The sequence below is a fragment of the Vigna angularis genome, chromosome 9 (genome assembly GCF_016808095.1).
Source record: "Vigna angularis cultivar LongXiaoDou No.4 chromosome 9, ASM1680809v1, whole genome shotgun sequence".
Classification (NCBI taxonomy): domain Eukaryota; kingdom Viridiplantae; phylum Streptophyta; class Magnoliopsida; order Fabales; family Fabaceae; genus Vigna; species Vigna angularis.
Genome location: NC_068978.1, coordinates 24,283,380 through 24,355,468, shown reverse-complemented (window position 1 = coordinate 24,355,468; position 72,089 = coordinate 24,283,380). Strand labels below are relative to the sequence as shown.

At 35.7% G+C, this 72,089-nt stretch overlaps 5 protein-coding genes and 1 long non-coding RNA gene across 6 annotated transcripts; 4 read left to right on the top strand and 2 right to left on the bottom strand.

Annotated features, from left to right (window-relative positions):
- Positions 1-5,605: 5,605 nt before the first annotated feature.
- Positions 5,606-7,184, top strand: LOC108346692 (cytochrome P450 94B3). Its single transcript, XM_017585752.2, has one exon. The coding sequence runs from the start codon at positions 5,606-5,608 to the stop codon at positions 7,109-7,111; it is 1,506 nt and encodes a 501-aa protein (XP_017441241.2). The 3' UTR covers positions 7,112-7,184.
- An 8,593-nt stretch (positions 7,185-15,777) lies between these two features.
- LOC108346693 (serine/threonine-protein kinase D6PKL2) lies at positions 15,778-17,490 on the top strand. The gene is given in 4 exon segments (XM_017585753.2): positions 15,778-16,077; positions 16,328-17,227; positions 17,229-17,245; positions 17,247-17,490. Coding segments are annotated over 4 exon segments (1,461 nt in total).
- A 7,600-nt stretch (positions 17,491-25,090) lies between these two features.
- LOC128194074 (uncharacterized) lies at positions 25,091-30,423 on the bottom strand. The gene is made up of 2 exons (XR_008245380.1): positions 30,203-30,423; positions 25,091-25,460 (listed from the first exon to the last, which is right to left on the bottom strand). It is a non-coding gene; the product is annotated as an uncharacterized LOC128194074 (long non-coding RNA).
- Positions 30,424-31,429: 1,006 nt separating this feature from the next.
- Positions 31,430-33,669, top strand: LOC108346694 (UPF0496 protein At3g19330). The gene is made up of 2 exons (XM_052868137.1): positions 31,430-32,634; positions 33,151-33,669. Exons 1-2 carry the CDS (start codon positions 32,392-32,394, stop codon positions 33,667-33,669), a joined length of 762 nt encoding a protein of 253 aa, XP_052724097.1. The 5' UTR covers positions 31,430-32,391.
- A 582-nt stretch (positions 33,670-34,251) lies between these two features.
- On the bottom strand, positions 34,252-38,707 carry LOC108347669 (sulfoquinovosyl transferase SQD2). The gene is made up of 11 exons (XM_017587063.2): positions 38,110-38,707; positions 37,379-37,445; positions 37,218-37,288; positions 36,631-36,748; positions 36,448-36,521; positions 36,124-36,179; positions 35,960-36,043; positions 35,730-35,817; positions 35,569-35,646; positions 35,226-35,282; positions 34,252-34,923 (listed from the first exon to the last, which is right to left on the bottom strand). Exons 1-11 carry the CDS (start codon positions 38,490-38,492, stop codon positions 34,413-34,415), a joined length of 1,587 nt encoding a protein of 528 aa, XP_017442552.2. The 5' UTR covers positions 38,493-38,707; the 3' UTR covers positions 34,252-34,412.
- Positions 38,708-48,852: 10,145 nt separating this feature from the next.
- LOC128194075 (uncharacterized) lies at positions 48,853-50,646 on the top strand (the record flags this gene model as incomplete). Its single annotated transcript, XM_052868742.1, has 3 exons — positions 48,853-48,935; positions 49,233-49,427; positions 50,399-50,646. Coding segments are annotated over 3 exons (330 nt in total), but the record flags the coding sequence as incomplete, so codon positions are not given.
- Positions 50,647-72,089: the final 21,443 nt, after the last annotated feature.

Here is a 72,089-nt window from a genome sequence, read left to right as displayed (position 1 = left end):
TAACGGTCTAATTTGTTCAGTATTGAAACTAAGATCGAGATGTGGCTCTGAAATGACTATCAATATTTAGCAATCTAAGCAGCATAATATTTGAATTTATTTTCCTCTTTTATCTATCTTTACTTATAGAAGTTCACAAGTTTATAAACATACGTAAGTGGCATTAACCTAATTCTCTTTACTCTTTTATATATATATTAAAATTCTTAGAGTATTAATTCCATGTTCATTGATGTTATATATAAAATAAATCTTTTATATATATATATATATATATATATATATATATATATATATATATATATATATATATATATATATATAAATTTGGTTTTATATATAACATCAATGAGCATAGAATGAATACTCTGATCAATAAGAATTTTAAAATATATATATATATATAAATTTGCTATATATTTGATATAAGATTTAAATTCTTGGATGATTCTCGTATTTATTGAAAAATTTCAAGTGGGTTCTTTTGTTTAAAACAGTCTTAATTGAATCTTAAATTTTGTAAATTCGTAATAATTAAGTCTTTCTATAAACGTGGTGCACACTAAACATGCTCATATAGATGTTTTTATATAATGTGAAATTGAAAGTTTAATTTATCAAGTGACATTATTTAATTGGATACCGTGGTTAGAAAAAAATAATTATGGATTTGGTATTGTGAAAACTAGGGATTTTGTGCAGCAAGGTTGTTTTTCACACTATGTTGGTGTGGAGGCAAAGGATTCGTGAGGAAGCAGATAATGAAGGCTCACGTTTTGGTTCGTTTTACGCGGTGTTCCTCTAGTTCGTGTTTTGGGTTTTTTTTCTTGCAGGTATGAATCCCTCTAGTTTATGGAGGCGCAGTGGAGGAGAAGATGCGTTCGCAATTTGGGTTATGTGATTTGGATGTTTTTGCATGTTCCATGGTAGCTTTGTGCTTAGTAGTGAGATTGAGAGTTTAATGATTCAAATTCGCAAATTTGTGACTGAATTTTTCTGCACGATGAAAAGTTTTTAATCCACTCCCATGGTAGTTTCCAGTGGCCTCATGGTGGTTCTATTTAGGATTGGATGGTCGGTGGTAGCTTCTGTGAAATTGAAAATGATGACATGGCGGTATGACGAATAGAGAGAAAGAAAAAACTTGTGTTCCTCTTTCCTTTTACTTTTTTTCTTTTCTTTTACTTTATCAAATTTCACGTTATAATTTAAATTTCATTTCCATATAATAAAATCATCCACGTCACACTAGTACAATAAGGGGAAACGACAGCGGTTATTTTTGGCTATAGGCAGCGGTTTACGAACCGAGGCATATTCAGGCGAGGTAAAAAGTCAGACACTTTTGGTCTCGGTTGTGAACCGAGGCATAAAGTCCCACTCTACGGCCTCGGTTGAGCCCCACCCGAAGCATAAAAGATTTACGTTTTTTTAATTTATTTGTTCGTAGCACATTAGGCCTCGGTTCTTCTCAACCGAGGCCGTACGTTCCACTTTACTACCTCGGGTGTGTCCTGAACCGAGGCAGTAGATTCAATTTTTTTTTCCTCCTTCGCTACACATTCTGCTTCGGGTTTGACCACAACCGAGGCCGTAAGTGGTCTTTCGACATCGGTTTTGACCAGAACCGAGGCATATAAGTACGTTTTTTTTTAAAAATGGTGTCTGTTTCTGCAACATTCCCATTCACAAAAACAGACCTGCATATTTTTCAATAACCAGAACAGTCCAGAATGTTGCAGAAACATATATTTTAAATGAAATCTATATTAAAACATAAATTTATTGAATCAAATCATAAATCAAATTCTTAGAAGCATAAATAAATCCAATGCAATCATAAATCAAGGGACCAAGCATAAATCAATGCAATGTACATGTTCAATTTATAGTAACGTAGAAAAGCATAAAACAACTTAGAAACATAAACTTAAAACTTAGTATATCCTAATATCTACTACTACATACTATTATATAAATGAATTACATATCTTGCAAGTGTTTTCCTCACAAGTTGGATTGACTTCTCTGGAATTGGAGCAGTCCTATTAAATCTCTGCATAAAGTACAATGATTTCAATTAGTGTATATGAAATCCAAATATAGAGAACATAAAATTCAAACCTAAATATTACCGTTTCCCATCCAGTGGTGTAATGTGCACGAATGATGGTCATCATCCAAAACATAACGTAGTAACCACATTCGTATGACCCCATTTGTCTATTACACTACAATATATCATCATAATTATAAAATGTTAAGTAACATCATTTGAATGGAAGCAAATGTAACAAAGCATATTTTTTGGCATCATAATTACGATTAGGTAACGTATTTCCATCTGGCAGCATTTCATTCAACAACGACAACAATTCTGTAAAACTCTTATCACTCCATCCATTGCTCGCCTTTAAATTCATGAGCCTTAACACCGCTGACAACCGTGTGAACTTAGTTGAACCCGTATACAAAGGAGTCTCCGCATCAGTGGACATCGTTTCATACACATGCGCTTGGGCAAAAGCTTCTGCGCCAACATCGCGGATCATGTCCTCTAAGTTGTCTTCTTCTGCTTCATCTACCATATCCATTGTGGAATCATAAACATTTTCAGTTGGAGAGACAGTTGGAAAGTCTGTTAATTAGCCGTGCCATATCCATGTTGTATAACTTCGTATGAAACCATCACAGATAAGATGTTCCCTAATATCAGTTGCGTTCAACTTCCTCCCATTTAAACAGTTCACACACGGACATCTGAACTTGACTTCATCATCACCACTTGTACTCGCATTACGTTGCGCAAACTCTATAAAGTCTTCTACCCCTCTCTCGTACTCAGTGCTGATGCGGGGTAAATTAATCCACCCTCTATCCGTACGCATGTTTACTGAAATTGTTTACACAATTTCAATAATCTTGAATGATCACTTTGATCGTGTTTGTATTCAAGGTTTGACCCTATCCCATTCAAGAAGATTCACTTTTTTTAGTTTATTAAACATATCAATTTTAAACAACATATCTTAAATTTCACGAAATTTTGCCAGCATTTCGCATTGGTCTTCAGGTTACACGAAATGAAAGTGATTATAAGTCACAATCAAATATGCACCCGAAGATCAATACAAAACACAACGACAAATTTTCATGAAATTTAAGACATGTATATTAAAATTGATATGTTATAATAAACTATGAAAAAGTTATTACTCTTCTTAAACTGTCCAACCGGACAATTCAAGATTCAATACTTGTAAATTATTATTACCATCTCCTCTATTTTCATTTGTAAAAAGTACATTTGTTCAAAAAGTCTGGAGATAGTAAATAATTTTTGTATTGAATCTCAAACGGGAAACTAAGGCTAAATTACAACAACAACATATATTCAACCAAACAAATAATAACATATGCAACATGCAATATATTCAAGCAAACAATATATTCAACCAAGAGTAAATAACGTCAATTCTCAAAATCTATCTATCTTGTTATTTTTTTATGTCTTATATTTTGTTAACTACCTTGAGTTACACTCTTTGAATCAATTCTTTTTAAAATACTCAATCTTTACTTTTTTAACTAACTTCACTTCCATTTTTTGAATTCCTTTCTTCTAAGTTCTGTTCATAAGTTATTCCTATCAACATACATATACAAACATTACTATAAAAAATTTCTATTTTCCAAACACCATTTTTCAAACAAATGCATAATCAATCCATCTAACTAATTCTTAGTCATACAAACACATAAATTATTTAGATAATAATATAACAACACAAAATCAATGTGAATCCAATAAAAATTACCAATTTTCGTAGAGAATGGCGACAATGGGGAGAGACCACGGCGGTGTAGTGGACACAGTAGGGAGCGTGCTGGCTATGGGGACGGAGCGCTGCTGCAGTGGTGGGGAGACAGCACGCCGGCGACGTTGCAGACGGAGCGCGGCGGCGAGGCAGACGGAGCGCGGTGGCGAGGCAGCGACGAGGCACCAACGCTGTTGCAGGAGAAGACCGGAGACGAGAAGCTGGCCACGACGTTGCCGAGAAGCTGGCCAGGAAGCACTGCGATGCTCCTTCTTGCGTGAGAACACCGGAGTGTGGTGGGGACTGAACGACGTGGTGGGGCGACGATGACGGAGAACGAGAGGCGAGAGTTCGCGCGAGAAGAATGGAACCGTCGCGGGAGAGGGGCTGATAAACAGGATATATTGCCTCGGTTAGCAAGAAAACCGAGGTACTAAAGGTATACTGCTTCGGTTTTTAACAACAATCGGTGCCTATACTAGCAGAAAATAAAAAATATAATCACTATATGCCTCGGTTGCACCCAAACGATGCCATAGCTTAAGCTTTCTGCCTCGGTTCTGCCAATAACCGAAGCAGTATTCCTGTCAATCAGACGTTGTGCAGAGGAGTAGCAGAGAAGCAGGCTACGTGGCAAAGGTTTCGGCCTCGGTTCTTTGTGTAACCGAGGCAGTAAGATGAATTTAAAAAGTTTGTCAGAGAGAGTAGCAGAGAAGCAGGCTATGTGGCAAAGGTTTCGGCCTCGGTTCTGAATGTAACCGAGGCAGTAAGATGAATTTAAAAAGTTTGTCAGCTGATGGTCAACATGGTAATGCTTTAGGCCTCGGTTTTTTTGTAACCCGAGGTAGTAGACCCCTTGCGCTTCGGTTCCGTGTTAACTGAGGCATATATAGCGCGTTAGAAGGTCTGTTTTGTACTAGTGTCAGCTTGCCTTGACATTGTTCCTTACCACTTTACGAAAAAAACTTAATTGTTACTAATTTACAAAATTTAGGATCCAATTGAAACCATTTCAAAAGAAATGACATACTTAAGATTCCTCACCAAATATGAGGACCATCCAAAGATTTAAACCTTGATATAAAATTTTACAATGGAATAAACTTGTAGTTAATATGGGGAAACAAGTGTTGCATTCTTATGTGTGCTGAGTGTTACGTTTTCTACACCTATTAAAATTTAATATTTTTATTTTTATTGGCATCTTTTCCTAAATTATTTTAGTTTTAAAATAAAATTATTATATAATTAGTATTGAATTGATATAATCAACAAATTGAAATGTATGTTATCATCATTCTTTTGACATATGAACCACGTGCGCAACCTCTTGTAACCATTTACTAATTTGCGGCGCATTTCTTTTGTGCCTTCGGTAACACTAAGGACACTACACTACATGTTGCGATCACCTGAAGTTCAAAACAGAAGCTCACCGACCTAGTTGCATATAACATTATGTATTGTGATTATAAAAATCAATGATATACATATATTTCTATTTTATCTACATTTCTTTGCACACTTCATTTTTTTTTTCTTTTCTTATCAGATTTCATAATTTATAAATTTATTATTTTCCTTTTTTTTCTCTAAGTTCTCAATGTACATTTTTAGTATTCTTCAATATTTTTCTATAAGAAAACCTTGTTTCTAGAAGTCAATTTATACAACATTAGAGGATCGTGATGACACTATATATATAGCTCCAAGGATTAACATTGCATTCCAGCCTGAAAATCATCATCACAGTACAGTTTGTGTAACAAACACTCACAGCCACAGCCATGTTCATTTTCCTCCTCACTCTTCTACTGTTCTTCGTGTTTCTCCTTAGTTTCTTCAACGGAAAACAATATAGTTATCACCGTAACCATGCACCTCCTTCACACCCTATCATTGGATGCCTCGTTTCTTTCTACCAGAACCGCCACCGTCTCCTCGACTGGTACACCGAACACATAGCACAATCCCCGACCCACACCATCGTTGTTCACCGGCTCGGCGCGCGTCGCACGGTGGTGACAGCGAACCCCCGCAACGTAGAGTACATTCTGAAGACCAACTTCGGCAACTTCCCCAAAGGTAAACCCTTCACCGAAATCCTTGGAGACCTTCTCGGGTGCGGGATTTTCAACGTCGATGGCGAGCTCTGGCAAGTGCAGCGCAAGCTAGCGAGCCACGAGTTCAGTACGCGCTCCCTTAAGGACTTCATCGTGAAAACTCTCCAGGAAGAGGTCCAACACAGGCTTATTCCACTACTTGAACAGGCATCACGTGAGAAAGACGTGATCGACCTGCAGGACGTGCTGCGAAGACTTACGTTCGACACGGTGTGCAAGGTGTCGCTAGGCTACGACCCGTGCTGCCTGGACCTGAAAAAGCCGCTGCCGTCTCTTCTCACAGCTTTCGACACCGCCTCGGAAGTGAGCGCAGCACGCGGCGCATCGCCAGTGTTTCTGCTATGGAAGATGAAGAGAATGCTGAACATGGGGTCAGAGAAGGCTCTGAAAGAAGCCGTGAAGCTGGTGCATGAGTCGGTTATGAAGATCATAAAAGGAAAGAAAGATGAAATGACATATAATGAAAAAAACGTTGGCACCGATTTGCTGGCAAGGTTGTTGGAGGCAGGGCAAGAGGAGACGGTGGTGAGGGATATGGTTATAAGCATGATAATGGCGGGGAGAGACACCACGTCGGCGGCGATGACGTGGCTGTTATGGTTGTTGTCGAAGCATCGAGAGGAAGAAGCGTTACTAGTGAAAGAGGTTTACTGTGGAAATAACCGATGTGAGGGTTTGGATTATGAGTGTTTGAAAGAGATGAAGTTGTTGAAGGCGTGTTTGTGTGAGTCGATGAGGCTGTATCCGCCGGTGGCGTGGGACTCGAAGCATGCGAGTGGTGCCGATGTGTTACCTGATGGGACCCACGTGGGGAAAGGGGACAGGGTGACTTATTTTCCATACGGGATGGGGAGAATGGAGGCTCTGTGGGGGAAGGATTGCTATGAGTTTAAACCAAAACGTTGGTTTGATGAAGAGAATGTTGATAATGGGGTTCTGAAGTGTGTGAATCCTTATAAGTTTCCGGTTTTTCAGGCTGGTCCAAGAGTTTGTCTTGGGAGGGAAATGGCTTTTATTCAGATGGAGTATGTGGTGGCTTCTATCCTTAATCGTTTTGTTATTTCGCCAGTCTCTGATGAGCACCCGCGTTTTGTTCCTCTTTTAACAGCTCATATGGCTGGAGGATTCAAAGTGAGGATCAACAGCAGAACTGGAGCAGGAACTGAGTGACAAAGTGACACTCAAGCTTCTGTGGTGCTACAAATGGGAGAAGAAATTAAGTTATTAATGTCATTATCTTAGTGTGCAACCAATCTTTATACGTATTTAAGGTTTTCAATTTAAACAAAAATAAAACATAAACTTTAGTATATGTTATCTGAATAAGGAAACTGGGTATTCGGTCACCATTTCACTCATTCAATCCACCATTAAGAAATCTTTCTTTTTTGAAGTTTTCTTTTATTAAATAATATAGTCACGACATTAATTACTTTTTAAATGTTTCTTAATATATGTGTATAATATGAATAATTAGTCCTAATTCACTCTCACCTAACAAAATATATCTACAGGAGATATAAAGTTAATAATATTCTAAAAAAATGATTTATTTATAACATTTATAACTTGTTTCGGTGGAAGGTTTTGGGACCGAGAAACTAACCTGTTGATGCGCCTGTGCCGCTCGCTCGCCTCCAAACTCCAGCTGTTGGTCGATCGGTGTTGACGCAAGCCGATCGGTCTCCTTTTGAACGAGGGTGGATGTACCTGCAAAAGGTACTCCGACGCCCAAGTTAGGCGTGTGATTTGAAGAGCCTCGGCTCTTGGTTGAATGTTTAGTGAATGTTTATCACTACTGAGTATTGGAGAATAACGTAGAGTAAATAATGCGTAAGCGGAACCTACCTGGCCTTTGGCCTTGGCTTTGTATTTATAATTTACCTCATGGATCTTAAGCTGTTGATATAAGCCCAATAAAATATAAACAGAATAAAATATAAACAGATTACCTGAATATCCGGTTGGTTGTTTGTAACCGTTCGGTTCGGTTAATATTTTATACGATACATGCCCCCCAAGTCCGAGTTAAGCGGTCGGCTTTAGCCGTGGTTAACTATAGGACTGATGAGTTTTAGGGAGGCTGCGTTGGCGGAACCGAAAGCGTTCTACCGCTCGACCTTCAATAGGAACCGAGAGGAATTTACCTCTCGGCCTTTGACATTTGTCGAGAGGGTTTTACCTCTCGACCTTCAACCTTTAACCGAGCGGGATTTACCGCTCGACCTTCAATAGGAACCGAGAGGAATTTACCTCTCGGCCTTCGACATTTGTCGAGAGGGTTTTACCTCTCGACCTGCAACCTTTAACCGAGCGGGATTTACCGCTCGACCTTCAATAGGAACCGAGAGGAATTTACCTCTCGGCCTTCGACATTTGTCGAGAGGGTTTTACCTCTCGACCTTCAACCTTTAACCGAGCGGGATTTACCGCTCGACCTTCAATAGGAACCGAGAGGAATTTACCTCTCGGCCTTCGACATTTGTCGAGAGGGTTTTACCTCTCGACCTTCAACCTTTAACCGAGCGGGATTTACCGCTCGACCTTCAATAGGAACCGAGAGGAATTTACCTCTCGGCCTTCGACATTTGTCGAGAGGGTTTTACCTCTCGACCTTCAACCTTTAACCGAGCGGGATTTACCTCTCGACCTTCAATAGGAACCGAGAGGAATTTACCTCTCGGCCTTCGACATTTGTCGAGAGGGTTTTACCTCTCGACCTTCAACCTTTAACCGAGCGGGATTTACCGCTCGACCTTCGATAGGAACCGAGAGGAATTTACCTCTCGGCCTTCGACATTTGTCGAGAGGGTTTCACCTCTCGACCTTCAACCTTTAACCGAGCGGGATTTACCGCTCGACCTTCAATAGGAACCGAGAGGAATTTACCTCTCGGCCTTCGACATTTGTCGAGAGGGTTTTACCTCTCGACCTTCATCCTTTAACCGAGCGGGATTTACCGCTCGACCTTCAATAGGAACCGAGAGGAATTTACCTCTCGGCCTTCGACATTTGTCGAGAGGGTTTTACCTCTCGCCCGAGGGGGATTTACCGCTCGGTCTTCGACCTAGGAGTGCTTCCTAGGGAACGGGCTTTACCGTTCGTCGTTGAGAGGGCTTTACCTCTTGCCCGAGGGGGATTTACCGCTCGGTCTTCGACCTAGGAGTGCTTCCTAGGGAACGGGCTTTACCGTTCGTCTTTGAGAGGGCTTTACCTCTTGCCCGAGGGGGATTTACCGCTCGGTCTTCGACCTAGGAGTGCTTCCTAGGGAACGGGCTTTACCGTTCGTCGTTGAGAGGGTTTTACCTCTTGCCCGAGGGGGATTTACCGCTCGGTCTTCGACCTAGGAGTGCTTCCTAGGGAACGGGCTTTACCGTTCGTCTTTGAGAGGGCTTTACCTCTTGCCCGAGGGGGATTTACCGCTCGGTCTTCGACCTAGGAGTGCTTCCTAGGGAACGGGCTTTACCGTTCGTCGTTGAGAGGGTTTTACCTCTGCTATGAGCTAGGAGTGTTTCCTAGTGAACGGGATTTACCGTTCGTCGTTGAGAGGGCTTTACCTCTTGCCCGAGGGGGATTTACCGCTCGGTCTTCGACCTAGGAGTGCTTCCTAGGGAACGGGCTTTACCGTTCGACTTTGAGAGGGTTTTACCTCTGCTTTGAGCTGAAATTCTTGATCGAAATTGGTAACCGATGGTCGAGCGTGAATTGCTCGGTTTTATTCATTGCATAACGAAAGTTTAGTAAAATAACAAAAGTCTAAATCAAGAATTTAAACGTGACATTAAATAGAGATTGGGATTCTTATTTTCAGTTTATAACTCCGCGAACCGATCGTTCACGATGGCGAGCAGGACTACGACTATAGTCTCGCCTTCGTTCGTTCTTCCGATACGCTCGTTCGGGACTTCTTCTTGCTTCCTGTATGTACTTACGGAGGTGTCCTGCCCGAACGAGACGTTCTATTTCGTTTTTGAGCGTAATGCATTCTTCTGTAGTATGTCCACGATTCTGATGAAAATGACAGCGCTTCCTTTCATCTGCGTATCTTGGAGATGGTTTCGTTTGGAGTGTGAGAAGTTCAGCGTTTAGAGCTTCTTCAAGAACTTTTGCCCTAGGTGTGTTGAGGGGTGTATAATGATTAAATTTAAATGTTCGGGAAAACTCCCCGCTTTTACCATTATTGTCGAACGGTCGTTTACCGTCCTTTCTACCTCCACTTGCCTCAGTTTCTTGTTGTCGCTTTCTTTGTGAAATTCGCATGTCCTCCATGCGGATGAATTCGGCTATCCGTTCTTGGAGCTCCTCCATTGTTTTTGGGGGTCGCGCATACAACTTCTCAGCAAAGTACCCTGGTTTTAGACAGGAAGGCAAAGTGGTGATGATAAAAGATTGACTTACCTCTTTGACTCGTCGTGCAGTTTCCATATACCTTTTCATAAAGGCCTTCAAAGTTTCTCCCTTTTCCTGCTTAGTATTTACCAATTCTGCTGGCGTTACTTCCTGATTACGATTGGAGGCGTATTACCTTTTAAAAAGATTTTCCACAGTGGCGAAGCAATCCACCGTGTTTGGGGGAAGAGTGTTATACCACTCTAATGCTTCGTCCTTGAGTGATAAGGAGAAGGCTCTGCACATAACCGGATCACTGTCCGTGTAGAACACCATTGCATTGGTGAAAATCCTGAGATGATTGTCGGGGTCTGTCGAGCCATCGTACTTATCCAATACAGGAGGGTTCTTCTCTGGCATTGGAGCTTGCATGACGATCGCAGTGAAAGGGAGCAGACTGGAGGGCCGATCGGTTCGTAAGGGGGACGGTTCCCTTCTTCCCCGATCGTTCGGGTCAGTATGCCGAGATGGCTGCTGATTACGACTTCCAGCGTTATCATTGTGTTGGTTGTTACCCCGATCGGCTGTGGACTCCGAGTGTTGAGTTGACCGCTCGACACGACCTCGTTCTGCTCTCAACATTGTAATTTCCTCTGCGTGTCGTCGCTGCATCTCCTGTTGTGCGTGCGTTTGTGCTTGTATGGTTCTGGCCTGTGCCTGTATTTGCGCCTGCATCTGCGCTATCAAATCTCTGGTGTGTTGCTCTTCCTCCATGCTCCTCGTGGTCACCATTTGGGTTTGCCGCTCGGCCCCACGGTGGGCGCCAAAATGTTTCGGTGGAAGGTTTTGGGACCGAGAAACTAACCTGTTGATGCGCCTGTGCCGCTCGCTCGCCTCCAAACTCCAGCTGTTGGTCGATCGGTGTTGACGCAAGCCGATCGGTCTCCTTTTGAACGAGGGTGGATGTACCTGCAAAAGGTACTCCGACGCCCAAGTTAGGCGTGTGATTTGAAGAGCCTCGGCTCTTGGTTGAATGTTTAGTGAATGTTTATCACTACTGAGTATTGGAGAATAACGTAGAGTAAATAATGCGTAAGCGGAACCTACCTGGCCTTTGGCCTTGGCTTTGTATTTATAATTTACCTCATGGATCTTAAGCTGTTGATATAAGCCCAATAAAATATAAACAGAATAAAATATAAACAGATTACCTGAATATCCGGTTGGTTGTTTGTAACCGTTCGGTTCGGTTAATATTTTATACGATACATAACTTATATATTTTGTGTCCTCAATTATTATTTCTACTTTACTCTTTATAATATATTCTTTTATTCACTTTTCAAAGATTAATAGTTATATTTTTTCATTTATTCCACGAATTTTTGTTATTAACATACTTATTCTTATATTTATTGTCTTTCTCTTCTTTTATTTTATTTGTTGTGGATATTCCGTCTACTTTAAGTGTCTCTTCTCTTTTTTACTATAAGTATGATGTGTCTTAGGTTCTTGCAAGAATTCCAATCCACTTATTATTTTATCTGAGAGTGCTGGCAGTGGTGCAGTGTGTCTGATGCTTTTCTTTATGAGATCAAGTTTGTTGTAACAACAAAACTGTAATGATCATATTTAGGAAAGAATTCTAATTTTCATTCCTTATTTGCTATAAACAAAGAAAATCAAACAAGAATATGAAATTAGACATGAATGAGACGTCATTAGCTAGGGATGATAGGTCTAATAATGTCTATCAACAACCTGATCCGTATATAAGAAATCATACTTGCAATCCAATCTGTTACTCGCTAGATATTTGCATAAAAAATTGTGGATCTTTTCAATCTCCAGATACCGGTTGGATACCCGTTTTTAATTCGCAAATTTTTGAAAAATATATTTTATGAATTTTTAAATAAGATCTAAATTAAATTATAAGTTAAAGAGAAAATTTAATATATTTTCTATATATTAAAAGTACACAATATAACTTTTAAGCAAGTTAAAGAGAACAAATATTGAACAATTTTTGAAAAAAAAGGATATGAGGAGTAAACACCCTGAAGTCTCAATTTAGTCACAGGATTAACCCACAAATACTTGTATATGTATGAAACAGAGAGATAAACAGTGTCCAGGAGAACACAAATAGAACCCTAAACCCAAATTCCAAAAACAGAAGACAATCACAAAAATCCCCAAACGACAATCATCAAGGTCTTCTCTTTCGTGCAAAAATCAAATTTGCATCAACGAATTAAAATTTAGAAAAACTCAAAACACTCATTCGAACCTTAACCCCAAAATTGCATCACCAATCAACAGGAAAGAAATCAAGAAACGAACTCCTAAAATGCAAATCAAAATGTACAAAAGAAACCACAAAATAAAAGAACAAATAAAACCCTAATTTCAAATCCCAAATAGGAACAAAATCCCAATCAGAACCAAGAGAGAGAGGAAGAGGGAATGGAGCCTACTCCCTACAACGCGAGTTAAACCATAAGGAAGAAGAAAATAGTCTCCCTTAAGCGAGAATTTTCTAATTGGATTTTCTACATCTGTAATTCAACATCTAATATCTCTATTAGGATTAGGTCAAAAGTAATGTAACCCTTTTTTTTTCTTTTTAAAAAAAAAGATAATTGAAAGGAATCATAAGCCATTGTTATTAAAATTTCCCTTTTTTAAGAGTAATAAAAAAAATTTAATTTTAGAAAATATAAATTAAATTTTTATTATTTTTTTTTTCAAGTAACAGGTATCCGTAGATCAAATAGTATAATACCAGCATCCGACCCATTTAGAAGCGGATATTAAAATACCTGCTACCCGTTACCCGCGGGTAATAAATATTTGCAGATAATAATTATCCGTCGCGGATATCCGCGGGCACAGATCTTTTTGTCATCCCTAGACATCACAATCTAACATATTGATGAGTCAAGGAAGATTTGTCATAAAGATGTCAATCTTTGATTAAACTTGATGTTCTAAAACAAGAACCAAGAGAATCATCTTTTTATGAAAACCAATTTCATATAATGACCATCCAAGATGTCCACATCTATTTTTCGGGCTAGTATATATAATCACTAATATTAAGAATCCCTAAAATAACTAAAAACACAATTTGCAAGCACAACAAGTGAAACTCACCCAACAAATTCTACTAGCCCGAAAATTACAAATTGTTAAAAAAATTAAAAGCAAATTAAAAAATACTTTTAATTGCGTAAACTATTTTATAAGTGTGCCCAAGTCATGGTCATCGTGTCCTTTGAATCCCAAACTACATGGAGCATCACGAGCTTCAAAGAGTCATAGGTCCTTTGAATTACAATCGCTTCTCCTCATGTTCTTCTTGTATTGGATTAGAACATAGTCTTCTATCATATCCTTCTTCTTGAAGAGAATTTCTTCTCAAATCTGTACCACTTGAAGACTTCTTCTCTTGAGGTGGTGAAGGAACAAGGGTGTTAGACGATGTGCTCTCAAATAGCTCAAGTATCAAGTTAGGCTTTTTCCTTTTTATAGACGTGGCTATTGCTTTCCCTTTCTAAGATGCAGGGATTTTTTTGCATAGCTCTATGTTGTGGTGTCATTCCACATAAATTTATCAACCATAAGTTAAGTTTTTCCTCTTATAATCAATCAATTGGCTCAACAACCTCAGATGTTTAACATGCATCAACATTCAATCAAAAGTTCAACATTAAATTTTCATCAAAATTTTTCTTATGCATGTTTTCATCATGTTCGAACCAAAATTTTCATCAACATCTACAACATGCATTTCATCACCAATAATAAAAAATAGGGTATTCCTTGAATACTTAATCTTCTTGCAAATTTGACATGCAAGAACAAAAGTTAATGTTTTTATGGAAAAAATTTGCATTTGATCTTTCTTTAGTCAAAAATGAGATGTCCAACACTTCCAAATCATTCATTCAACATAAATTTACATGCAAATGTAAATTCACAAATAAGGGTCTTCAAGCTATAGATTGGGCTTGAACGAACCCTAATTTACGAACAAAGAGTTAGAAAAAGAATTAAACGTTCATGTTGTACTTACAAGATAAATGTAGAGAAGAAAGTTGGAATGATGAAAGCAAGATAATTCGTGAAGAAAGTTGGAATGGTAGAATGAAGATTTCAGGAATTCTAGAGGTTTTAGAGGGTTTGAGAGTGAGTGGGGTGACATATTGGGTAGTGCGTTTTAAATGAAAAGCTTTATATAAGGCTTAAACTTTTAAAGTTCAACATTTTAAACCCACTATTTCTCACCCACGAATATCGGCTTGAGCGCCAACTCTACCGCTTGAGCCATAGGCTCTGTTAGAAATTTCTTACTTTTAAAAACTCACTCACTATCTTGTATGATCCTACATGAATTCCTCTGAAATGATCTAGTCTTGTATAATCCTACAGCTCTCTAATGATGCAAACATTATGCACATCATGACAGAATATGAATCTACTCATGCGAACAAGAAAACAATCAAACAATGCTAATAATTAAAAACTAAAGCAAACAATTAAGCAACCAATTTTAAATAAATAAAACAATATTAGATTCCCAAGTTCCATTTGAAGCAATTGGCTACACCAAACGTTTCCAAAACTGCCAATTCCAACACGTAAAGTTTAAGCTAGCAACTTCTAACTATTGTTAAGATAAACTTGTCTACAACACTTTTTATTTTGAAGTTTAACAAACAATACTAAAACGAAGTCGTCTTAAGTGTGGTCTGAGTTTCTCAAACAATCAAAACAAAGGAATATAAACAAAGAACGAGATTACAATAGTCAAAACAGTAACTGTTACAAAAGCAACATGAGAACACCAAGTATAAATTAGAAGATGTCTACACAACAAGTCTATTGAAAAGCTGAACTCAACATATGACAATTAATGAAAGAAATAAAATAACATAAGAATTAAAACATTTAAATTCACATAAGAAATATTCAAGTATAAATAATAAAACACTAGGAATCCAAAGAGTGTTTTGGCAAGAAAAGTTACACAAATAGTGTCACTAGGAAGAAAAGAAAGGCTACCAAAGAGAAAAGGCAAAAATCAACTAGTACCTTAATACATCAAATAGACCAACAAAAGAAGGCCAACGAAGTGTTAGTCATCTAAGAATCACAACACAAATAGGAAAACAAGGCTACTAGGAACAAAGGATTTTATAAGGACACTAGTAAAACAAAGGTTTTTTAACGCGCTATATACGTCTCGGTTTTACTGAAACCGAAGCGTATAAAAGTGCGGTGGCATTATCGTAGTTTTAGCGAAAGTATATGACTCAGTTGCCCAGGAACCGATGCCTAAAGGGGATACTGCCACGATTCTGAGAACAATCGAGACAAAAAACTCTACTCCCACTTGCAAAAAGGACTTTTCACTTGACAGCTTTTCTGAATAGAGTTTCTGCCTCAATTATCTAAGCAACTGAGGCATTAGAGGAGGTGAGAGAGTGAAAGGAAAAAAGATGGATCAATCGTTAACACTATCAAATCTGCTTCACCTCCACAACTCCCTCGACCTAACCACCTCCCTCCTCTCCTACTCACTCTCATCAACCACCGCCAACCCCTCCTCCATGTCCCCCTTCCTTTTCTTCACCATCGCCTCCGTCCTTTCCTATGTCTCTTCCACGCACCCCTCATCCTCCCTTCCCAACCCCAACGTCGTCGCCACCAACAACAACAACCCCAACATCACCACCACCAACAACACCTCCTTCGACTACTCCGTCTCCGCCTTCCTCGCATACTGGCATATGTATTGGGTTCTGTTTTACTCAGTAGTTAGGTTTTATTAAGGTATCGAAAGCACACTTATCTACTGCAAGAGAGCTAGAGAAATAATTGTCAGGAGGTTTCTGGTGCTGCTGGGATTTGACTCAGAGAAGTGAATCAATTGTCCAAAACAAGGGATGTGCATGTCGTTCTTTCACATCTGGCCGCAATTAGAGAAGTGGCCTAATTAACCAATGCACGAATATATTTGGTACAAGAAGATATGGGATTTTATGGAAGGGAAAGGGCTCCTCGCCAGAAGCTGAGGAGTTTGTGCCTGATGGTGATACATTGAAGGAAAGCAACTATTCATTTGAGGATGGTGGTCCAAGTTTATTTGATGGTGATACAGAGCCTGTTGATACAAATCTTATGAGAACAGTTTATGTACCGATAGATCAAAACAAATCGGAGGCTGGTTTCTTGATCAAGAGCTTGCCCACAAAGGGTCCTTTTTCGGAAGATCTCTCAATTCGTGTTCCTACAAAGAAACCAAATCCAGTTGTTCTTACCCCTACGCAAAGTCTAGTTGAAGAAATAAAAGACATAGGGAACTTGGCCTTTTTGGGTCCTCGGGCATCACAGAATACTGAGAACTCTCTCCTACCTCCTAATGTTGAGGAAAAAGAATGTGTTTGGGATGCTTCTTTGCCTCCAAGTGGAAATGTCAGTCCACTAAGCAGTATTGATAGTACTGGTATTGTCACTGCGATGAGCATTGTTAATAGTTGTGCTAGTACATATTGGAGTGATGCAATGACTAGTGATGCAATGACTAGTGATGACATGCTTGGTTTAGATAGAAACTGTGATAGTACTAAAGGGAGTGTAAGGGGGGATTCACTAGAGAGTGCAAAAACTAGTGCTAGTTGGGCAAGTCATAACAGTGGCCTAAGCGAAAACAGCAACTGGAGCAACATAAATGGTAGGGCCAATAAGCCTCACAAAGGAAATGATTCTAGGTGGAAGGTTATTCCTATCATTCAATTACAGGATGGAATTCTGGGCATGAGTCATTTTAGATTACTCAAAGGTCTAGGATGTGGTAACATTGGAAGTTTATATCTTTCAGAACTGAGTGGAACTCGGTGTTATTTTGAAATGAAAGTTATGGATAAGGAATCCCTAGCAAGCAGAAAATAAGTTAACTAGAGCACAGAGAGAGGGAGATATAACAGTTGCTGGACCATCCATTTCTATGAACTTTGTATACACATTTTGAGACTGACAGATTCTCGTGCTTGGTGATGGAATATTGTCCAAGCGGTGATATGCACACTTTAAGGCAACGACAACCTGGGAAACATTTCTCAAAATATGCAGCACGATATGCTTTATGTTTCTCCACCCACTTCCACGACAGCCTCCTCTACCACCGCCTCACCTCTAGCGACATCGTCTAGGACAAGGTCATTAGCGTTCGCGGCCACCACGTGAGGCCTTACATGGTCGGCGATTGGTGCTTCCCTCTGCTGCCCTTTCTTCTCATCCTGTTCTTCCCCAGCGGGATGGGCACCCCACACAGAACTTATTCGATGGAATGATCATGAAGGAAAGGTCCATGGTGATGGAAGGGGAAGATATTGCCTCGGTTCTAAAGGAAAAGAGGCGTAAAGTCCTGAAAAAAAAATCAAAAACACTACTACTTCGGTTACCATTGAACCGAGGCAAAATCTTACCATTTTTTGCCTCGGTTCTGAACCGAGGCATAAAGGGGTAGACTTTTTGTCCCGCTTGTATATGTCTCGGTTTCGAAACCGATGCCTATGGACGAAAATAATCGATGTCGTTTCTCTTGACTGCACTAGTGGGAGCATTTTTAAACAATTTTCTAGGAAATTCATCAATAAGTAAACATCACTGAACAATGATAAAAAAAACTCTAAAATAGCTGAAAAAATAAAATGATTGAAAAGATGTATTTAAAAGAACATCTCAAAATCCAAAAACTCATAAGATGCTTGCTAAACGCATGGTGTAAACAAGACATACCACCAAACACGTCAAAAAGAATCTTGTAGTCTTGGACAATAATAAACTCCCGGTATGCCTCAACTGATAAAAGTGTCAGATAGTGCCCTTAGAAAGAACATTAAAAAGTCTCAAATGATGTGTTGGAAAACATCGTGCTAAATGCGTCTGTTAGAAAAACCTAAACTATTTACACGAGCTAGACGAACTCTTATCATAAAATGATGAGTTTGGTAAACACACCAAGAGAACAAATCTTGCTCCAAAACACATGATAAAAGACATCCCACCAAAAGCACCCTTGAAAACAAAAAGTAACTACACTAATTTGGAAGGCCTACAAACCTCTATGGTTGAGCTTGGAAAGGAACTACTTCTTTTTCACAAGAAGAAAAAAAGTTGTCTCTGCTTAGAGACCTCATAGAAAATAATGTGTGTCAAGAAGCAATGGTGACAATGTTTTCCTCACAAACCCATTCCCTTCCTTCGCCTTCCTCGAAACCCCTTCTCTTTGTTCCATGATGATTTCCTTCCCCTTCCTTTTTTACGTTTGTCAATCAGGAAGAGAAAATGGTAAGCTAGATAGATATTACATCGAGGGAAGTAATGTAATATTAGGACATTACATAATATAATCGGATGAAATATGAAATTAAATTTTGTTATGACTAAAATCAAATATATATATATATATATATATATATATATAAATCTTTATTTTTTTTTGTTTTGCTTTGATAGATAAATCTATGTTAAATTTGATATTTACGCTCTCATAATAGATATTGAGATCTTTGTTGTTGCATATCATATCATGGACACATATGACTTAAGGAAGTCATATTCTTTACAAAATGATAATCATCTAATAATATATATATATATATATATATATATAATATGCTCTAATAGTACTATAAAATGATTAGACGATATACATTATGCAATATTAAAAGTTGATGATATGTTTACTCTAATAATAATATTCCTCTCTAATATCTTGTTAAAAAGGAAATAATACTTTGATACAATGATTTGATATGAAAATATTATGCTTTAATATAGATTTTAACACAAAGATGCACTAAAGGAAATGTAAGAAAAGAAAAGTTTTATATCTCAAGCCAAGAGGGGGAGGTGGTTGAATTGGATTAACCTTTTTTAATGATCTTTTTAAATCTTTATGAGTTCTTGGCTTCTTGAAATCAATAAACAAATAGTAATGAATCAACAAGTAGAGAAAGAGTAGAGAAAGATCAAGCACACAAACAATCTATACTGGTTCGACTATCAAAAGCCTACATTTAGTCCTCCTTCAATAACCTTAGTTGAAGGAATTCCACTATAATGATTCATTATATAAGAATACAGAGACAACCCTCTCAATGCACTTCTCTCACCACACAAAATCAAAATAGCAACGCAAGAGATGAACACCCTCAATCCTTACAAATACAAAGAGCAATCTCAACTCTTAACCCTTGGCTATCCCCGCATAGGTACACAATACAAATTGTTTAAAGAACCTAATCTTTAATACACACTCTTCAAGTGCAAAATGAGTCAAAACCACTTTAGCAAAAAGTCTTGAATGAATCTTGATGTGTAATCAACCAATGAAGCGTAAATCCTCCAAGAATGTTTCTTGAAACCTCTTGTAATCAAAGCTCAATATGAATGTTATTATTTGAAATTTGTAACATTATTGAAATAAGTTTCAAGTCACATATATATAGCATTTTTAAAACATGTCGTAGTATAATCGATTATGTTAATTGCATAACCAATTATGCTTTTTCCCTGTTTTAATATATTATTCTATGTGTGTTATCATTTAATCACTTAAGCATATTTATTGATTCACTTAACAATCTTAACATATTAAGCTATTTATGTAATGGATTAGACTATTTCTCTGTTGTAATTGATTATCAAACTTAGGTAATGGATTATTTCCCCACTTAGACATATTAGCCATCCATTTCCATCCTTAACAGATTATATCAGTAACAGAGCAGTTTGCCCCTGTTAATTTTCTAAGTGATCTGGCAAAATCTAACAGATTATATAACATATTTAATTAATTATTTATACTAGAAATGAGATTATTAATTTGTTTCAAGCTTGATTCATTCAACATTAATGGAATTACATATTTAGCACAAAGATGATAAAGATAAAAAATTTGTCATGTAATTTGTTATGCAAGAAACCATTAATAATCATTTAATTGTTCATCATGAACAACTAAGATATAAAGAGGTTAACCTCCTCCTATCAACAGGAAATTTTTGAGAAATATCACATTTTCTCTGATAAAGGTTAAACAATTCAAGGGGAGCTAGGAGTAAGGGGGAGCACACTTAAAGTACACATTACTCACTAAGATAGAAAACTACTATCTTAACCAAACACTTTCAAATTTATCCTGAAATATACTTTGTTTAGCATGAGTATTTGTTAAAAATAAAAAAGAGGGAGATTGTTAAGACAAAAATAATCTAGAGCATACACTGTCTAAGCAACCCAAGTTTTTAAGTTTAACAATTAACATTAAACAAAATATTACTATGTAGGAAAAGTTGTTTGAAACAAGTAGTGTCTAGTAAAGAAACATCTTATAACATTTGAAGCGAATAGATGAAGTAATGCTTTCTAAACTGAACTATTTAAATAGACTAAGAAAATTTATGAATAACATCTAAGAACAAGGGTCTCTCATTGAAATATCTCAATAGACTCTATGAGAAAAATATGCTGGCTTCTTATTAAAATAGAGGTTTATCTCTTATATGACACTAAGGTTAAAAGAAATGTTTTTATTCAAGACAATCTTATATCAAGCAAAGCCTTCTATAGTATCGTCTAATAAGTGACCACCAAATGATTTAGCCTTGAGAAAGCATTTTATAATGAATACATTTGACAAATGATAAAATGTGTTGAATATGTTACACTGCTCAACATTTATCAACATTTAAAACACTTAATGCGTGTATGAAAAAATACTTTGATGTTTGTATATTTTGTTTATTGATATTCGTACAGATCAATAAAGCAAAAAGATATTATTATAATCATGACACCCACGAAAAAGATGTTGTGAGAGAAGAAGAACATTATGAGAATGTTTCCTTGAAGCCATTTTCTCTATCACATCGTACAAGCTCAAGTTTCACTTAAAGTTATAAGAAAAATGTTTGGACCCTACAAAGTAGACTAAAGTTTGACTTCACATAAAAAAGCTATCAACTCTTAAGAAGTCAACTTCTTAGTCTAACGATCATATTTCAAGAGAAGTTATATATAGAAGAAAGCTTGAACAAAAGATGTTGTTGATGAAAAAGGAAAGAATAACATAAGAAGTATAACAACGCGAAAAGAGAGAAAATCTAAAGTGTTCTTACATTGTCTGATGGTTCGTATCTTTTGAAGAAAAACATCTTTGCAAAGAGGGAAAAACTTTCTAGTGTCACAAATTGAATTATATTTGAATATGTATCCTTTCGCTCAGAGTCACTTATTTGTACCTTGTAGAAAATCCATTTGTGGCTTTGTTGTATGTTTTAGAGACAATTCAAATACTTGGTTGTTCAGCTCAAGTTGAGTTGAACATCTAGACAGTTGTCTAGGTTAGATCTTGAAGAGGTTAAATTAGCTCTAGTCAGGTTGACTAGTGAACTAGGAGTTGTGAGAATACTTCTTGAGATCTTGGAGAGGCAAAACTCATGTAATCCTTGAAAAGATTACTAGAACCCCTAAGCGTTCTTAAGGGAGAACTGAACGTAGCTTAAGTTGCGTGAAACAATATAAAAATTTGTGGTTTATTGTTTCTCTATCTAGAACATTTTCCATTTACTCGTACTATTGAAACCTAGCGCCTAATCATCTTAAATCTTTTACACATTATCTTTGCTAATTTGGGAAAAGATTTTGGAAACATTGTTCACCCGCCTAGTGTTTTCCTATAATTTAAAAATTCATCGAATTTAGGTCAACACCTATGTCGACCTTCATCCTAGGTTGGCTTGTCTCAACATCGGTTTGAGTTGGATCGTCTCGACTTTCAAGCCCTTTCGACCTGCCTCAAACATCAGCCTCAATCGACATGTCTCGAACTTCGACCATAGTCAACTTGTCTTTATCTTTGGCTCACATTGACCTTCGACCCAAACCAACCCATCTTAACCTTTGGCTTGCATCAACCTATCTCGACTACTGGTCCAGATGACTTCTCTCGACCATCAGCCTATGTTGGCTCGTCACAACCATCGACCTTGGTTGGCAATTTTTGATCTTCGGCTCGACCTGACTCATCTTGAACTTGGACCTCGTGTGTCTTGACCTTCGACCTCGCCCGACTTGATCCATATTGACCTTGGATCCAACCTAGGCCATCTAGACCTTATGTATCTAGACCTTTGGGTTAACACAACATATCTCTACCTTTGACCTAGGCCAACATGTTTAGACCTTTGGTCCATGTTGGCCCGTCTCAACCTTAGGCTTGAGTTGACCCATCTCAACCTTTGGTTCGAGATGATCTATCTTGATGTTTGTTCCAAGCCAACTTGTTTCAACCTTTGACCTAAGCCAGTTCATCTTGATCACTGATTCTAATCAGTTTATTTCAACCTTTAGTCTGAGTAGTTAATCTCCTCCTTCAACATGAGCCAACCAAAAATTTAGATTGAATTTTTCATATTTGAAAATCTAGATTAAAAAATGAATATCCAATAAAAAAATTATAAAATGCAAATTATATTAAAATCCCATATTTAATAAAATAAATTTTAAATGGATTAAAGATTTAATAAGATAAATTTTAAATGGATTGCATTAGAGTAAAAGTAGATCAGATTGACATAAATGGATTTTGCCCACCCCTAAAGTTGTGTTCGTTTCAATCTACTATTTAAGATGATTTATGAAGAAGGAATTACGAAATTTATTGTGTTCGTTTTTAAGGATTTAAAAGTGAGTGGATTTGAGGGATTACAAAAAAAGTGAATCCTCTTATGGTAGGCGAGATTTATGATGATTACAAGTAAAATTATCAAATACCCTTTATATTTAACTCAATTTACTTTACAAATACCATTATATTAGTCCCTGTAACCTATTCCAATCAAGCAAGAACCGGTTCCAACGTATTGGTTTTTTCCATGGGTTTGCTGCTACTGCCAAGTTCATGTGAAGCTTCTTTTGGTTTTTCATTTGCTTTCACTATGCAGATTTAAGATAAATTCTTGAAGCAAGGACAATATTCCTGAGGCTTCAATTACATAGTGCACCATTTCAAAAAAAATTTACTCCTTTGACTCTCCTTCATAGAACCACGCTATTAAGTAGTGGTTGGTAGGATTGGTGGCTTATAATAAGTGTCATTGGGTGAGATATAACCACTGCTGCGCGCTGCTGGAGTTTTCACGCAAGGAGAAACTTTCAAGAGAGTAGAAGAAGGTAAGAAAGTATGTTGAAAGAGAACCTAAGGTTAGTGTTTTGTCACTCTTTTGGGTGTACTGTGTGTTTATTGTATGATGCAGGTTTGCAAAGATGAGTCGAAGAGTTGGAGATAAAGAACAAGCAATCATACATGCATCCCCATTGAAGTGGATCTTCGTGGAAGAGGAGGACATTGCTGGAACCGCGAAGACCAAATCCGATTCCACTTGGAGCTATATTCGGTTATGTTACCTTTATTTGATTCCACCAAAGGCTGTATTCGATTATAGTCTCCATACTCGGTTCCCCAATCTGGTATTCGGTTCCCACATGCATTACTTATTTGTTTCCATATGTGGCTATTTACGTAAAGCATATATGTTAAACTAAAATGGATGATGTATGTATTATTAGGCCGGTGAAAATGTTGGTCTTCTTCTCCGTGTTCTGAGGCGTAAAGATATTCAACATGGTCAAGTTAGTTGCCGGAAACCGGAAACTTCATGCTGGAAACTGGAAACTTTTCTTTACTGCTTGAAATTGATTTTTCAAGACAAAGATTTACCTTGAGAGAAGGTGGCAGAACAGTTGGTGCATGTGTTGTGTCAAAAGTACTAAGCTAATACCGTTCTCTGTGACTCAAGTTTTAGTCTACACATTTGCCAAAAGGGGTTGGAAGTCTTGAGACCTGACTATTAATTAGGGGTGGGCAAAGTACACTATACTGCACTGCACTATAAAAATTTATAGTTAACTATAAAACAATTTAAGAAAACTGAACTGAACTAAATAATAGTTCAGAGTAACTGAACCGAACTATTTTTTAGTTAAGTTATAGTACAGTGCAGTTTAGTAAACTATTTTTCAGTTTACTATAGTATAGTTCAGTTTGATGCAAAGCAAATCCAGTTACAAATGCATCTTGCTTTTTAAAATCCTTAGTTCAAAGGTGGTGCAGAAGCAACTAAAAACTGTCCAAAAAAAGTACAACAATGATATAAACAGTGATTAAATAAAATATTTATACAAGCTTCTTTCAAACTAGTAAGTTATGCTATGATCTCATACATACCCAGATGTAGAATAAACACATTTTCGTAGCATGAAGAGAAAAGAAAAACAGAAGTTCAGGATGATTTCTCCTTCAACATCAGTATGAACAACATTATCAGCATACATTAATATTAAAATTCCACTCATTTGAAAATTATTAATGTTTCAACATTAAAATATTCTACACTTAATTTCCCAAAAGCATCCTGTAAAGCATTATGTAAATACTGCGTAACATGTACTCATTATGATGACATCAGGAATATAATCCAAAGTATGAAGCTACTTTACTATATATATACTATATATACCAACTCAGCATAATTGCTTATTCAAAAGTAAGTGTTCTGGTATCTTCTAAAAGAATATCACATCTCATAGCTACAAAAACCTGTAGCAGTTTTTCAAAGAAAACAAACTAATTTGATCTTAAAGTTTAAAGGAACTATGAAAGTAGTAGTAGGAAAACTGAAAAGTAATCACCAATTACTACCAGGCAAAGCATAATCAGTTACATCTTTTGTGCTGTCAGAATTATGATATTTGTAAATAACAGTTTCTATTATCTTGTTAAGAAAACAACTTCTCATTCTGAAGCATTCTTTTAACTTTTACACTTTATATGAGTTGCAGTAAAAACTCTTTGAATTGAAGGAATGGACAATAAACAGCTTGGACAAAGATATTTAAAACCTATTTTACTATACCAGGTCTTTTTCCCTTCAGTGACAGCAACTTCAGTGGCTTCAGATTTTCCTTTATCACCTGCTGCAATGGCAAACCTTTTGAGCAATTCATTGTTCCATCTATGCTTGTGCAAGCCACTAGAACCATGGATGGTGAAGGAAGATGAAGCAAACAACCTTCCTCGCAAATCTTTCAAAGCCAAACGTATTGGTCTCCTCTGTATTTGGAAAAGTAAAATAAATATTAAAAACTTCATAAAACCATTGTTAGGGAAAACAAGACACAATAGTCATTAAGTTCAAGCTCAAGAATAACATCTTCAATAGCCTTACATTAAGGTCGAGGACTTACATCAATGCTTCTTTCTTGATTTTCAATCATCCAAATTAATAGCAGCACTTAAAGGTCCCACTTCATCTTGAGATGTTATCTCTACAAAAATAAAATAAAATATTTAATCATTTTTTAACACGTAAAATATAAATTAAAAAATATATAAATTTGTCATATAATCTCACCTTGCTCAAATTTCTCAAGTTCTTTAGGATCCTCGTCAAAAAGTATAGAGAAAGGTGTTCCTTTTAACCAATCTTGTGTGCAAACAAGCACTTCCACTATTTTAGGCGTTAGGCAACTACGATAAGGACTAACCACTCTTCCTCTTGTACTGAATGCACACTCTGATGCTACGGTAGAGATAGGAATGGCTAACACCTCTCGAGCCATGTTCGCAAGGATAGGAAATCTAGTCGAGTTGACTTTCCACCAATGTAAAATATCAAGCTCAACTGACTTCATATAAGGTTCAGGATCCTCTCTCAAATATTTATCAAGTTCTGATATATAATCAAATCTACGTCCTGTAGCTCTTAGGTAGAAACTCATGCCATGAGGATCATCATCATCATCATCATCTAGTTGAGATTATCGTTGGCTACTTTGAGAACCCTCCTCAATACCTTGATATTGTTCATAAAGTGTTTTTAAAGATGACAATAATTTTGATTTCAATTCATTGGCCATACTAGATTCAAAGAGGTAGTCAATAAAGTAATTAACAAAATCCAACTTACTCCTAGGGTCAAGCACAACAGCAATCAATAATAAGATATTAATTCCATTAGGATTTCCCCAATATTTTTCATACTTGCCCTTCATCCTCATTGCCATCAATTTTATGCTCAAATCACTACTCTCAGAATATTGTTGAATCCTTTTACCAATTCCAAACACCTCCTTCATATACATATGACTGGTGACATAAGAAGAACCAGAAATGCGTAGGGTAGAGTCATAAAACATCTTTAAAAATGGTAGAATAGATCTCGCATATTCCCAATCCTCTTCTAATGGCACACCACCATTACTTTTGGCCATTTCAACACTAAATTTCTTATCTTGCATATCTAGCAAGACAAAGGCATCTTTGTACTTCAAGCTTGCCTCTAACATTAAGTAAGTTGAATTCAACCTTGTTTCAACATCAAGACAAACAATACCTTTGTAAGAAATTCCCTCTTGTTCAACACATGCCTTGAATCTAGCAAATCTAGCGGGAGAAGATTTCACATATTTAACTGCGCTTCGAATTTTTGAAATTGAATCTTTGATTTCTTTTAAGCCCTCCTTCACAATTAAACTTAATATATGAGCACAACAACGCATATGAACATATTCTCCCTTTAAGACGAGACAATTCCATGATAACATCCTTCTTTTGAGGTACTGGACCCCAACATCATTTGCTGTAGCATTATCCACAGTGATGCTAAGGACTCGCTTCAACTCCCAATTATTCAAACAAGCCTCACACTGCTTTGATAGAAACATTTTCAACTTTGCTTTTTCCTCTTCATAGAGTTCCCATATTTCATGCATCAATGTAGTGCGGGATGGGACTTCAAATCGTGGTTGCAAGGACCATGCAAAGTCACGGAAGTCCTCATTTTCCACAAATCGAAAAGGAAGCTCAGACTTCACAAACATCTTCACCAACTTCATTCGAGATGCATTTTGGTCAAATTTAGAAATAGTTGGTGAGGGGCTAACACTAACTTCTGCAATTGATGATGAAAGCTTTTGCCTTTTGAATGCTTCTCTATTAGGATTTTCTTTACATCTCGCCAAATGATTCCTTATCCCACTTGTTCCAGCCAAATATTTAATCAAATCACCATAATAATTGCATTTGGCCTTCTTCTCAGAATGTGGTTTTTGTTTAGTAAAATGTCCCCACACATCTGATCGACCCTTACTATTCTCAGTTGACGATGAATCGATACAAGGAGGTAAATAATCCATTCTAGAAGTATTTGGTGTGAGTGTTTTTACCGTTTCTGACATTCACGTCACTACATTAATTAAGAGTTGAATCAAACAAAAGGCAAATTTATCTAAATGATGATGATGATATAGGATCTGAAAAAATCTAAATGATGATGATATAGTTTTGTAACATGTTATGTAACCTAAACAACAGCAAACACTGCTACTGCTATTCGAATTATTGTATGTAATGGACTTAAGTATGGAATCTAAATCTCCATTTGACAAAAGGATCTTTCCTATTTTATTATCTCCTTTATGACACATAATTTCTTATTGTAAACTTAGCAAATGTCTACGTATGCTTTCAGTTCAAGGTATTTATATTTGTATATATTTACTTGAATTAACTATGTACAGTTTTTTAGACTCGTATATTTATTAGTATTTATTTGAATATTAGGAGAACTAAATATTTTCAAAATAAGAAAAATAATTTAATACGCTAGATCTTATGGTTTATACAAAGGTAATTCGCTACCATGTACGTAATATGTGAAATATGCTCTAGATCTATATTTGAGTGGAATGATTTGCTCTAATATTCTTGACATACTTCATATTTGAGTGGAATCCCTTCTTCAGGTACCCTCTCTCTCTCTCTTTCTCTCTCCCTCCACTTTCCAGATTTGTTTAGATAGTTTATTAATTATGTGTTACAATGATAGGGTTATGTGGGTCACTTGTCTCGTCCAATGTTGGTGTTTCATTACTGTTAAATCTGTTTCTGCATTATTATATTGAATAAATTTATATCTTCACAAGGGTCTTCTAAAATTTGCGTATTATTAGCTAAAAAAATAGGCTATTAGCCTATTATTAGTTTTTCAATTAAATTACTGATAACAGATGCATGATGGTTCAGTGCAGATAAGTTTAGCTCTTAAAAATTTGAGTTTTACCTTACTGAATCCAAAAAACTAGTTCTTAAAGTAAGAGGAGTACATCATTTATATATTCCATTGCTCATATGCTAATGAATGCATGATTTTTAACACTAACCATAGAATCTAAATCCCTATAGTGAGTTATGCAGTTATGCCATGGTTCAAGAAGATAATAGCCATTAAGATACCCATCCCTGCTGTAGTGACTACATACATATTCTGTTTAAGGAAAAATGAGGACTAAACTTCCAAAAAGAATAAGATCAAAATTTTGGTAATCAAGATATATAATATTCACAGCAATTAAAATTAAGTCCAAAATGCACGACATAGTTACCTGGCAATAACCAAGATCAAAGTTGTAAAATGAATAGGTCAACAGTATATCTCGTAGAATATTTACATTTGGATTATCATCCCCTTCATAGAAAGGATCGATCTATCAGTTCTCACCTTCAAAAGCACAAGATAATTAAAACTCCATTAGCATCTTTTATTTGTTCATTTATAGTCATTCAAATTTAAGATCTATTCCACTAGCTTACCACATCTTTCTCAATAAGCCATTTCCTTTCCCTGAATTTTGTGAATCTTTTAGCCTGTGCAGAGGATATACTCTACAGAGAAAAAAAAACATTACAAAATTATATTTTGACTTGACCGACAGCTTACAGAAATAAAGCAGAAAAACAATGTTACAAGAGATGGTAAATACATTATTAGAATTCATAATTAGAGAAAAAACAATGTATAATTTATATATAAGCTAGAAAGTGTATCAATAAATTTGACTCCAAAAATGAAAGTGGTACACCAGGATTTTCAACACGAATCCTTTTTAATCCATTTCATCATTGCATCCAAGAAAATAAAGGAAAGTAAAAGCTCTTTTATATAGTTTTCATTTTTCTATTGGTTTCAACATTCAAAACTTTGAAAGAAAAAGCTTCGAAGTAACAACTGAGAAGCTTTTATATAGTTGTCCATGAGTTTAGATAAAGCAAAACTGCTAGTGTAACCAAGCTAAACAGGGTTAAATATAAAATGATTCATCTGTTTTAAATTTTATTCACACAGTCGAAGTTTATTCACACAGGCTCCTGCCCTGGCTGCCAAGAAACTGGACAGTATGATTCCAACAAAGTTTCTACTTATTCAATTCCAAAAAGCATATACGATTCTTCCAATGTGTTATTCGGTTCTATATGTTCACCTAAAAATTATAATTTCAACTAAGATGAAGCAACCAAAAGAATTAATATTATTTATAATAATAATAATACAATTTTCATGAAGTGGGTGATGACATGGACCCTATTTTGTAAACTCACAATCAGTATGGTTCCAATGCTTTGCTGACATTATGCAATCTAAGAAAACTCATGTCTAGACATTTTCAAGAGATCAAACAAAACCATTCATTATATTTGTAAACACAACCCAAAAACCAAGGAGTTAATTGATGATTTCAGACACGCTTAAAAGAGTCCTTGAAGACCGAATGACCAAAAATTTCAAACAAGACAACAAGGATTCAACCTATTGATTCAACTGCAACTTTTGATTTCTGCTACTCCAACCTATTGATTCAAATTTCAAAACAATAATGTCCATCAAACAGAAGAAGATGAAAATGAACCGACTTCATAATCCCCCGCAAAAACATAAATTCATTCGACCCATTTGTAATAAAATCTATTATCACCAATGACTCCATTTGAAAGTAGCGAAGAACAAATTCATTTACCGAATCAGGTCTTTCAGTGCAGGGACCACCAACGAAAGCAATGATCCTAGCCCTAGTCTTGGGATTACAAGCACCAAGCAACACTGCTGCTATGCTCAACGCCACGCCGGTACACTATGCAGGGCACTTCCCAATCGAAACCGGTCACGCTAGTACACTGTGCAGAAGGTTTGAATTGTGTAGGGTTTTCGTTGGAGGAGGAGGTCTTGAAGTGCGTAGGGTTTTCGCTCGCTGAGAGAAAGTGGAAATGAGGACTCAAAAGACTTAAAAGAAATAAAAACAGAGTTCACACCAGTTCACACAGTTCAAACCAGTTAACTGTACTAAAAGTATAATAGGTTCAGTTTATTTAAACTGAACCAAAAATAAGTTATTTACTTTTTAGTAAAAATAGATTAGTTTATTTTAAGTATAATATAACACAGTTAACTGTAATTCAGTATAGTATAATTACTTTTGCCCAGCCCTACTATTAATTATCCTGAAAAATACAAACCATGTGCCAAGTAATTATCATTTAGCGGTTGTGTTGGATGAAGTTCAATAATTTGAGTAAAATTTAGAGAAGTTAATCTTCAATGTTCATTTTTGTAGTGCATAATTTTCAACATGCCTTTGTTAGCTTTAGGAATTAGGTATATGTTTATCTATCATTTATATTATTAACCATCTATTTTCACTTGTTGAAAGAGTAATTAACTTTGTGGCTGAAACGTAATAATTGAATAATAAATACCACCAGTTTAAACAATGCTAATTATATCATTAATTTTATAATTTAGGTTAATTATTTGTTTTATCATCAATATTCAATTTCGTTTTAATAACAAAAAAATCAGATCATTTATTAGTAAATTATATATTCATAAAATATTATATTTTAAAATTAATTATTTAACTTTACTTAAATATCATTTTTTTAATTTTAAAAATTAATTTTTATTTTCTTTCTCCTTATAAATATTTTTACAATTATATATAAATAAACAATTATCATTTTATATTACTTTTATAATAAGGATATTAAGGATATTTTGATAATCTATAATTTTTAAAAATTTTAAAATTAGTTTCAATAATTAATTTTAATTTTTTCTTTATAAAAAATTTTATAATTAAATAAAACATTAATTATCATTTTATATTTCTTTAAGCATTTTGATAATCTTCAATTTTTACCAATTACACAATTTTTTTTTGGGTTTATGTTTTTAGTCCCTAAACTTTTGAACGATTTTGTTTTTAGTTCATCTTTCAAATTTTGGTACATTTTTATCCTCCTCCTTAAGGAAACCATAATTTTTCGTCCTTCAAAACCAACGGCGTTAAAAACTAGCTAAGATGGCCAACAGTGATGTGCCATGTCATTTTTTTTTTCTGAGTCAATCTTTCTCGGCTTTTCTCCGTCCCTCTCCCTCCGTCACCTTCCTTCGTCCCTCTACCACCAAACCTCAACTTTCCTCCTCCCACCAGAAAAGATACTGCTACGCCGGCATCTCATAAGAAACATAGTCCTTAACCCACGGACCCGCGGACTCTGAACTCAAGGTTTTGCAATCTATTCGAAAGAAGTCTCAAACACCATTGAACAGTCCAAACTAAAAACTGTCACTACCCTCTCTCTCTCTCTCTTTGCGAATTATACACACTACAATGACATACAGGCATAGTTTCTTGTATGAAAGGTGCTCCCTGAACAATACAAACTTTTAACAAACTATTTAAAATTAGAAATGTTGGAAGACCCTCCACTCCCAACACCAATGCTTCTATTCGCACACCTTCCAATTCAAATTCCAATAATTCTCAAGGTAAAACTAGAACCAGAGCCTCGTTACTCTAACCCAAACCTGTTTGTCAAAATGTCTCACCGAATCTTCGCCTTGTTTCATAGGGAACTCCAAGTCAGAAGAAGAAGAAGAAGAAGAAGAAGATGATCATGAAGATGAAGATGCTTCCACCACAAGCCTAAACGTGTCGACCGAATTCCTCCGAGCCGTGCAGGTCCCCTCCAATCTGATTTCCCTGTTAATCAAGATCGTCTCTAAATCAAAACCATCCTTGATAAGTATAATTGTAGGCACCCACTGCTGCAATATGATATTTAAAAGTAAAATTTAACAACCGGGCACTTTCCAAATTTAAAAGTCTCAACCCATAGATTTTAGTAGAAAATTGAATAAAGTTAAATGGCACGATTAGTCCATTTCACATATCATGAAGTTGCCAAGTTATATTTATCTAGTACATCCAGTGTATTCGTACTCATTTTCTCATCTTTGTACAAATATTTTTATTGCATGTTTGTTGTAGTAATATTGCTGGCACTTTACTCAGGATTACTGTATGGTCTATATGTTCCAGATTGGGAGTTTGATGTATCAGCCTCGACCTCTTTGTTGCCTCCTATTAGTGGTGGTGATATTTACACGGTGAGAGTAGACTCAGCACCCTTCATTTCTCACTTTCATATCTTCTATTTGCTTCATTTTTTTTGTTTTGAATTTGATTTCATGAATTCTTATCAAATTTTACTGGTTAGATAACTGTCCTGTGCTTATTAATTCTCAAAAATCTCACCTGCTTATTCTTGTTTAAAATTCTTATTGTATAAGAGTATACTAGTGGTGGAATTCAAAATATGTAGTTATGCTTACAATGTTCTCAACCCAATATCAGGTCAATTGTTCAATGAGAGGCGATCTTGGACCTGCTTGTAATTCTGCTGGAATGATTGATCGCTACATACTTGGTCTAGGCCATCTATATAGAAAACTTGTTTACAGAAATCAAGAAAACCAGTTTATAGAAATCTTAGGATATGTTGTTGTTGATTCCGTTTCTTACAATTATGCTTTGTGCAACTGGAAGCATCTTTTGCATTTTGTGGCATCTTTCAATACCATCCAAGACAATTATACTCACACCATCGCTATGTCCTATATCAGGTCCTCCAACCTGACTCCAACAACGTTCGTGAAGCCCTCGCCAAGTCCAAACCTATCAACAACCTCACGTGTCTCGTCTCCACCTACTTCGACCACAATGAAACCACCTCTGACTTCTGTCTCCACCTCCTCCTCACCATCCTCCGCGCGCGCGACCTATACGCGCCACTCTCCCGCCTCCTCTCCGTCCTCCCCGCCGATGGGTCGCCGCTCTCCCAGGCCCAGTGCGACCACGCCTACGACCTCTTCCTCCAATTTGACCGCCAGGAGAACCCCTTCGTGCTCTCCCACCTTCATCAGCTCTGCGACAGCTTGTCCCACTTGAAGGGCGACATCCAGCGAGACCTCTGCAGGTGCCACTCTCGAATCTGTATGTTTCGCCACACCACCGCTGGGTGCGTCGTTATTTCCGTCACCGTAATTGTCGCTTCGGGATTTTCCTTGGCATTGTTGATGATGTGGAGAGAGGGAAAGTTTCGAAGTTTACAACGGCACACCACTGTTAGCCACCTCAGTTGATTTTTTTGACACCGAGACAAAAAATTATAGTTTCCTTAAGGAGAATGATCAAAATGTACCAAAATTTGAAAGAGGGATGAAAAATAAAATCGTTTGATAGTTAAAGAACTAAAATCATATTTAACCCTTTTTTTATTTGTCACATCGGTCAAATCCTACACTAATTCTTTCATACTTTACTTTCAAATTCACTCTCATTCATCTCTAAATCCATACAAATAAATAACAATTAATTCACTCTTAAACTCCTTCAAATTCATCCACTCACTCTCTCCTAAATCATTCTTCCAAAGTCAACACACCTAAAAGACTCATTTGTCTTAGCATAGGAAACAATAAAAGTTCAGTTTCAAGTAACGAAAACTACACTTTGACACAGTTGCATGTCTTATCACTTTTTTAACATGCATCTTAGATCTTCGTAATAAGTCTACTTTTTTTATTTTATTTAATCACTATATGTTGTTGCTTGTTTGTGCTCTAAAAGATGAATAGATTCTTCCTTAACTAGTTGCATCATATGTATCTTACACTATCCATTACCTGAATATGCATGAAAGTCAGAATTTAACCCACTCTACAAAGCAGAATCCATAATTTTGATCACATATATACATCAATCAAATGAATGCATTACACAACCAACCACACGTCTATCCCATGCAAGGCTTACTTAATGCCAAAGCAATTCAATCATTCATTTATGGAACCATCCAAAGCTTGAAAGAAGCATTGTCTCTGCATCAACAGCCCTGTGAGTTTCCTTCCTCATCAGGAGATGATGGGAAAATCCGTTTTGCTAACCATTGAAAGGGTCTCAATAATTGAGCCCTTTTCTTGTTCCAGAACCAAATGGCAGCATTATAATTTTCGTTGCGAATCTTTCTAGTGGCTGCCCTCCAATCATACTTCTCCATCTCCAAACGTGCAGCTATTCCCATTGTTTCTCTCAAGTCTTTGTCATCCAAAAGAGGTTTCAGTTTGTTCAAACAATCTTCTAGATCACCTGGAGTATAGAGGAAACCAATTTTTCCATCTTGGTCTTCAGGGATTATGTCTGGGATGCCACCAGCACGTGCTCCAACCACAGGGATCCCCGATGACATCGCCTCCAAAACAACAAGGCCAAGTGTCTCTGACTCCGAAGGCATAACAAACACATCTCCACTTGCATATGCTTGAGATAGTTCTTCCCCTCCCAGCATTCCAGTGAAGACTGCTGGCATGCCTTCAAACAGTTTCTCTAAGTCCTCCCTGTCAGGTTCGAATTCATGTAAATAAAAGATGTCTAAAATAGTAGATCATAATGTTTGATCATTTGAGTGAAATTATGATATAGGCAGGGATGAAAGAAGGGTCAAATTTTCTTTAAACTCTCATCTAAGTGTCCAACTCTACCTTGAAGTACATATGTTAATTTTAACTTAAGACATGATTTGTTTCATTTCACCTATTATTTTCTTTTTCTATTAGTCCATACTACAAGTTTATTCAAAACGGATCAAAGTAAACTAATTGATGTAGATAAAAGAAAACAAGCACACATCACAAGTCACCTGTAGGGTCCATCTCCGATAAAGGCAATTCGTGCTTCAGGAAGCCTATCCATGAGACTGCCAAAACATGTATAAATGTGAAAACGAAGGATACAAATATTAATTTTACAGATGATAAATATATTCATCATATGGTCTGGCATGGACTACAAAGAACTGAGAAAATAAAACAAACAAACAGGAACTTTTCAAAAGGAAAATTTATAAAACATATCTTCAAAAAGTTCAAACCATCTTTAAGCTTCAGGACATTAATAACTAACGAAAATTTCTCAACATTGTTCCACTTGATGGACTGCAAAATCATACGTTCGTGTTCTGAAATTTTCATAACGTTCTCTACCTTTTGAGAAAATCTAAACTCTTCTCAACTCCCAGCCGTCCAACGTGAACTATTAAGGGCTTCTCAGGTTCACCATTGCTGTACAAAACAAGATTTAAAATAAATCGAAACACCACTGAATGTCAACCTTCGGAAACATGAAAATGACAAATGGACAGTACCTCAGTCTTAGTCTCATTTCATGGGACTTGAATCGTGGATGGAAACTTTCAGAATCAACACCCTTGTTCCAAAGACGGATCTTGTTAGCTGGACATCAACAGAAGAACTGAGTTAAAGACAAAAAGACTGCAGCAATGATCAAGGTTCATAAAGAAATGCTTATGCTCAGCTGCTGTTGTCAACAGGGCACAGCTCCAAGAAATCACTTGATAAGGGTGTTTGAGTTCACCTGCTGTTGCTCTAGCTGCTTCAAGATCCTTTCCAATAGCAGCTGATGGCACCAAAGTAAGATCAGCTGCTGTATGAAGAAATTCTGTGTATAACAGTAAAACCATGTTATTTCACAATAATGAGTCAAAATGAGAAAAAGAAACCAAGAGTGCATATACATACTTATGACCCACCACATGGGTTGCACCAACCAGCTAAAGGTGTATCTTGGAATGTATCTGGAAAAAAATTAAGATCAATCACAATAGCTAGAGGATTCAATCTGAAGTATAAAGATCATAGCCTCAAAAATGTGAATACATTCAGAAAATATGAAATGTGAGTAGTGTTCGGTTTGCATAAACTTCTCAACTAGTCCTTGGAAGAGAAGAGAATAAAAAGATAAAATGAATCATATTAACCAATTCAACTTTTTCAAAAGATGTCAGAAAAAACTTCTCCAAACTCGAAATGCACAAGTTGGTTTTAATTATTTATATAACTTACACTGGTACGTGGGTGTGATAGGACATGACAAGAGGAACACTTAACAGCTTTGCGATGATAAGGGCACCAAACACCTGAAAATTCAACCAGCCTCAATAATGATATAATTGAGTTTTTACAAATACATTTTTCTTTCCAAAGCTGTAGATAATGAAAGAAGGGATAGAAGAATTGTACACTAACCATTATGCCTGGCGATGATGCATGTATTATGTCTGGCTTAAACTGAGCAACGGCAGAAATTATTCTTGGACTAAGTGCCAAAGAAAGGGGTACCTTTTGATACCATGGACAGGGGAAGCTGCATTTTACATTTTTCTTTTGTTTAAGTGAAGATTATTAGTTCTAAACATAACTTCAAAGAACATTAGCTTTTAAATAAGACCGTTCTAATATCTAATTTGGAGTATAAAAGTCAACTTCAAAAAAATTTTAATATGTGTGAATTCCTTGAGCACTTGCCCATTTTTCTGTTCTTTCTAACTAACCAAATAATTGAAATTTTTAGGCTAGTCAACTAAGTTGTTTGAAAGAGATAAAGAAAACACCCTAAAAAGTTAGCTCTAAGATGCTAGAAAAAATAGCTTTTACAAACAAATTAAAAGAATGTGCTAAACCATGAAAGTATTTTTGCTTCAGAAGTTGCATATGAATACGATGGCAATTTATAAATTTAGGTATTGATGGAGAACGATGAAGAAACATATATCTATGTTCCTTATGGCTCAAAAGCAAAAATATTATAACAAAACTAAGTCAAAGGCCGCAACCTTCGCGATCCAATTAATTTGGCTCCATGAAATTCCTTGGGTACTCCTTCATGTGTTGTCACAACCATTACCTACAACATGCACAAATAAAGCCAAACATTTGGTTTACAGTGTTACAGTAAAAAACAGGACATGAGTAAACAACAGGGAAGAAAAGTTACCTCATCTCCCATTTCACGAAGGTATTTTATAAAATTCTGGAAACGATTTTTGTATCCTGAGACATATCTGCAAAATAGATATAGCTGTGATAAACATTCTGTAAATTGAAGAAGTGGTGTCCCTGTTCCCTTCCACAGCAGACACCACACATCTTATGAAGGATCACACATCAATAGTACTAAGTGTAATGCAATAATCACATTGGGAATGTAATGCGGACAGAAAGTAGAAAACATGTGAGGTTAATTACCCACCAACTTTATCTAAAACTTATGTCAGACCACACCAAAGCAGCAGAAAACAGCTCCGAAGCACGTTTATGATGGTGACACAAAAGAATTAGTTTTAGCCTAATAAAAGGTCATTCCTAAACATGCGAAGACAAACCTATAGCTTAGTTAAATCTTAAAAAGAAATGATTAAAAAAAAGTATTATAAAACAAAAACTTTCTATTTCTATTAAAAACAAAAGTCCATGGGAACCAAATTCAAATCCATCTGATCTTTTAATGGTCAGCAGCAAATTCATCAAAAACCACAAAGTAAATACTAAATCAGAACAAGACTAGTCAATTGCAGCAGAAACTGAAATTCAACGCTGTCCCAACCCAACTCCCGTATATCATCTTTGAAAAAAAAAACACTAACTAAGGAGAAGGGGTTGCATTATTCTTAGAATTCTGCATACAAACAGTGCACATTGCAGATTCAGATCAAGAAATCAACTCACGCAAAAGGAGAAGGCTCAACGAAGAGAGCAATTCTACGAGGCCTCGAATTGCTCTCAGGATCAAGCAAAGAAAAATCAGGAGGACCCTCCTCCTCCTCCACTGCCTCCAACAAACTATCCTCTGCTATAGTCATGTCGGTGGCTCCAAGCGCGAAACTTTTTCTACTTTTCGCACTCGATGACCCCTGAAGAGAGCACAGTCGTGCTTTTCTGCAAAAGGGAGCAATGGGTTTTGACCCAAAGGATTGATAAGAAGCAAATCTAAAAGAATTCTGAGGGAAGGTGGAAAAAGAAGCGGGGGATGTGATTAGTGTGGCAGGTGAAGGAAAAGGAGGAGAGAGAGAGGGATTTATAGAGAGAGACAACGTTGTAGAGTTGCTCATGATGATTGCAATTGCGTGAGAAGAATAATATAAAGTTACAGCCTTGGGTTAATTATATGGTAAGTTGTAGGTTGCGGAAGGAAGGAAGAGAGATAACGTGTGTGAGTGGGTGCAAAGAGAGGAATCTAAGACACAAGCAAGAGACTCTAACTATGGATATTCTTCTTTTGATGGCGGGACTCCAAGGAATCAAAAAGGAACTGGGGGCATATGCGATTGGGTCACTCTCCTGACACAATTATTGTTTCGGGATATCTTTTTATCATGACAGAAATAAGGTCTACACGAGAATATAGGTAAACTTTTTTTACAAGCGGCACGTGTTTTTTCTTTTCACTCTAGTGTATTTTATTATTTGGTGACCTAAAGCTGACCAATCAAATATTTCGGATATAAGCAGGATAAGAGCATACCAAGATGAACAAAGTAAGATAGAGAGAAAACAACTATTTGCATATCTAAAAAATATAAATTTAAATTAGAGGCTATTCATAAACAAAAATCTAAATCTAGATCTAATTGCTTAGAAGCAGCTGATATTGAACACAAGGTTTTTTCATATGACAAATTGGTGGAGGATAACGCAAAATACTCTTAAGAGAATAAGAATTCAAAAAGTATGATGTGAGGAGTGGGATTAATTAATTACTCCCTTCAGAGAGGGAAATCGCCAACGAGTTCATTACACTCATACCTATTAGGTATAAAACCCAAGATATTTAAATGAAGAGTTATATTTATATCATTAGTGGGTATTGAGTATAAGATAATATCTAGAATTCTCTTAAAAAAAATAAGAAGGTCTTACATAAGTTTATTGATAAAAAATAGTCAGCTTTCATTCATTAAGGGGAGAGTATTATTGGACGATGTAGTTATTGCCAATGATGTTGGGGACGAAATTAGATGGAAAAGACAAAGTGCAGTCATTATGAAAGTTGAAAAGGCTTGTGATTTAGTAAAATGGGAATTTTTATATTGCATGACGGAAGATAAATGTATTAAGTGGATTAAGGGGTATTTGGAATTTGTTTCAATCTCTGTCCCAGTTAATAGATTTCCAACATAAAAATTTATACCAACTAAAGGATTAAGACGAGAAGAATCATCAATGAGTCCCATTTTATTATTAATTGTGGTAGAAGGATTACCTGGATTAGTCACTGGATTAGTCACGTAAGCAATTAAAAAATAAACTAAAAAGCATATAAGCTGGTAATGAACGAAATAGAGGTGAACATGCTATATTTTTTCGTTTATGGGTCAGGCTCAACGTATAATCACTACAAAAATTTATTGAATTATCCATAAAATAAATTTTGTAACACCTAATTATGAGATGTCACACGATTATTAGACATAGGTAAAGTTCAAAATTTATTATACCGTGCAAGCGTATTCAAAAGAAATCCAATTATATTATTTTATGTTATAAAATAATAAAATAAACACTCTAATTATATTGTCTTAACTTATAAAATAAAATAACTTTAAACGAATTTTAAGGTTATTTCTCATTTCTCTCGAGTCAATCACGCCTCTAAAATATTTGTAACAATATTTGTTCAAGTATCATTACCAATAATTTCATTCACAAACACACAAACACAAACATGTATGGGATAAGCTACATATAAAACAATCATGACAACAAGATACATACATACTGATTATATCAACCATCACTAGTAAAAAAACTGCTTTTTAACTCGCGTTATAGGCTTCGGTTTAGGTGCAACCGAAGTCTATCAAAATGCGGTGGCATTTTTGCAGTTTAAGCCAACTTATACGCCTCGGTCCAAAATCAACCGAAGCATATAAGTCATATTACCTCGGTTAAAGTAATGACCGAAGCCTAAAAGCCCACCTGCCCCCTGACAGTCTCTGAAATTTGAAATAAGTGCAGAGCCTATGGCTTCGGTTCGTTCAGAACCAGTGTAAAATAGTGTTTATGCCTCGGTTTAAACGGAAACCGAGGTATATAATCATTTCATTTTTTTTTTTCATTTTTTTCTAGGAACTATAGGCCTCGATCAGGTGTAGAACCGAGACCTATACGCATGTATGGCTTCGGGCGAGCAAGAACCGAGACCTATTCATTTTCCAGATCTGATTAACACTCCCTCGCTCTCCCTACCTCGCTCCCTCACTCTCCCTCCCTCTCACTCGTTCTCCCTCACTCTCCCTCCCTCTCACTCGTTCTGCCTCACTCTCCCTCCCTCTCACTCACTCTCCCTCCCTCTCACTCGTTCTCCCTCACTCTCCCTCCCTCTCCCTCCCTCTCCCTCCTCCCTTGCTCTCTCGCTCCGTCAATCTCTCACTCCCTCGCTCTCGCTCCGCCACTCCCTCGCTCTCGCTCCGCCGCTCCCTCGCTCTCGCTCCGTCGCTCCCTGGCCCTCTCTCCGTCGTGCCATCTACCCCGCAACCCCAACCCCACCATCAATCGCCACCCAACCGGACGCGATCTCACTCCACCAGCTGACGCAATCTCAGATCTAGTGTTGTTCGTGGATCGCCTGGTGCGGCCCGTGCCAGTGGTGGAGCCGCTGGCCTAGCACCCGGTCCAGCCCCCTTCCGAGCCCTCAATCACCATGGATGAAGCTGTTTTGGGATCGTCCGGCTCCGCTTCGAAGGCCGAGGATGACAGCGTCAATGAGGATGAAGGCTGGGTTCTACCAATTGAAAAGGTGACTTCTTTTTACTGGGAAATGGGGGAGAAGGAAGGAGCTGGGAAATGGGGGCCGAGGATGGCAGCGTCAAATGAGGATTTTCTTTCATTTTTTTCCATTTGTTATGCTGGTTTTATCTGTTCTTAGATGTATCCTTACTCTGATTTATGGTTTTATCTACTCTGTGATGTATCTTATTCTGATTTTTGGAGTTGGTTTGTGTTTTGGAATTATAACTGAAAATGCTTGAGTTCGAATTCTGCATTGAGACATGGCTCCTGTGTTAAAGGATTGAGGAAAGACCCAGAAAATGGTTCAGCAGTTTTCTGAAATTTTTTTTTATTGAATTTTTTAAGATACTGACTCGGTTCAAAAGATAACCAAGACGAAAATCAATCCCTTTTTGACCCGGTTTAGAACCGAGGCATTAAACGTATCCTTTTTACCTCGCCTCTATATGCACCGGTTGTAAAACCGGTGCGTATAAACGAAACTAACCGATGCCATTTCCGTTCATTGCACTAGTGCATAATCAAACACACAACAAGATACATATCTTCTGATTATACCAACCATAATCAAACACACAATAAGATACATACTTTGTGATTATATCAACCATAATAAAAAACTTCATACATAGTAGTAATAACAATAAGATTTTTAATCCTCTAACATAAACAATTCAATCATACTGAATTAGTCGATCCTTGAACTTCGATCATGGATCCTTGATCTCTAACCCTTGATGTTATTACCAACATCTCACACATAGACCCTTGGTCTATCTACTTATTAGCACACATGCTAACTACTTACTATAATCATTATAATAATATCACTGTCAACATAACATAACTTGGAGTATCTCAAGTACCATGATCATCATCATAGATACAACACCATCATGACTATCCTAGTCATGAATAACACCATGAGCATCATCGTACCATAATACCACACTAAAAAGAGTCAATCTCACTCACGTACCCTACCTCACCGAGTATAGACGTTCTTACAGCCCACCTATAGCCTTCCCTACAGGACATTGGTAGTCTCCCCTTCTTTTTCCAATGCACACAAGGCAAAAGGAAACACCTATCTGCAGATAGAATTAGGATTTACAAGGTACAACAAGTAAACTTATCCTTCACTCTCATGCTCATCAATCACATACTCAGGTACATCCCAATACGCCCTCATGCTCCACTCTCAACCACAAGTTAAATTGACCCTAAACATAACTCCTAACTTCAACCTTTGATTATCATCATGTTCCACAACTCTTCAAGCTTGGTTCACATCCATTCTTCATCAAATTCGCCATTTTTCACCAAAATGTATTGTGATAATCGATTATCACTTAAGATAATCAATTATATCAGTCAAATTTACCCAGAAACATCACGCAAGAAGGGATGGTCGATTATAATCCCAGAAAATCGATTATTCTCGAAATCACACTCAAAACCAATGCGCAAATAATCGATTATAACTAATGATAATCGATTTATGTCGAATCGAAACACATCCTAAACATGATTCAAGCATTCAAACATACATACATCAACCCTAGATCACCTGGAAACATTGTTAACACATCATACATGAATTCAAGGATCACAAACCCATGTAAACATACTCAAACACATATAGTACATCACTTGAATCATCCATATCCAATCATTGACATGTTATACCCCCAATAATAGGGTGCAAAAGAGTCTCCGCTAAAAACACCAAATAGGGTTTTTAATTCACCAAACTAACTAAGCATAATGCTTACAAATGAGAACCAAAGAGATGAAAATTCTCCAAAACAGAGCTGCTAATGTGAGGCTGTTTTCTCCCAAACAAGACCTCCAATTGACGAACCGAACGGTCAGAATGAAGAACCATACATCTATAACCCACTGTCCAAAAGTCTGCCCAATCCAACAGTGAACGACTTCACAATGTCAAAAACACCAATGCAAATTTTATCAAATTCTCCAAAACAGAGCTGCTAATGTGAGGCCATTTTCTCCCGAACTGGTCCTCTAATTAACGATCTGAACGGTCAGAATGAAGAACCATATGTCTGGAACCCACTGTCCAAAAATTAGCTTGATCCAACGGTGAAGAAATTCACAACGACAAAAACACCATTGTAGGTTTTATGTTATGCGGGAATGACTTCTTATCTTCCTTGTTCTCTCACTTTGCTTTTCCCTCTCTTCAAATGACTATAATGTGCGCTACTAATCTGACTCATCTCCACTAAAACAAAGTGAAACATAATAGTCCACATTATTTGGCCTATTTTTCACATAGGAAGGGAGCCCAATAACCCAACACTTAGATTTGCATGGAAAACCCCAAGCATCATAACTTGTTCTCCTTTAGCGTCAAATCCTTTGTTGGGATAACCCAAAAAACCATACATACATTCATAGGAAAAACCCAAGACAAATATTACATAAACCCTATGCCTATGGATACACAAACTCTTATCCAACAATAACAACAAATAATCATAATCATAATAATATAAACATGTATCAAATAAGGATTATCAATCAAGATAATCAAGAACACATATAACATACAGCATCAAGCAAACAAAGGTAAGCTTCCTCATAACTTAGCCAATCATAAGGCTTTATCTATAATCCTTAAACACCACAAATTTTCCTTTACACTAAGAGTTTCCTGTCACTCTCTCTCTCCTCTTCTCCCAAAACATCAATCTCGTCTCTTCCTCTATTTTCTCTCTTTTGATTTTGAGTTTCTAGAGTTTATAGGGTTTCTAAACACCAAACCGACCCTTAATTAATTTCTACACCAATTAAATAAAGGTAAACCCTTTTGCCCTTAGGTAAAAATGTAAAAATAAAGAAATAACATAACAATTATATTCTAGCAAAATATACACTTAAGCACACTAATTTCCAAACAAAAGCCCAAAGTCTCAAAACTACTTTATTTTTAAAACCCTTATTTTCCCAGATCTTACAAATTCTAATTATCAATGGATTTTACTGATGGACTTTAAAATTTTAATTACTGACAAATTTTACTGAAAAATTTATTTTATTGGTAAAGTTCATGAATAAATTCATTGATAATACAACGGTGGCGTGACGGTGGAGTGGTGGTGACATGACGACAGTGTGGCGATGGCACAACAAAGGTTGGGAATACAATTGTAGGAAAATTGAAACGGTGAGTTAGGAAAATATGTTTAAATCTAAAGAAGGTAACTTAGGGATTAGAGATTTAGAAAACATAACTTTATTAAGAAAGTAGAAAAGGCGTTTGGAAAAAGATAAACATGGATTATGGATAGATATTTTGGAGTCAAAGTATCCTGTTTTTATGTTTAACAAATACACATGAAATATATTTATGAGGTTTTTTAAAAGGTTTAGACAATGTCAATTAGAGTCTAAGGATTTCGAAAAATGTAGACATTGTTGTTCATAGCATAATTATAACTTTTTAGATCATTTACTTATCTCATTATCTGAACGATATATATCCATAATGTTTATATATATATTAAAGCTATTAGAACAAATAAGTCTAAATGATATAGATATCAGAGTTATCAAATATGTGGGCAATATTTATTGGCAAGATCAAATATGACTTAGAGCAAATTTAATAGTGATGGTTTGATCATGTTAGTCATACTAATATCATAACATATTATTCATGATCAAAGTGGATGATGTATGACTTCCATAAGTCATAAATCATTTATGCAATGCATAAGTATATCATAGTTTCATGTATACAAGAGAAAATGCATAAGCAATATCATAGAAAATGAAATAATATGATTAGAATCAGAGTGGATGATATGATGAATTTGTATCAGAGTAGATGATTATAAAAATTGTTTCCAAAATAGATGTTCAATGTTTTGAAAAAGTAACAAGGGTGTACTCTCCCTAGCTCCCTCTGATTTGGATATCTTATCCGTGTTTAGCATATTTATTTTCTCCCAATTATTTGATAAAAATGAGAAAGGGTATTGAAAGAACATCATAGCCTAGATGAAGGTGGTGGTGGTGGTACTGGTACTGGTAGGGTGGTTGATAACAAGTTTTGCATTAGTAGCAAGTTTTGCATTAGTATTGGCAGAGTGTTGAGCCATAAGATTATGCATGTGTTGTACTAGGGCAAAAGAAGTTGGGTCATATGGTAGTTCAGGATTTGGGGGTAGAATGGTTAAGAGTTGGGGAATGAATGTGATTGTATGAAGAGATTGGTTGGATAAGGTAGTTGTAGTGATTTGTTGGGTTGGTTTGCAAGTGTGGGGAGGAGACTGAGGTGGAATGGGGATGGTGTGGGCAGAGGTTGGGCGATGTCTTCAATGATTTTTTGAAGAATATATTCATCAATTTTAGACTGTTATTTCCATAACAACTTACTATGACAAATGAAATTTACCTATCATAATATATATATTGATCGGTGATAATTTCGTAATAAAACTAAAATATATTATAACATACTTTAAAAAATCTATCATAATAAATATAACAGTAAAAGTTTTATAAATAAAAGTTATATATATTATTATAGAAAAACCAGCTATCATAATACTATCATAATAAATGAAATTGCGGTGACAAATGAAAACATATTATAGCAGGTTGAAGAAATCATATTCTACTATGATTGTTGTTTACTTACCTGTCATAAGTTCATTTTCTCTTCGTTTCATTCCAAGCTTAGACTTCATTTTCGAATCATCCCTGTCATCTTCATTTTCACGAACAATCTTACGAGCAAACGCCCTGATGCCGTCGACGTGCGCCATCGCCTCCACGCCATCGACTCCATCTCCTCCACGCCGTTGATGCCATCGCCTCCCGACATCCGCAGCACCGTTGCGTCGTCGTCTCCCACACACCGTGAACGAAAGACACTGTTCTAAGGTAATGTCTACTGAACTCCACGATATTTTCTATTTCTCCCTTTTAATCATAACAACAGTTTGATTAGGCACACAGTTTTCCTTTGGTCCACCAAAGGAGTTTTAAGAAACAGTAGATACCGTTTCTATTACTGCAATTTGTGGGTTATTCCATCTAGAGTTTGAGGTTATGGCTTGAAAACGGTAAAGACATATAATTTCATTGCATGGTTTGTCATGTCATAGGTGGCACTTCTTGCTGCATGTGTACACAGGGGTTTCAAGGTTCTATCCGCCATAGGGGCTGGTGCTAAAACAACGTTATTGCTTACAAGTTGAAACTTTCTGATAATTGAGTGTCGTAATAGGTGATGAGTTGGTTGGATCAAGTTGTTTAACTTTAGGGTAATTGAGCAAAGGGATGCTTTTTTTTTACTGTACTTTGGATGCTACTGAATGTTTGTTGTGATGTTTGCAGAAGAGGTGTATCGCAGTGCAATAAGAATGTTACGGCTGATTTCAATGGTAAGTGACCTGAAAGAATGGATTTTAACAGTGAAGTGAATGGTTGTTGACCAATTTGTCTCCACTTCTTTTTTTATGATGACTCTATTTATTCCTGCTTCTGAATGATTCGCTTTCGTATTTGCCTAATTAAAATCTTTGATTGTAGAAATTGCACATTCACTTGCATACTTATCACTTATCAATAGAGGAGAGTTGAAGTTGCAATTAGGCACACACATGTCGATGCTTAGTTTCTTGTCCTATGTTTGTTTCAGCAGAAATAGAGAGGAAGGAAACGGAGATATGGGGAGATAGAATTTAAATACCAAGTTTTATAGTTTGTTTAGTAGGTAATGGGTTTTACATTTTTTTTCTTTACTTTATAATTAGCAAAAGGGAAAAAAAACTGCATTCATAAGATAGTTCCTTAAATCTTTGTTACTGTAGAACTGGAAGTAAATGTATTAGTTTGAGGTCATCTAAGTTTCAATGTTTTTCTGGCCAAAAGTACCTTGATATTGTATTTTAGGTTTTCTAGATAGAGCATTTAGAGTTGAGTGTCTTTGCTCAGGGTGAGAGGTGCTTTTTATAGACTTTGGCTAGTTTGTTCTGTTACCCATGTATCCTAAATGTTATTATCTATCCCTTAAAGCTCTTATTAACTGACCAAATTCAAGTACTACAAGTAGTTATTCCCGTGTTTTTTTTCTAAGATTTCAGGTAGTTTTATTGAATTCCTATGTTAATTATTAATAGACTATATAATTGACTCGTTAGATCATTTATATTCTCTTTTATGGGAAGTCAGGCTAACTACCGATACAAATGCACACTGTATAAACCTGTTAGAAACAAGTTTCAATGCGACTAATGCTCCTATATGCTTAATCCTACTTTCACACCGGGAAATTAATAAGATTGCTTCTCTAAGTGTCCTTATAAGTGATAGACTTTGTGTTAGGTTCCTAAGTTAGAAACCTAACTAAGACAACCCAATCACACACACAAACAAGAATCAACACTGTAAAAAGAATGGGTATCTGTATTGATATTCAAAGAAAGTACACAGATAGCGCTAATGGAGGCCTAATCCCCCTCTTAGCCCTAGCGGAGGTCTAATCCCCCTCACAAGGTTCAAGACCTGTCTATACTTAGAAAAATGACTCCCTCCCCATAATTACCAAAAGGCTTATTTATACTCTCTCTCTCCCCCTAACAGCCTAACAAACTTTCCCGCTCTTTACTTCTATCCTAAACCCATTACCCATTATACCCTGCCACCCCATATCCTAACACTTTGTGTATCATACAGGTGTTGAGGGATGCTCTATTTCTAGAAAGAAAAATGATAGGGTGGTTAACGAAGATCTTCTGAAAGATGAGATTGTTTGAGAACAGCTAACTTGGTATTGTAAGTGGTTGCCAATAAATTTAATTTAGCATTTTCTCTGAACTTTTTCCTGACTGTAACTCTGTTCTACATTGTTGAGTTAATTGGTAAAACATGATCTAAGAAGCACCTGCAATATTGTTTCAATTATCAACTATTATAGTTTACTTAAGAAACTGGAGTTTAGATTGGAAAAAAGATTTGGTTTACTTGGTTCTTTGCTTATTAGCTATCATGAATGGTATTTTAGTAGTTACTCTACTCACGTTAAATGTCAATCTATACGAGCCTTTATTGTTAATTACTTTAGTGCATGGCTGAAGAATCTCCGCTAAAATCCTGTGAACAATATTATTAAGCTGTATTTGGTAAAATAGAGTAAAAAAAGATAAAGTAGTTCTATCTTTTGCTGTCATATTTTCCCAACTCAAGATTTTTATTAAGCATGTGCCTTCCATACAGTTTTGTACTTATTTATTTGTTAAATGAGAAGGTTTCTCTTTCATCACTAAATCGACATGCTGTTGCGACAAGAGCAGATGTTGGCATCTCGAGAGCTCAGTGCCTTAAGGAGTAGAAGAAATTTTACACTTTATTTAAAGACAAATTTTACAGTAGAAGAAATTACAGAAATTTGGTAAAGAAATAACTGGAATGCTAAGAAAATTATTATACTTCTTCACACTTTCTTTTTTTAAAACTGTTGTCAATAATCTCTCAGTAAAGGGAATCAATTCATGTGTGTCTACAAATACTAGCTAGATGGCAGTTATCTCAGAGCTGATTGATTTCATCTTTCAACTATGACTTTCTCTGTCCTCACTCAGTTTCTCCTTTCTAATACTAGCTACATAACTCACACTGGAAGCATATCTATGCAGGTATTGAATCTATACATATTGGAATCATATTTATGTTGGAGAAACTGTTCTGGCTATTGAATCTATACATAAACACAATTATATACACAGGTATGAATATACTTGTTCATTTACTTCGAGAGAAGTCCGATTTCCTTTGTTATTCCACATTTAACTTTTTTATGCAGGGTTATCTTTTAATTGATTCTGGTATAACTGAGTTGATTTCCAGAATATACTGTTACAAATGTGAGACTTACATATTTGCTACTAATTTAAAAAGGATCTAATTGTAAAAACTGTTGATGTATGAAGCCACATGTATTTGTTTGTGTTTATGTTTGAAACTAAAGCAAACTTAATCATTTATATAGTATAAGTCTGTCTCTTCAATATTTTGTGCTACAGGGATATCAAGCCAGGCAATTTGTTACTTGAAAGATACGGTTACTTGAAATTGTCAGATTTTTTACTTTGTAAACCATTAGATCGCAATACACTTGAAGAAAAGGATTTTTCTGTGGGTCAGAATGTGAATGGAACTCCACAAAACGAAGAGTGGACAACTCCTAAACGTTCACGACAAGAACAACTTCAACATTGGTAATTATCTATTTTAATTTAACCTGTAATTAGTGTGATAAGATTTATATTTAAATCCGTTTTATTTTTAATTCTTGTGAGATTTTAATTTTTTTAAGAATATTTTTTATCTTAATTATTGGATTTAAAATGTTTAAAATTGCACAAAAACGGCCTTGAATTCCTGTAGAAAAAAAGTATCACGGAACTGATAAAACAACTGCATGGATAAAAAACATTCAAAATAAGAAATCATTATTTCCTAATCTTTGAAAAGAAGAGACTTCTGGTAACACATAGATATGTTAGGACTCAATGAAAAGAAAAAAATAAATATCAAATATAAGGCAAACAGATCTCCATTATGAATTAATAAAAAACATGATTGACGAGACTATAAAAGTAATTTTTATAACACTAATAAACTTAACAAAATTATAATTAAATAACATTATAAAAATAATTAACTTTGTAATATATATACCTTTTTTATTTCAATAAAATGCCATTGGAATCAATTAGAATTTTCAAAGTAATAGATAAATGATTTAAAATATAATTCAATTGACGTATGTATCTTTCTTTGTCAATTCTTGAACGTGATATGTATTTCAGAGTCATTATAATCTATCAAACTTAACAGGTGTTCATAGTTCTCATTTGTATTAAACTATTGTTGAGAGCATTCGAGATTTTTATGAGAGGAAACTGAACCTAGGACTTTGTTCATTCCTTAAGGGAAGGTAATTAATTTTTGTGCTAACTTTCTAGCAAAAACTAGCCCTGGAGTTTCTCAGTGGAATCTCCACCAGGTAATTAATCCTTTTGATTTGCTATTTTTTCTCTACAATTACTAAAATATTCTAAGTCAAAATAGATAAGCACAATGAAAAAATGAAAATAAATGGCTTCATTAAACTAATGGTTAAAGATGACATTGTTGTACATCTTTTTTGTGTGCTTGTAATTTTTAAATGTATAAACCCTTGCAGGCTTATTCCACAGTTAGTACACCAGATTATATTGCTCCAAAAGTTCTTTTGAAGAAAGGTTATGGGATGGAATGTGATTGGTGAGTTTTATGGGTGTGAATGTCGGCATGTTAAGTATTCATTTCTTTATGCTATAATGTATCTCTATCATAACAATTGACATTCAAATTTCTTACTTCGGGATGCAATATGGGACACTTCCTTTTTTTTCTATTATTTCCTTTTCAAATGTTCTAAAAGCATGTTAGATTCCGTTTCATTTATGTAGAATTTGTGAACATAAGTTTTAGGTTACATATTTTATATTGATTCAATGATGGAGGTGTTTCAAAGTGATTTGTGTGGTTGGCAGTGTTAGTATTAGGCTAGTTCTAGGTAGCACTAGTAAATAAACAACTTTTTAACTCGCATATTACGCTTTGGTTTCAAACAAATAGAAACGTATAAAAACGTGGTAGCAATTTCGTAATTCTGGCAATATTATGTCTCGGTTTAATGCGAACCAATGTCTAAATGTATATACTACCTCGGTTCTCTGATCAACCGAGACAAAAAACCCTGTTGACCCACTGCGAATCAGACTTTTCACCTGATAACTTTTTCGAAATAAATCTACTGTCTCGGTTCTCTGACCAACTGAGGTTAAAAACCCTGAGAACTTTTTCGAAATAGGCATACTGTCTCGGTTCTTTGACCAACCAAGGCAAAACACCCTGACATCTTTTTCGAAATAGGCCTACTATAAGATCTTTGAAAATATTTGTAAGTTAAATGCTAAAAAAAAATGATGAATAGTAAATTGTGAATAGTAAATTGTGAATAGTAAATTGTGAATAGTAAAAAGTGAATAGTAAAAAAAATATTTGGAAAGGATAAGTGTTCCACGTAGCTTTGAGATCAGAATTCATCAAATTGCAAATAAAAAATTATTTTTGTAATAGTAAAATGAATAAAAAAATGAATAGTTAAAATGAATAGTAAAAAATGAATAGTAAATTTTTTTGCTATAAATAGCTAAGGGGGGAAGTTGAAAATTTACACCAAAGAACTTAGAAAATTTTTGAGAGAAGAGAGTTGGAAGAATTTCTAGTTTCAAAGGGGATATTCTGGAAGTTTTCAGAGAGCGAGGAGATTAAGTCTGTAATAGAGGTAAGGGAAGTCACTCTTATACTTTGCTTGTCTCAAATCCTAAATCTTGAATATGTAGCATTTTGTTGCTGTATGGTCTTGAATTTTGAATGAGAACATTTATTTGTTTATTTTGTATTTTTGGAAGGACGAGAAGTTGTCTAACCGGCTCTGCCAGATTCAACTTCTTGTTTCCCCAAAGCTTTGGTTGTTTCTTATATCTTTATATTGTATTTTTGGAAGGACGAGAAGTTGTCTAACCGGCTCTGCCAGATTCAACTTCTTGTTTTTCCAAAGCTTTTGTTGTTTCTTATATCTTTATATTGTATTTTTGGAAGGACGAGAAGTTGTCTAACCGGCTCTGCCAGATTCAACTTCTTGTTTTCCCAAAACTTTTGTTGTTTTTTTTATATCTTTATATGGTAGTTTTGGAAGGACGAGAAGTTGTCTAACCGGCTCTGCCAGATTCAACTTCTTGTTTCTCCAGAAATTTTATTGTTTTATCTATTCTTTTTATTGCATCTTTCTGGAAGGATGAGAAGTTGTCTAACCGACTCTGCCAGATTCAACTTCTTGTTTCCCCTGAATTTTTATATTAATATTATTTTGATGGTAAGGGCAACTAATTATTTTTGTATGAATTTATAAATATACGAATGTTGAACTGGTGTTCTCTTGCGAAACTGTTTTATGACTTTTATTATATTGGGTGTTATAACTTAAACTGTTAAATTGTACATGTTGTGATGTGATGAATGAGTTTGTTGGCTGAAATTGATCTTGTTGGAAGGTTTGGAGTAAGGGTTCTGTAATAGCTTGTATATGAGTATTAAATAGATATACAGATACTGTTTGAGGTTGTTATGAGAGGAAGTAAAAATATTAAAATTAGACATTTTAGATTTAGAGCATAAGAGAACAAGGTAGATAAATTAAATAAATAAATTGTTAATTATTGAGGGCATCCCTTTGTTGGTAGGATAGAGGAACCTTAAAAACCTGAGTTGGCACATCCCTGATCATAGAGCAGCCCTGGCCTGGTCCAGTCAGTTGTGACTAGTCATATGTGCTGGCGTCGAAGGTGAGTTTGATGCGTTCAGACATCTGGGTCCTCTCCGGTGACCAATTGGGGTAAAGAAAGATCTCTAATAGGATGAAAATAAAATAAAATAAGTTGATTGTAGATGCATAAAGTTATCATGGTAAAAAGTTCATATATATTTTATTTATCGTTACATTGAGCTCAGACTTTAATATGTAGTTGCTAAGATATGTTGAAATGTTTTGACTGATCCATGAATCTTTGATTGGTGAAAATATGTTGAGTTATACTCATTATGGTCAAAATGAGTTTATAATATGAAGTATGATATCTGGCAATATGTTTAATTTATTGACACCAAAATAGGTTATTGTCAAATTATGATTAGAGAATGAACATGATTGAGTTATGTGGATAAGAGGTTATGAATTGTTGATTTGATGAAATGTTGGAGTGGATAAGAGGGTATGAAATGTTGATTTGATGAAATGTTGGAGTGGATATAAGAAATCATTGCTTATGAAATGATGTTTCGTACGGGAAGTAGTATGTTCGGTTTATACCATGAGAGCTTGATATGAGCAAAGTAACACCTGAGGTTTATGAAAGCAGGCAGGAAGTGGTCTGACCATAAGGCTTTGACATAAATATGTGGTTCATAAGTTTTATAGAAGCAGGCAGAGAGAGGTTTGACCATAAGGCTTCAAAGAGTAAGACATAGTATACAGGTGGGGCTTAAGGAAGCAGGCAGAGAGCGGTCTGCCATAAGGCTTCGTGAGTAAGCATGGTACAATTGTAAGGTTTATGAAAATGAGGAAGATGATTTTGATAATGATGAATTAATGACATCGGGGTAATGATATTTTAGCAATTGTAGAAATACATGATTGAACTATTTTTATTACAAGTTTAATGATTGATATGATATGGTTGGCTTACCCTTATTTGTTTGTGCTATGATCATATAACTCATGTTATATGTGAATAGATAATGTTGCAGATGCGGTTGAAAAAGCTTAGAGATGAGAGAGATGCGGGGAAAAACTTTCAGGGATATTTTGTAAAAAAAATAAATTTGTATTGGAAAAATTATGTTGTGTAAAACTTATAAGTTGAAATTTCGAATTTATGTTAAGTGGTGAAGACTATATTGTTTGAAGTTTGTAAGTTTGGTATTGTACTTTGGGAGAATTGAAATAAAGTTTGATTGTTTATAGAAGATATCAAGTTTATTTAGTCTCTACTAACAGTAATACCCTTTAAAATATTAGGGTGTTACAATTTTGGTATCAGAGCAATGATTTTCGAAAATATTTTGGGACTCTAGGGAGTGAAATTATTATTCTTAATAAAATTATTAATGGTTAATGATGAAAATGACTATTTGAGGAAATTGATATCATATGCTAAATTGTATTGTTATCTTTTTGAAGAAATCATTTAAAACTCGACAAAGATGCAGCAACAACAAGTTGATCCAGTACCTCATAATCATTCTAGCTTGAATGACTTCTTAAGGCATGATCCAACTAAATTTAATGCAGAGGCTACTCCTGATGAGGCTGACTCTTGGCTAAGGCAGAATGAGAAGATTTTCCGGGTAATAACTTGCTCAGAAGAACAAAAATTAACTTATGCATCATTTCTTTTGATGGGTGAGGCTGAATATTGGTGGGAAAGTATGCAACAGTTGATGACGATTCGTGGTGAGATTGTGAATTGGGAGAACTTTAAGATAAGGTTCCTGGAAAAATATTTTCCAAACAGTGCAAAATATGCAAGGGAGGCAGAGTTTCTGACCTTACAACAAAGAAGGCTATCAGTACAAGAGTACGTAGTGAAATTTAATTATCTCTCAAGATTTTATACTCAGAATATCACAGAAGAATGGAGATGTCGAAAATTCGAGGGAGGACTAAGGCATGAACTGAAGAAGGTACTTATGCCATTGGAAATACAAGAGTTTCCAGCATTGGTAGAGAAAGCCAAAATGATCGAATTGTTAGAGTTTGATCCTAGTAGAGTTTCCAGACTTCCAAAGGGAGAATCTTCAATAAAATTCAACAAAAAACCTTATGAAAAACCACAATTATCGTATCGAGGAACAGTGAAGTGTTTTGAGTGTGGAGGAGCACATTTCAGACGTGACTGCCCTAAACTTATTGGAGAAAAAGTTGAAGGGAAGACATGTTTCATCTGCAATGATCCGGGACACTTTGCTCATGTTTGTCCAAAGAAAAAGAAGGTGGGTGAACCACAACAACAAGATTCTACTGAAGTAAAGCCCCGGGCAACAGGAAGAGTATTCACAATGTCTGCAGAAGAGGCTACTAAGCCAGGTACATTAATCTTACACACCTGTATGCTGTTAGGAGAATGCGTATATGTTTTGTTTGACTCTGGAGCCACACACTCCTTTATATCCCTAGCATGTTTAGAAAGACTCGGATTACCGATGCTTGATCTAGGGTGTGAATTAGTAGTTTCTACACCAGCATCGGGACCAGTTGCGACCAGTTCAGTCTGTGTCGGATGCCCGATCCAAATTGCAGGACGCAAGTTCAAAGTGAACTTGATCTGCTTACCCCTTCAAAATCTAGACATTATTTTGGGAATGGATTGGTTGACTGCCAATCACGTTCTTATTGATTGTGGGAAACAAAAGATAGAGTTTCTAAATTTGAACGATTTAGAACTAAGCTCAACTCGAGTCGCTGTGAAGGATATCAAAGATGGAGCTACCTGCTATGTGGTGTTAGCTCAGGAGAAAGGAGAGAATACTGAAGAACAAATCATCGGAATACCTGTGGTAGAAGAATATGTTGATGTTTTTCCAGAAGAAGTGTCAGGTTTACCACCTAGTCGAGAGATCGATTTCACAATAGATCTAGTTCCTAGAGCTGGCCCGGTTTCTATGGCTCCATACAGAATGGCTCCTGCCAAACTAGAAGAGTTGAAAAAGCAAATCGAAGATCTGTTGGAGAAGAAGTTTATCCGTCCAAGTTGTCAGGAGCGGCTGCAGCGGAATGGTTAGCGTGGAATAACAAACCAAGAGGGTTTTTAATACAAACGTGTGGCTTTCAATTGCTACTCAATTAAACTTACCTAGCAATTAATGATAACAATTAAATAGAGTAAGGTTGAGAGAAATTTGCACAGATGATTTTATCCTGGTTCGGATCTTACCAATCCTACGTCCAGTCGCTTATCTCAAAACAAGATAAACAATTCACTAATCACAAAACAATTACAAACTACAATCACAAAGATACAATTTGTAAAAGTTTAGAAAACACCTCTCTTGATGCCACAAGAGATGAGACAACACCTCCTTTGAATCTTCACAAAGGATGAACACCTCCTCCGAATACTTCACGAAGGATGATTCTCTTCCGAACACCTCCTTAGACACACCAAGGATGAACCGGCTATTTCCTCTGTCACCGTAGCAGCACTTCACCAGCTCCACAGACGAGAGTTTCACAAGCCGAACAAGAACACACAAGTCTCAAGAATTTCTTAGTACTTTGAGCACAAGGGAAGAGTTTCTGTGTCTCTAGTTCTTCTTCTTGAGAGGAAATGAGAGTCTATTTATAGACTCATCCAAAAGCTCTTCCATTTTTCGTTTTCAGCCTTTCACACTGTGTTAATCGATTAGCTACAGTGGTTAATCGATTAGCACCCCAACGGATAGTCCAACGGCTCTTAAAACGGCTAGTTTTTCAAACGGCTCCTGTGTTAATCGATTAACAGCCCTTGTTAATCGATTAACGTTAATCGATTAACACCCTGTGTTAATCGATTAACACTGCAATGCTGGGCTTCTTCATGGCGCACTGGAACAATCGATTAACACCCTCTGTTAATCGATTAGCACTGCACAGTTTTGGATTTTTGGTTTATTTTTACATCACTTTTGAATGCATACATAAAACTACTAATTTTCCTATGTTCATACAATTATTACAAAAGGTTACAAGTCTTCAAAGATCATTCTTCATGAGTCTTGTTTGTTCTTGACTTGATTTGGACATCATCAAAACTTCATCTTTATCATTTTGCTAACAATCTCCCCCTTTTTGATGATGATCAAAACCTTCTTTTTGATTTAAAGCTTTTGGTAATAATCTGTATATAAAACACAACTTAAGGAAGAAACAATTGTTAGTGTACTTAGAAATAAGTTTAAGGCTTTAAATATTTCTCCCCCTTTTTGATCATTATTAAAAAGTGATGTATAATTGCTCCCCCTAAATTTATTAGAAAATATACTCCCCCTTAATAAAAGCATGTATGCATATTAAGGAAAAACAATATATATTTTATTGAATTTTTAAAGAGGTAAGCATGCAAGGAAATATAAAGAGCACATACTAATAAAAACATAGAAACATAAAGCACCCCTTTAGATATGCCTTTAATTTCGAATGCGAATCCTCTAGGTTGTTTCCACATTTTGTTTAGATCTTCATCTTGAGGATTGTCATCATTCTTCACTTCATTTGTTGTCTTCCACAAATCTTCATCATCGCCTGCATGTAATTCAAATGACTCAAGAGGTTTTGCCTCAAGGTCTATAATTTCATCAAAGACAACATGCACACATTTTTCTATTTCAAATGTTTTCCGTTTGAAAAATAGTTCCATCTACCTTGGAATAAAAAATTTCTTAAATTTTGTTTTAAAGAAATTTTAAATATTAAAAAAATAGGTACCCAACTATTTTGTATGGGTCCTTTGGGTTAGATTTAGAAAAAAGAAATCATTTTATAACCCAAATATATCTACCACTTGGAACACCATAATGCTTTATTTTACATTTATTTGAAGTATGACCCATTTTCATACAATAAAAGCATGATACAAAGTTTGTGTTCCTATAAGTTGTTCCTTTTTCTACCCAAGTTCTACGGGTTCTATAATTATGCTTATTTTTAATTCTAGGAACATACTTATTTTTAACAACCTTATTTTCATTATTTTTACTACATTCTCCTGAGGTTGTTTGTTCTAGTAGTTTCTTAAAATTTTCACAAGAAACACATTCATCACTACTAGTAAATTTACCCTTTTCAAGAAATAAAACTCTATTTTTCAAAGTTTTATTTTCATCAATAATAGTTTCAAAATTTGTTTTTAAATTTTGATTTTCTTCAAGAGTATTTTCAAAATTCAATTTTAACTCTTTGAAATCCTTTTTCAATTTCTGATGGGCTTTATCTAATTGTTCAGATTCTACTATTAAAGCAGCATAAATTTCATGCAATTCATCTTCATCAATATGATCAGAATCATCAGAATCGCTAGAGGTACTTACTTGGCTTCCAGCGTCATCATTCACTACTAAACAGATATATGCTTGCTCATCAGAATCACCCATACTTGATGTTGTGCTTGATGAAGAGCTTGAATTATTCTCTTCCATGATCAAAGTATTCGTTTTAGCACACCCAAATTCATCTCCGCCTTCATGAGTTACTCTTAAAGTTTCCCACATTTCTTTAGCGCTTTTGCAGACAGAGACCCTGTAGAACTCATCAACAGTCAATGCTGATGCAATGATATTCCGAGCTTTTACATCATTCTGAGATCTTCTCTTTTCTTCAATGGTCCATTGGTCACGGGGCTTTGGTTCCTGCATATTGTTAGTTGGAACAAAAGGACCAAATGCAACAGCATCCCAAATATCTATATCAATAGATTCCATAAAAATTTGCATTCTAACCTTCCAGAATGCGTAATTTTCACCTGTGAATAGTGGTGGTCTATTGATAGAAGCACCCTCTGCAAAGGTTTGATGCGATCCTGCCATTTGAATGACTATCAAAGCAAGCTCTGATACCAATTGTCAAAGCGGCTGCAGCGGAATGGTTAGCGTGGAATAACAAACCAAGAGGGTTTTTAATACAAACGTGTGGCTTTCAATTGCTACTCAATTAAACTTACCTAGCAATTAATGATAACAATTAAATAGAGTAAGGTTGAGAGAAATTTGCACAGATGATTTTATCCTGGTTCGGATCTTACCAATCCTACGTCCAGTCGCTTATCTCAAAACAAGATAAACAATTCACTAATCACAAAACAATTACAAACTACAATCACAAAGATACAATTTGTAAAAGTTTAGAAAACACCTCTCTTGATGCCACAAGAGATGAGACAACACCTCCTTTGAATCTTCACAAAGGATGAACACCTCCTCCGAATACTTCACGAAGGATGATTCTCTTCCGAACACCTCCTTAGACACACCAAGGATGAACCGGCTATTTCCTCTGTCACCGTAGCAGCACTTCACCAGCTCCACAGACGAGAGTTTCACAAGCCGAACAAGAACACACAAGTCTCAAGAATTTCTTAGTACTTTGAGCACAAGGGAAGAGTTTCTGTGTCTCTAGTTCTTCTTCTTGAGAGGAAATGAGAGTCTATTTATAGACTCATCCAAAAGCTCTTCCATTTTTCGTTTTCAGCCTTTCACACTGTGTTAATCGATTAGCTACAGTGGTTAATCGATTAGCACCCCAACGGATAGTCCAACGGCTCTTAAAACGGCTAGTTTTTCAAACGGCTCCTGTGTTAATCGATTAACAGCCCTTGTTAATCGATTAACGTTAATCGATTAACACCCTGTGTTAATCGATTAACACTGCAATGCTGGGCTTCTTCATGGCGCACTGGAACAATCGATTAACACCCTCTGTTAATCGATTAGCACTGCACAGTTTTGGATTTTTGGTTTATTTTTACATCACTTTTGAATGCATACATAAAACTACTAATTTTCCTATGTTCATACAATTATTACAAAAGGTTACAAGTCTTCAAAGATCATTCTTCATGAGTCTTGTTTGTTCTTGACTTGATTTGGACATCATCAAAACTTCATCTTTATCATTTTGCTAACACAAGTGTGTCTCCATGGGGAGCTCCTGTATTGCTGGTGAAGAAGAAGGATGGAAGTTCAAGGTTGTGCGTGGATTATCGACAGTTGAACAAGGTTACAATAAAGAACAAATATCCTTTGCCAAGAATCGATGATCTATTAGATCAGTTGAGAGGAGCAGAGGTGTTTTCAAAAATTGATCTCAGATCTGGGTACCATCAGATTCTTGTCAAGACGGAAGATGTACAAAAGACGGCTTTCAGATCTCGCTACGGACACTTTGAGTACGTGGTAATGCCGTTTGGCGTGACGAATGCTCCAGCGATTTTTATGGACTACATGAACAGAATATTTCGGTCATGTTTAGATAAGTTCGTGGTAGTATTTATAGACGATATTCTTATCTATTCAGAGAATAAGGAAAAACATGCAGAACACTTGAGGGTGGCATTGGAAATTTTAAGAAAACATCAACTGTATGGGAAACTGTCAAAGTGTGAGTTCTGGATAGAGAAAGTACAATTTTTGGGTCATGTGATTTCTGCTCAAGGAATCTCAGTGGATCCAGCAAAAGTGGAAGCTGTGCTAAAGTGTGAGCGGCCGAAAACTGTAACTGAAGTACGAAGTTTTGTAGAATTAGCCGGTTATTACCGAAGTTTTGTCGAAGGGTTTTCCAAGATTGTAGGTCCTCTAACTCAGTTAACTCGTAAAGATCAACCATTTCTGTGGACTGACAAGTGCGAAGCCAGTTTTGAAGATATGAAGCAATGACTAACGTCAGCACCAATATTAATTATTCCAGACTCTAGCAAATCTTTTGAGGTGTACTGCGATGCTTCATATCAAGGATTGGGGTGCGTTCTAATGCAAGGAAGGAGACCTGGAGCTTATGCATCTATGCAGCTAAAGGCGCATGAGAAGAACTACCCAACGCATGACATAGAACTTGCAGCAGTAGTATTTGCATTAAAGACATGGAGACACTACCTCTATGGGGCAAGTTTCCAAGTTTTTAGTGACCATAAGAGTCTAAAGTATTTGTTCGATCAAAAGGAGCTGAACATGCGACAAAGAAGATGGATGGAATATATGAAGGACTATGACTTCGAGCTTTTATATCACCTAGGAAAAGCCAATGTGGTGGCAGATGCATTGAGTAGGAGACAAGCTCAGATAACAACAATGATGGTGAAGGAATTAGAACTGTTAGAAAAGTTACGTGATATGAACTTGGGGTTGCAGTTAACCCCAGATCACATATGGTGTAGTCATTTAGTAATCACTAGTGACTTCTTAGAACAAGTGAAAGTTGAGCAGTCGATGGATCAAGAGTTGCAGCAAAAGATCAGGTTGTTGGACACCGATCAAGCTAAGGAGTTCGTTCTAAGTAAAGATGGCATACTTCGATTTAAAAACATAGTGTGTATACCTGCAAAGAGTGAATTAAAACATTTAGTTTTAGACGAAGGCCATAAAAGTCGTCTTAGCATACATCCAGGTATGACTAAGATGTATAAGGACTTGAAAGAGTCATTTTGGTGGAATGGAATGAAGAGGGATGTTGCCGAGTTTGTAGCAGCCTGCTTGGTGTGTCAAAAGGCAAAAGTGGAGCATCAAAAACCGGGAGGGATGTTACGACAGTTAGACATTCCTCAATGGAAGTGGGACAGTATCTCGATGGACTTTGTAACACATTTACCAAAATCATCAAAAGGTCACGATTCTATTTGGGTTATCGTTGATAGACTAACCAAGAGCGCTCACTTTTTGCCCATTAATCAATGTATGTCACTAGAAACGCTGACGGAGTTATACATCGGGGAAGTAGTGAGGTTGCATGGCATACCTACAAGCATTGTGTCAGACAGAGATCCAAGGTTTACTTCAAGGTGTTGGCAGACGCTACAAAAGGCTCTGGGAACACAGTTAAAGATGAGTTCGGCTTATCACCCTCAGACTGATGGTCAAACAGAAAGGACTATTTAGTCTTTGGAGGATTTGCTAAGAACTTGTGTATTAGATCATCTTGGAAGTTGGAATGAGATACTACCATTAGTAGAATTTACTTACAACAACAGTTATCATTCCAGTATTGGTATGCCACCTTATGAAGCTTTATATGGAAGAAGATGTAGAACACCGTTGTGTTGGTTTCAAGATGGGGAAGCACTGACAGTGGGACCCGAGCTATTATAGCAAACTACAGAAAAAATAAAATTAATCCAAGATCGGATGAAAGCAACTCAAAGTAGACAAAAGTCATATGCCGACAAAAGAAGAAGACCGTTAGAATTTGTAGAAGGAGATCATGTATTCTTACGAGTAACACCAACTACAAGAGTCGGGAGAGCTATCAAGATGAGGAAACTGACACCAAAATTTCTCGGACCGTATCAAATTCTCAAAAAGATTGGGCCAGTGGCTTATGAGATAGCACTACCACCTCGATTGACAAATTTGCATAACGTTTTTCATGTATCCCAACTGAGGAAGTTGATGAAATTCAGGTCAAGGAAAATTTAACAATGGAAGTTGGCCCAGTGCGTATACTAGATGTTCAAATGAAAAAGTTAAGAGGGAAGGATATTCGTACGGTAAAGGTACTTTGGAATAAAGACACACAGGAAATGACTTGGGAATTGGAAGAATTTATGATAAAGGAATATCCATATCTCTTTTGTAAGTAATCTTTTGTTAAATAGTCTTTGTTTAAATAAATAATTTTCGAGGGCGAAAATAATTGTTGTTGGGGAGATTGTAAGATCCTTGAAAATATTTGTAAGTTAAATGCTAAAAAAAAATGATGAATAGTAAATTGTGAATAGTAAATTGTGAATAGTAAAGAGTGAATAGTAAAAACAAAATATTTGGAAAGGATAAGTGTTCCACGTAGCTTTGAGATCAGAATTCATCAAATTGCAAATAAAAAATTATTTTTGTAATAGTAAAATGAATAAAAAAATGAATAGTTAAAATGAATAGTAAAAAATGAATAGTAAATTTTTTTGCTATAAATAGCCAAGGGGGGAAGGTTGAAAATTTACACCAAAGAACTTAGAAAATTTTTGAGAGAAGAGAGTTGGAAGAATTTCTAGTTTCAAAGGGGATATTCTGGAAGTTTTCAGAGAGCGAGGAGATTAAGTCTGTAATAGAGGTAAGGGAAGTCACTCTTATACTTTGCTTGTCTCAAATCCTAAATCTTGAATATGTAGCATTTTGTTGCTGTATGGTCTTGAATTTTGAATGAGAACATTTATTTGTTTATTTTGTATTTTTGGAAGGACGAGAAGTTGTCTAACCGGCTCTGCTAGATTCAACTTCTTGTTTCCCCAAAGCTTTGGTTGTTTCTTATATCTTTATATTGTATTTTTGGAAGGACGAGAAGTTGTCTAACCGGCTCTGCCAGATTCAACTTCTTGTTTCCTCAAAGCTTTTGTTGTTTCTTATATCTTTATATTGTATTTTTGGAAGGACAAGAAGTTGTCTAACCGGCTCTGCCAGATTCAACTTCTTGTTTCCCCAAAACTTTTGTTGTTTTTTTTATATCTTTATATGGTATTTTTGGAAGGACGAGAAGTTGTCTAACCGGCTCTGCCAGATTCAACTTCTTGTTTCCCTAGAAATTTTATTGTTTTATCTATTCTTTTTATTGCATCTTTCTGGAAGGATGAGAAGTTGTCTAACCGGCTCTGCCAGATTCAACTTCTTGTTTTCCCTGAATTTTTATATTAATATTATTTTGATGGTAAGGGCAACTAATTATTTTTGTATGAATTTATAAATATACGAATGTTGAACTGGTGTTCTCTTGCGAAACTGTTTTATGACTTTTATTATATTGGGTGTTATAACTTAAACTGTTAAATTGTACATGTTGTGATGTGATGAATGAGTTTGTTGGCTGAAATTGATCTTGTTGGAAGATTTGGAGTAAGGGTTCTGTAATAGCTTGTATATGAGTATTAAATAGATATACAGATACTGTTTGAGGTTGTTGTGAGAGGAAGTAAAAATATTAAAATTAGGCATTTTAGATTTAGAGCATACGAGAACAAGGTAGATAAATTAAATAAATAAATTGTTAATTATTGAGGGCATCCCTTTGTTGGTAGGATAGAGGAACCTTAAAAACCCGAGTTGACACATCCCTGATCGTAGAGCAGCCCTGGCCTGGTCCAGTCAGTTGTGACTAGTCATATGTGCTGGCGTCGAAGGTGAGTTTGATGCGTTCAGACATCTGGGTCCTCTCCGGTGACCAATTGGGGTAAAGAAAGATCTCTAATAGGATGAAAATAAAATAAAATAAGTTGATTGTAGATGCATAAAGTTATCATGGTAAAAAGTTCATATATATTTTATTTATCGTTACATTGAGCTTAGACTTTAATATGTAGTTGCTAAGATATGTTTTGGCTGATCCATGAATCTTTGATTGGTGAAAATATGTTGAGTTATACTCGTTATGGTCAAAATGAGTTTATAATATGAAGTATGATATCTGGCAATATGTTTAATTTATTGACACCAAAATAGGTTATTGTCAAATTATGATTAGAGAATGAACATGATTGAGTTATGTGGATAAGAGGTTATGAATTGTTGATTTGATGAAATGTTGGAGTGGATAAGAGGGTATGAAATGTTGATTTGATGAAATGTTGGAGTGGATATAAGAAATCATTGCTTATGAAATGATGTATCGTACGGGAAGTAGTATGTTCGGTTTATACCATGAGAGCTTGATATGAGCAAAGTAACACGTGAGGTTTATGAAAGCAGGCAGGAAGTGGTCTGACCATAAGGCTTTGACATAAATATGTGGTTCATAAGTTTTATAGAAGCAGGCAGAGAGAGGTTTGACCATAAGGCTTCAGAGAGTAAGACATAGTATACAGGTGGGGCTTAAGGAAGCAGGCAGAGAGCGGTCTGCCATAAGGCTTCGTGAGTAAGCATGGTACAATTGTAAGGTTTATGAAAATGAGGAAGATGATTTTGATAATGATGAATTAATGACATCGGGGTAATGATATTTTAGCAATTGTAGAAATACATGATTGAACTATTTTTATTACAAGTTTAATGATTGATATGATATGGTTGGCTTACCCTTATTTGTTTGTGCTATGATCATATAACTCATGTTATATGTGAATAGATAATGTTGCAGATGCAGTTGAAAAAGCTTAGAGATGAGAGAGATGCGGGGAAAAACTTTCAGGGATATTTTGTAAAAAGAATAAATTTGTATTGGAAAAATTATGTTGTGTAAAACTTATAAGTTGAAATTTCGAATTTATGTTAAGTGGTGAAGACTATATTGTTTGAAGTTTGTAAGTTTGGTATTGTACTTTGGGAGAATTGAAATAAAGTTTGATTGTTTATAGAAGATATCAAGTTTATTTAGTCTCTACTAACAATAATACCCTTTAAAATATTAGGGTGTTACACCTACTACCTCGGTTCTCTAACCAACTGGGACAGTATGTCTTGCCAGAAACTAACAACCTCTGATTTTGAACATTCCAAATCCATTTTGTCAACCTCTACTATCTCGGTTCCATTTTAGCCGATGTCATAGCCCCTTTATTCCTCGATTTAACCACAAACCGAGGCCTTTAGTTAGTAGATATTTTCAAATTTTTCATTTACAATTTTATTTTGAATTTTTTCTGGAACGTGTACGCATCGATTTTGTTTATAATCGATGTAATAGCCTCTTCGATAGTTATATTGCAGAACTGTAAAACATTAAGCACATTTTCACTCTTCTTCTTCCGCTAGAGAGCCAACGCGAACTGCTTCCCATCTCGCGTGAACATTTTTTCCTTGCCGCTCCGTCACTGGTGCCTTCAACACTGGTTGTCGTCGCTGCCTCCACAACAGGCCGTCATCGTAAGAAATTTTAACCTAATGTTCCTTCTTCTTCCCTGTGCAACCATTCTCTCTCTTAGGCGAAGTTGTTGGTTCATCATGGCCTCCATTTCTCTCGCGTTGGTGTGGTCTCCATCTTCGTTGGCTCCATTTCTGTCGAGCGAACATTTCTGCCTCTATTTCTCTCGTGCGAGAGTTGTTCGTTGTCGCCACCTTCCGTTCGCCGCCACCATCGGTTATTCATCGCTGCCTTCGGCCGTTTGTCGCCGCATTCGGTCATTCGTTGCCGTCTTCGACCATTCGTCGTCACCTTCATTTGTCGTCTCCTCCATTGTCTATTATAGATTAAAAAGAAAAAAAAATAATTTTAAATAGGCAAAAGACCCCATTTTCTGAAAAAAAAAAAAGGGTTCAATATGTTTTTAGTTCCTTCACTATCAAGCATTTTTGGGTTTATTCCCTCTTCCAAAGTTTGCTTCGTTTTCATCCCTCTCCTTAATGAAAAAGTAATATTTAGTCCTCAAAAACCAACGCCGATAATTTTTGAATGATTCGGCTAACAGTGTGTTGCGTTTCATGCCATGTGTAGTGAGATTAGGGTTCTTTGCAATAGGGTGAGATTTGAGTTTTTCTTTGCGATAGGGTTGTCGATCAACCATGGGAGTAACTTCAGACCATTAAAAATATAGTAGAACTGAAGGGAAATAGAGAATCATGATAAAAGATCAGTTTTGAGCTACAAAACAAAACCAAAAAAATGTAGCCAATAGTTCATTGTTCAAACTAACACAAGAATTCCACATCATGCTTTGATCACAGAAAGACCACAAATGAGAAGGATTGTATACATAAAGCAGTCCATGAACACAACATCTACCACAATCTTCGCCACCAAACACAACTCCAACATCTTGGCAAGTTGTGAATATTCGTCTTCATCGTCACCAGAAGAACCACTTCTCCGCATTCTTGCATAATCCCTCTGTACCCCGAAAAAGAGCTTCGCAATCACAATTGTTGCATTGCTCACAAGAACAACGTAGAGTGGCCTAAAGCTTATCACAATACGAGAATGGAACAACAGAGTCAGGTAACCCTCGAGGAATTGATTGCACAAGTTATATCATTCAAGGTGACGAAATGTTTCGGTTCTTTGGTGTATGGTGGCGATGACGATGGTGGCAGTGGTTGTAATTGGACTTGTTCAGGTTGGATTTCAGAAGTTGGAATAGTCAAAGTGTCTCTTTCAGGCTGGTTTTTGGTAGGTGTTTGGATTGCGGTGTTGGGAGTGTTGTCACCGCCGTAAGGTTGAAGATTGTGCAAAATGGAATCTGAGTGATGAACTGGAAGTAAAGAAAGAAAATTAGAATCGGAGTTTTAGAAAGGGGAACTAGAATTAAAGGAGAAAAACAAAGGAACGTAGCAGAAGCGGAAAGGGTGGTGTTTGGAGGGAGGATTGGGTAGATGAAGCGGCGTAATCGGGAAGCGTGGGAGGGAATTTGACTTCTTCAACATAGGTTCCAAAACAAACTCTTCTTCTCCCTTTCCCTCTCTTTGGTCCCCACATCGCTTAGTCACGGCCCCTGCTTCCCTTTCAACTCCATCCTCGTCCAAACCCAAATAGCGAAAATCGGGAACCAGAGATCGCAAAGAAGAACCTTAATATCAAAGTGAATAACCCTCACATTTGCGATTTCTAACTCTACACATGGCATGAAACGTGGCACACCGTTAGCCAAATCATTCAAAAATTAACGTCGTTGGTTTTCGAGGACTAAATATTATAGTTTCATTAAGGAGAGGGATGAAAATGAAGCAAACTTTGAAAGAGAGACTAAATCCAAAAACGCTTGATAGTTGAGGGACTAAAAACATATTTAACTCAAAAAATAAAAAAAGCATCTACCGCCTCTGTTTGAAACCAACCGAGGCAAAAGACCCCCACATATTGTCTCGGTTCAGAATTGAGGCAAAAAGGCTACCGCCTTTTGCCGCACCTGTATATACCTCGATTCATGAATTGTTGTGTATAAACAAAAATAACTGATGTCGTTTTCCTTTACTGCACTAGTGTAGGGAAGTATGGCTAAGCTCTATTGTTTAAAGTCTGTTAGATTGATAGGATCTGATATAGAATTCAAAGTTTCTTTCAGTGTTGGATCTTAATACATTGGGTATTTCTTCTATATGAGTTAGAGCATTGCAATATTGTTTTAATTGTTCATTACAATATTGTTTTAACTCCATTATTTTATTTGTAGATATTGAAGACATTAAAACCAAATGAGCTTCTTTTATTTTAAGTGTTCGTAGAAACTTGACTATAATTTAGTAGTGTATGTACATTAATGTAATATTTGGGTATAATATGTAGTTTGATGTATAAATAATGTATTAAATGTTATTAGACAATTTAATGTTTGAAATAAATTCCATTTTATGAGTTTTAGGCTATATTGATTATAAGTTGATTGGATAAGATGATATTATAGGAAATTGATTGGATGTCAAATTTAATAATGAGTTTTAAAAAAAAAACATTTTTCTATGACGTACATAAAAATCTATGTCATAATAGGTTGATTTTGAAAATCATATATTAGGACAGGTGAAAAATTATTTGTTATAATACATTCAATATATTATGATTGATAAAAATATCTATGTAATAAAACAACACATATTATGACAGGTAAATCGAGATACATCATAATATATTCATGATATTATGATTGATAAATGAAAATTTATTATAATAGACTAAACATATTATGACAGGTGACATAAAGTATGTCATAATATGATGAACTTATTATGATATACTTCTCTGCTACGTCATAAAATGCACATAACTAATATGATGTCCAGAAGTATGATGTTAGTCCACCCATCATAATAGATTATTTTTACCTTATGTATTAGTGATAAACAAAAAATTTATTTAAATTTAACATGAAATTGTTTTACAAATTTTAAATCGACAAGCCCTTAGGATCTTTTCTATAATAAATTTCTCTAAATTTCAAATATTAGAGTAACTAATTATTTACCAAAAAAAGTTACCACTAAAACTTGTACGAAAATAAACAGAAAAGCAAATTTCTTGCAAATTTTTATTAAAAATTTATAAAATTTGAACAAATATAACCATGAGTACCTGATTATTTAATTGAAATCTAAATTTACAGTATATTGATCTTTATTATTGTACAGTTTTTCATTAAGTTCAAAATAGATAAATAAAATGTATCCAAGAGACGTGGCACAATCTGAAGCATCAGTTTAAATGAACGACTTGTGATAAATAAAAGGTGCACTGCATTTTTTCCAAAGCCACCGAATTCATTCCCAACTTTCTCCATTTTCCACTATTCATTTATTAGTAGTTTCGCCTCATTTACACGACATTTAATTGATACAACAAACTCAAAGCCTCGTTCAAAAGAAAAGGAATCAAAATCTCGTTCTTGACGGCAAAAACAATCAGAGGGAGAAAGGAATTTGGATACTTTCCTTACCTTTATGACAATAATGTTACTATAGAAAAAAAAAAACTACATTTGATATTCCTTAATTATGAAGTCGCATTCTCGTCTCAATGAAATGTTTAAATATATTTAACTTCTTCAACTGAAACTAAAAGAATTTGTCAACCAAATTTAAAATTATTTTATTAACTATGCAATTTGAAAAAAAAAAGTTTATTTTTTTTTGTTCTAAACACTATTAAAAACTGTACTTAAATAAATTTTAATTATAAATCCATTTGATGATTATCGAATTTGATTTTACAATTTTCTTAAACATTCTATTATATGTTTTATTTTTTCTTTCAGAATATTCATTTCATTGATATCTAAGCAGAATTTTTTTGATAAAAAAATAAAAATAAACTTAAAAAGTTATAGGAATTAAAATATTCATTTTTAAAATCATATTTAAGTATTAATAAAATATAAAATTGAAACTGTGGGAACTATAATGGGACAAATTTAGCTCACATGAATGTCTCAAGCTGTGTGAAAAAACATAAAGAACCGATGAATAACCACTGTTTTTAACACTTTCTCCACGGTCAAACATGGCAGATTCCTCTCCCCCTCTTTCTCTTCTAGCAGATAATATTGGGCCCTTATATCTAGATTTCAGATTTCAGAAACAGAAGCAAAGAGCCAGTAAAAAGCATGTAGACCCTGCCATATATGCACCCTCAAAAGCAACGCTGATTAGAAGAGTATCCATCGCTTCCCTCTTCTTTATATCCATTTACCACCTTTTTTTAACTTCTAACTGTTTCATTCTTGTCTCCCCTTCGTTCTTCGTTTCTCCGCTACTTTTTCTTTTGACCAAAACCTCCCCTTTTTTCTTCTTGATCTCAGAGAAAAGGACACTCAATACTTTTCTCTCTTCTCATAGTTTCTTTTATAATTTCATAGTATTTTTATGATTAATATGTTTTAGTATACTCATTAACTAAATTCTTGTTTTTAGTTATATAAAGTTATATAATATTCATGATTGATTCAATACATATCCAGAGGTAAACCCAACACTCCAAATTTTAAATCAAAGACAACATAGCCTATAAAAGCAACACCTACAGATATCGTTCAATCATTGTACCCCTACCACCCACAATAAATGTGGTAATGTGTTGCTTCCCTAATAGGCCCATGTGTCATGTGTGCATGTCTCATGCACGTATATCACACATGAATGATTTCAGATGCACTTAACCTCTGGTATAAGATTGTTTGCTCTCGGGACCAAGTTGAAGCTAAGAGTTTGAAACATCCCTATCTATGTCTTTAATTATATGTTCCTGAAACATCACTCTCTCTAGCCTTTATCTTTAGCTAGCTACTATGCGTTGTTTCCTTAAATTAGATTATCTATATATATATACACTCCCATGCCATTCTTGTGTCTTACTGTCTTACATTGTCCCCTTTTACTGCTATTCCCTCTCTGTCTCTTTTCTGTTTTTCTGTCCTACATAACAAATAGGTACAAAATATTCAATTTTTTTATTGTTTTTTTTGGCAATAGTGAAGTTTCTTTTCGTTAGTATATTAGCTCATGATGTTGAGAACAACCGAAAAGGTGTGTTTTACCCCTGATTTCAATGAGAAACCAAGCATGTTTCTCAAGCAAACTGGTGATGGTAGTAGTGGAAGAGTCTTAGGAAACAAGAAGAGGGTCACCGGCAGTTGGACTTTCAGATTTGCAAGAGAATCTAAATTTTCGCCTGTGAGATTCTTGCAGCAAATAAGAGCAAAAATGGTAAGTGCGATAAGAATTGTTTCTATTAGAAGGAGATCCTCTAGGAAGGTTTCTTCATCCTCTTTGGCCAGATCACGTTCAGTGTCAGACCCCACTGATTCACACCGTGCCAAAGCTGTGGAAGATTGCATTGAGTTCTTACATTCTTCTTCATCTAGAGAGAGACCAAGCTCAGTTTCTGAATGTTCTGTCTAGGAATGCATGCTTTTGATATTTGTTCTTCTTTGCAAAAGATGTATATTGGGGAAGATGGTATGCTTTATTGGTTTCCATTGACATGTTCCTTTGTAGGAAACAGAAGTTAGTCATTTGTACACAGTGCCACTTTGGTAATGGAGTTTGACTAGAAATTGAGATTCTGCATTGGTTTAAATTATGTTTTGTATTGTGAACCTTAATTGTTGATTCATAAGAACATTGTACGTATATTCAACTTCGTCGTGTTTCTGATATTGTTTCAGTGTTCATCTATTTCTTACAGTTCATTGCCCGAATTTGATTAATTTGAAACATATATCTATCTATATATATATATATATATATATATATATATATATATATATATATACTTCAAGATAATCATTAATCTGAACAGCACAAATTTAAATCTGAGTTTTATTCCTTAAAAAGGAAAAAACACCCATAGAGTTTAACCACTTAATTGATCTACCTAACTTGATTTCGAATGTCCAGAATAACTTTAAGATGTCGGTGGTGCACAAAAGAAACTATTCACATACAATCTAATAATTCTTCTGAACTAAAGCAACAGCATTTGGATCTATGCAATTTCATAATGAAATGGAACCCCTCCAGCTATAGTTCTTAGATAAGGAATTTTATTTCAGAGAATCTTGCTATAGGTGAAGGAAAACATCCTGGTCCCTTTATATATATGTAATTTATTGAAAGCAAATTGAAACACATAATTTTCAAACATCTGGATTGGCTACTTCCTTTTTGAATTCTTTTTCGCAGCCATAATTTTTTCCAAAAACTGAAATGAACTCTCCACCGGATTTACCATCTCCTCCACAAAAAATCTTGTGACTTATTAAAGTCTCCGTGAGTTTTCCTTTTATTTATGTCCTCTGATAAATTGTTTGCTATTGTGGAGTATACATGTCCAACTATAATCATTGTTGCTACATCACTTTCTTTATAGGTCGAAAATTTATTATGTAGTGTGCTTCTCTCACCATCGCGAAGGAAGAAAAATGAAACATTAAAATACAAAGGGAAGACATCCTTTTATAGCATTAAGAAAAATAACTCCCTAAATGGGATGCGGGACTCCATTTTAAACCACCAACAAGGCTTAGCTATTCTATTCCATATTAATCTTATTTTGCAAACCAAACAAGTTTTGCTTTCTACAGATTAACCCGAAACTTTGCTAAAGTGTGTTTATTTTGGAATTAATTTCTTCTACATTATCAATTCAGTTTCTAAGAGTTCTCATTGTCTTCATTGTTGAGACC

Excerpts from the sequence above, each read along its gene's own strand:
- LOC108346692 (XM_017585752.2), top strand. The coding sequence starts at position 5,606 with ATGTTCATTTTCCTCCTCACTCTTCTACTGTTCTTCGTGTTTCTCCTT.
- LOC108346694 (XM_052868137.1), top strand. The coding sequence starts at position 32,392 with ATGGCACGATTAGTCCATTTCACATATCATGAAGTTGCCAAGTTATAT. Across the intron at positions 32,635-33,150 it reads GTGGTGGTGATATTTACACG|GTCCTCCAACCTGACTCCAA; the intron begins GTGAGAGTAGAC and ends GTCCTATATCAG.
- LOC108347669 (XM_017587063.2), bottom strand. The coding sequence starts at position 38,492 with ATGAGCAACTCTACAACGTTGTCTCTCTCTATAAATCCCTCTCTCTCT. Across the intron at positions 36,180-36,447 it reads TATCACACCCACGTACCAGT|ATACATTCCAAGATACACCT; the intron begins GTAAGTTATATA and ends ATTTTTTTCCAG. Across the intron at positions 36,044-36,123 it reads ACCCATGTGGTGGGTCATAA|AATTTCTTCATACAGCAGCT; the intron begins GTATGTATATGC and ends TGTTATACACAG.